This window comes from Haliotis cracherodii, unplaced genomic scaffold, assembly GCF_022045235.1.
Source record: "Haliotis cracherodii isolate W230 unplaced genomic scaffold, xgHalCrac1.p SCAF_25, whole genome shotgun sequence".
NCBI lineage: Eukaryota > Metazoa > Mollusca > Gastropoda > Lepetellida > Haliotidae > Haliotis > Haliotis cracherodii.
Window position 1 is genome coordinate 6,503,582 of NW_027266281.1, and position 72,089 is coordinate 6,575,670.

Consider the following 72,089-nt stretch of genomic DNA (forward strand, 5'->3'; position numbering starts at 1 on the left):
AGAAAGCGATGTCTCCTCTCGGCCACCATACTTTTTGCCATATGGAGCCCTTAGTATTTTCATTTACGTTATTATAACCAAACTATTTAATGCCTCAGTGCCAAGTGTAAGAAGAATGTGATCTTTTATTTGAGTATATGCATCTGCCAATATTGTTGGCAGTTTTAATACTATTTCCACATGTTTACATTTGAGCCAACAAATGCTTCCATTTCCATCGATCTACTTTTTAATAAATACCCAGGTTAGAATAGGTCTTCAGCAACCCATGCTTGCCGTAAGAGGCGATGAACAGGATTGGGTAGTCAGGCTCGCTGATTTGGTTGATGCATGACATCATATTCCAGTTGCGTAGTCCGATGCTCTTGATGTCAATCACTGGATTGTCTGGTCCTGACTCGATTATTTACATCCCACCGTCAAATAACTGGGTTTTTTTTAAATAGACCTACACTATGCAAATGTATCAGCTGTATTGCCAAATACTCAAAATAAATATTTAAAAATTTCCACAACAGCGTTGTGTTATTTGTGGTTAATATAATTATGCTCCTTCATGCCTTTCAGTAACATCATAATTATGCGTTTGTGAGGCTGTGCTGCATCAATGTTTTCTTGTTTTCTTTAGGGACGCTAACCTCATGTTTGCTTACCAAGTTGCCGTGCTTTTATGCTTTCAATGCCAGCCATATGTTCGAGTGAAGTATTATGGTTTAAACAAACTGCTTGAGTATATACAGCGCCATATTGTGTTCGGTGATTCTGTATTTCAGATCGATAACTCACTCAAAACACTGGAGTCAACCATTGCCGCTTCACTCAGTATATTTGCTAACACCAAAGAGTTCGCGTTTTATTTAGTCATGGTAGAATGGAGATAAACGTACTGTGTTTTCAATGGTTCAATTTAGCGTGGTTAGTCTACAGGTAACCTTGGTTTACACTGAAAACACAGTATCTCCTAAATAAGGATAATAGAGGGCCATGTGTTACAACACCAGGTGCAGCAAAAACCCAGATTGGCAGAAAACGGGTCGACTTGACATGTTTGTATTCACAATTGCTCGAGGAATGTATACTCTGCAAAAAAAGAAACGCAAACGTGATTTTTAGATGTATATTTTATATATCATGTAAATATTCAACAGATGGTGTGTTCTACCAGTGTAGGAGACGTCCGCCCACATCATCACACTACCACCACGAAATCTGTCCACTTCCTGTATGCAGTTTCGTGCATATCGTTCCCCACGACGCCTGTTAACACAACGTACCACTATTCGCACCGCGAAGCATAAAAGGTGTCAAATTTGTCGCCATCGCAGTTGCCGCCATACTTTGTTGACGTCGCAGCCGACGATGCAGGTCCGTCAATTTGACACATCGAACTGGTCGTCTTGCGCGAATACCTCTAGCGCGTAAACGGTTCCTCACTGTCTGGGCTGATATCCTACGCAATCCTGATATTGTCGTAGTTGTAGAGGTGGCCGTGGTGGTTCTTTCACGTATGAATCTGTCCTGTGCTCTAGTAGTAATAGACCGCCTCCGTGGTCTAGTGGTAGAGCGTCCGCCCGGAGAGCGGAACGATTCCCGGCCGCGTCATACCAAAAGACGTTAAAAGATAGTACTTGTTGTTACCCTGTCTGGCGTTCGGCCTTAAGGGGCTAAAACAAGGACTGGTCGGCTCGGAGTCACTATACTGTGTCTGAGTGGGGTATCCTTGTTAAACTGCGGCATGGTATCTCAGTGTGCTAGTACTATAAATCGGCATCAGTCCGGACTAGCACAAACAGCCACACACACACACACGTGCATGCACTTCGCTATAAAAGTGCAATAATTTTGGACGCGACGTTAAACCCCATTTCACCTCACCTCTAGTAGTAATACGTGGTTGACCGGATGTGGAGAGGTTCCATGTTGTCCCGTGCGTAGCCTAGTGGTTAAAGCGTTCGCTCGTCACGCCGAAGACCCGGGTTCGATTCCCGAAATGGGTACAATGTGTGAGGCCCATTTCTGGTGTCCCCCGCCGTGATATTGCTGGAATATTGCTAAAAGAGGCGTAAAACCATACTCACTCACTCCTTGCAACAGAACAGGACAGACCATGTTTCAACAAGATGACACAAGGCCCCATACAACATCTTGCCTTGGCCAACACAATCACCAAACTTATCACCTGTAGATGTCTTGTGGGATCACCTTGACCGTCAAATCAGAGCACGACCAGTTCGCCCTTATAACAGGGATCAGTTAGCACAGGCCCTCTGAGAAGAATGGCGTTGAATCCCATTTCTTGTAATCAGACGAATCACATCTTCTTCTCATGGTCGAGTTGGGCCGTGAATTGATTCCCGAGGTGGGCATAAACAACACTAAATGAAAATTGTCACATTCTGAAGGATTAAAGGGAGTTTCATATGATGATTTCAGTCGAATATTGAACAACTGACCCCATTCTTCAAACTGTTGACAAAAAACCTTCATATTTGCTCTAAACACCTACTCATGATATAATCGGACTCCTACAATCGACTCTGCTCTCCGCTCAGGCACGTATACCGTCCCCGCTCAGACACGTATACCGACCCCGCTCAGACACGTATACCGACCCCGCTCAGACACGTATACCGACCCCGCTCAGGCACGTATACCGACCCCGCTCAGACACGTATACCGATCCCACTCAGACACGTCTACCGACCCCACTCAGGCACGTATACCGACCCCGCGAAGACACGATAACCGACCCCGCTCAGACACGATAACCGACCCCACTCAGACACGTATACCGACCCCGCTCAGGCACATATACCGACCCTGCTCAGACACGATAACCGACCCCGCTCAGACATGATAACCGACCCCACTCAGACACGTATACCGACCCCGCTCAGACACGTATACCGACCCCACTCAGACACGTATACCGACCCCACTCAGACACGTATACCGACCCCGCTCTGTCACGTATACCGACCCCACACAGACGCGTATACCGACCCCACTCAGACACGTCTACCGACCCCGCTCAGACACGTATACCGACCCCGCGGTGATTGTTCATCAAAGTCACGTGTGTGTGTTGCATCACTGGTATGTAGGTATGGTCGTTGATAATGGATTATTTAGCCAATAGGTCTGTGAAGATCCGGGGTAGTATAGGTCTTCAACAACCCATGCTTGCCGTAAAAGGCGACTCTGCTTGTCGCAAGAGGCGACTAACGGGATCGGGTGGTCAGGCTCGCTGACTTGGTTGATGCATGTCATTGATCCCAATTGCGTGGATCGATGCTCATGATGTCAATCACTGGATTGTCTGGTCCAGACTCGATTATTTACAGAACTCCGTCATCTAGCTGGAATATTGCTGAGTGTGGCTTTAAACAGCAAACAAACAAAAATCAAACAAAACACTACTGTGATCTCATTGAGTACCCTCTGGACGTAATATGTTCTACTTTGCCCAACCAGAGTTGCGTCCCTTGGGCACGCCAGAAACCTATGATTGTGGGTTCGAATCCCGGTTCGCCCTGATTGTTTCTAGGTTTGTCAGCAACATATCCATGCTCATCGGTTTCACCGAAGTAGTAAATGTCTGAGACCTGTACACTTCGGGTTTTCCTCCCACATTAAGCTGACACGCCGTGATATAACTGGAATACTGTTAAAAGCGGCATTAAACCCAACTCACCCAAGCCATGCTGATGCCACCAATGTTATTGTTAAGTGTTCAAGAGGCCGCTTTCTGCCTCAGCAATTTCGGCTGACCTGCCCCTCTTTTGTGTGAGTAGTGTCTTCATCTGTGTTAAAGTATTGATGACTAACACAGTTATCAAGTAAGTGATCACTGAGGAGATATATAAAACTATCTCTCTCGTCATATTGGATGCTTACCAAAATAAGTTTATTGTTTGACTTTTAAAGAAAGCAAATACGCTAGGGAGAGAATTTTTGGATGTCGACTTCATTTTTATGAGGAACACAGCGTTTCGGAGTATATACTTATACCTTTTGTTGTCCTTACATGTACATATATATATATGCTCTCTGCCTCATAGCATTCATTCACCTGATGAAGGAGTAAGTATATACTCTGAAACGTTGTGTTCCTCATAAAAAGGGGCGGTCGGGTAGCTTAGTGGTTAAAGCGTTCGCTCGTCACGCCGAAGACCCGGGTTCGAGTCCCGAAATGGGTACAATGTGGGAACCCCATTTCTGGTGTCCCCCGCCGTGATATGGCCGGAATATTGCTAAAAGCGAGGTAAAACAAAACTCAATCACTCCTCATAAAAAAGAAGTTGACATCCATAAATTCTCTTCCATATGTGTATCACTTCTAAATGCCTTTCATAGACTTGTAAATATGTTGTTGACAAGGTGTAAATAAATTAAACAGAAAATGAGAAAGCTGAATGGCATTGTAATAATTTCACCACGAACTATTGAGGAGATAAAAGCAAAAATAAAAGCAGAAATATATACATTTTTAGACATGCAAAGATTTACTTTTGTCACGCGCACAAACGTCGAAGGTCCGCATCATTTCCCGGCATGCTCTTCTTTCAGTTAGGACTGTCCCATTCCAGCTGTGGGTGTTTTTTTACATCATACCCCCTATCCACTGTTTAACAACCGGCTGTCTGGCAAAGGGAGATAACCCCTGCAGTCATATTACAATCGACGTGTAATAACAGTTACTGTTCCACTGTTTCGTTTTAGAAATGATACATTAAAAACGTCACCGTGTATTGATATATATATATATATTCAAAGTACGAATGAAGAGTTAAATATTCCTTCAAGCTTTGTCATTTGAAAAACAAAATATTTGAAACAAATCCGGGTCGCATTTCAACCAGAAATAACCGCTCCGTCAATCCAAGTTTAAGATGTAACATCGTTCGTCTATGCAAAATAATGTTATTAAGAACTGTTAGTTTTAATATGTGACCCATCGGGCGAAAAGGAACCTTATTGGTGAAAAGAATATATCATATTTTGACTTCTGTATATATTTTTAAACTATAGTTTCTTACGAACACAAATATACAATTCACAATCTTAAATTCATATTTATTACGGAGATACACAGCATCAATCACTTGAACTCATTGTCCGCAAATCTTTTAACTGTTTATGTAAAAAATAAAGTTTTTCTTAAATAATGTCTGATTAATTTAAGGTAAACAAGAATGTTGAAATGTTTAGAAATAATATGTTTGTATTACATTATGAACTAACGACAGAAAATTATGATTTTCTTTTACAGTCCGTACACTTGGAATCTTCTTACGGAAGTAAGCTGTCGTCAAACGTCCCTCTTTATGACGTCACAGCACAACAATTTCCTTTCACCGACAAGGCACCTTTACTTATGGCTCGCGTTGCAATCACGAATCGCTTACAGTAAGCAAATTAAGGGCTCACCCGGGGATCTTTCGTCACCACTCGCCCCTTTCCGTAACCTGTCCCGGAATAACACGAGTTGTTCACGAATGACCCGGGGGTCTCCAACAACTCGAAGCGCTTGCGCACTCTTCCAAAATGGCGGCGCAACCACCGCTTGGTTGCCTTGCCCCAGTGAAGAACGCAACATAAGAGGCTCGATGACTAGCCGATGCATTTATGACTACTTTGTAGATGTGGCCCAGACTGAGGATGGTGGGATGTTAGCTGCCTTTGCAAATTTCCTAGTTGATCCAGTCAAGAATTTCTTTTTCCGCTGTCTAACTCAGCCGCCATTTTGGTTTGAGAACGAAGCGACCTCAGCCAGCGATTTTTGCACTTAAATAAGCGGCTGAAAGTAACACTGTTGTAAGGCGAATCGCAAATTGTTGTTTAACACCGAAACTCAGCAATAATCCAGCTATATCACAGCGGTCTGTTAATAACCGGGTCTGAATCAGACAATCCAGTGATTGACATCATGAGCATCGAGTCACGCTATTGGGATACGATGACATGCATCATGCATCCAATGGGACACCTCTGGGATGAACTTGATCGACGTGTATGTCAACGTCAGAACACGTCGAAGACACTCCCGTAACTGGCCAACCTGTTACGAGCAGAATGGCGCAGAATTCCGCAGGACAGAATTCGTACACTCATGCCAATCGAGGAGATGCAGAGCCGTGATTTCTGCTCGGGGCGGTCACACGAGATACTGAGTTCAGCGCCATCTTGTGGCCTTATGTTTCATGACAATGAACAGTTTTCATTGCCTTTGTACAACACCATGTGACAATCGAGCTCCAAAATTTCATATTTGTATCTACGATATTAGATTAAATATATCGACATTATTAGGTACAATAAATTTACTAAAAATCTACCTTTGCGTTTCTTTTTTGAAGAGTGTATATGCTGTATATATGCTTATAATGAACTACGGTTATAACGAACTACACTTAGTGGCCCCTTTGAGTTGTGATAACGGTACTTTACTGTAGTGTATACATATGGTTGTCATATTCTACGTGTTGTGTTTTATAATTAAATTCGTGAATGTAGTTGTTTTATGGCGACAATAATTTACTCGACTAAAGCCCCATTCACATGGACACTTTTACTTACGTGAGTATATATACTTACATAAGTAAATTAACTTATGGTGGCATGTGAACGCATTTGCTTACGTGAGTAAATATACTCCTGGACCCACTTGCACAAAGCGATCTTAGCGCTAAGATGATCGTAACTCCCATACTTTAACATAGGCTTACGATAGTCTTAGTGCTAAGATCGCTTTGTGCAAGGGGGACCAGGAGTAAAGAGACATGAGTAAAAGTATATTTGCTACACCTGATGAGGTCTAGTAAAAGTATATTTACTCATAAGTATAAATGTTCCTGGAATATTTCTGGTCATGTGAACAGATTCTCTATTTGCTTACGTAAGCATATTAAATCCAAGATACTGATAATCAGTAAAGAATTCCGAATGTGCAGGAAAATACGGCTGTAGTTTCTTGCAAAGAACATAAAATGTTTCGCGTGTCATGCGAAAGTGATCATCCACAGTTTATCATCAAATGATCGTTTGACGACATTGTTCCACCAGTGTTGAGAACGTTCTCTCTTCCACAGTTCTCTTTTCTGGCATAATCCTAAGACTAATCCTATACTAAGAAAGTATGGAAAGTCTCTCTTTCGCCTCTGGTTGACTATCTTCGACAGCGACATGGCCTCAAATGATAAAAGTCCACAATTTATTTATAAAATGATGTTTACTTCTGCCTTGCATAAAGTTCACGTGAACGCAATGTAAATATACTTTTGCTTACATGAGTAAATATACTCCATGAGTAAATTTGCTTACATGAGTAAATTTTGTCCATGTGAATGGGGCTTTACGCGCGACTTCAATAACAAACCATATTCCGAACAACAGTTTCTAGCTACACAGTATATTTCTTGCTAGACTGGTTCCCGGATCCTCCGCTTGTTGTCGCTGCACTTGTTCCGCTTTCCGTAACGAACGGGAACCAGTCTAATTTCTTACCGCCGTCTCGGAGGTTACTCAGTGCATGTCATTATCACGCAACAGCTGTTGTATATATATATAGATAAACATATTGTCTTGTGTCGCTTGTTTTGAAGAAAAATAATAATATAATGATTCTTAATATGTTGGTGTATACATTGAATGAACAGTTGACCGTCGTTATTTATTTTTCATTAATGTCATTTCCCTGTTCTGTGATCATAACGTATGTTGTTAGGGATGCATGTGAAAAAAGTTCAATCAGGGGACGTAACTCTCGATGCCAGCGATCATATGACAACAACATTTGCACGAGAGTGACGAATCACTTTTATCCTTTTGCGATAAGTCCGACGACAGACGGTCCGATATATCTGACCTGCACGATGTCACGCACTTCGGCAGCCGAAAAGGAACCACTGATTGACGATGACTATGCACTGTCGACATGGGACCGCGACCGTCACAGGCGGAAACTGAGGTAAGCAAGACCAACCTAGTGTAGCATGCAGGTGCTCGCTGTGTGGCCGCTTTGTGGGGTCTCGCGTAACTGTGATGGTGTTTTGAGTTTCGATAGTTTCCGTGTCAGATCGACTGAGACTTGAGATTAAGGCTCAAGTAAATAAACCATATATATTTTTACAAAAATCGTTGTTATCGTTCTTAAAAATAGAGGTGCCGTTTTCGCCCGACACATAGTAGCCGTTTTTGCCAAATGCGGTGCCGTTTTCTCCAGAGAAATTGGTGACGTTTTGCTGAGGTGCCGTTTTAGCCAGCACCCCTAAGAAGATCGATAATCGGAATTATGGAAAGAAATATTAACGATTATCGATATGAAATATTGTCATCGATAATAGGCCTATTAACTTACATAAACTATTGTGATGAAATATAAGTTTAGGCTTACCGATACGGACATGTTATTGTCAGTACTGTCAAGTGTCGAAGAATGAAAGCAACCGTTTTTTTCATATTTCTAATGTCCAAAAAGTAGTCTATTCTTAAGTGTGTCACTGCTCACCATTTGTATGAAATCTGTTGATTTGTTTCCGGACTTTCATGCTTATTTGCTTAAACGTCCTTCTCCGATATTTATTGATAATGCATTGATATTTAGTTACCTGTTATATGTCTATAATCTTAATCAATAGCCAGCCCTACTTAGGCCAAACTTAAAGAACAGGAGTTGTGTTGACCAGAAACAAATGGAAAGTGGAAAAAATGACATCTTCGAAACTATCTTTCATCTTAAAGTTGATAAGACCGCAAAGCAGAACATATCACATATCAAACAGTCGACCGTCGTTATTACTTTTCATTAATGTCATTTCACGGCTCTGCGATCATAATGTATGTTGTTAGGGATGTATGTGAAAATGTTCGTTCAGGGGACGTAACTCTCGATGCCAGCGATCATAACATCTTTGAAACTATCTTTCATCTTAAAGTTAAGACGACTGCAAAGCATAACATATCTCCACATTTGTCAAATTATTCGAAAGATAAAAGTATTTTTTTTCATTTATCTGAAATATGCTTCTATCTGTTTTATTATATTTGTTGTCTAACCCTATCAACAATGAATTTTCAGAAAACCAACCAATTACAGGCTCACAACTTTTGAGAAATACATTTTCAATCCAAATAGTTGGTGAATTTCTAGAAAAAAAATGTTTGATAAATAGAAGGTACTGGCTAGCGAGCAGTTATCTCCGAGGACCAATCATTGCCAACTCCCTTATCTTATTTTGCTTTTCCTCGCTTTCATTAGAAGAGAGAAATGTTTATCGAAAAATGAAGAACAAAAGTGACTCTCATGAAGAAATTTTGAAAAACAGAACACCTTGCTACAATACAACTGAGAAAGAGACACGCAAGATGTGTGACATGACTGATTCACGCCTTAAACATTCAATACCTGTGTAACATCGTTATCGTAACATTTAAATGACAACAACAGAAGTACACACTATTATCAATATCAATTTAATTTTCCACCAACCGTACACCAGCCTCGTGAAGATCCGTGTTAGCATTGTTAGAATTGGTCTTCAGCAACCAATACTGACGGGATCGGGTGGTCAAGCTCGCTGCATAGGTTGATGCATGTCATCGTATGCTCGTGAATTCACTGGATTGTCTGGTTCAGACTTGATTATTTACAGTCCGCAGTCACCCAGCTGTGCGGTGTTAAACAACAAAGAAACAAGTCACCTCGCCGTAATGAAGCCCGGGAGTCAATTATTGTCGTTAACCGCAGTGCATTTTTTAATTCCAATAAATAACGGTAGAAACGATGAAACATACATGTAAACACGCGCGCACAGTGAATATCACTGGCAACATTGTGTGTAGAAGACATATTGTCCACGTGTTTTCAGAATTTGAAAAACCAAGTTAACCAATGGAATTTATGGCCGGGTAAAAATATTTGCATAAAGCTAATTCCGACCTGTCGATAACGGACAAGTACGTAAACCATTTGTCTAGTCATTGAATAAGATCACGTTTTCTTCCCCATTTATATTTATACTTGATGTTATTATTCTTGCAATTGCTATAGTGTAAATTATAGCTTATGCAACATATTGTTGCCATAACAGGCGTAATTGAACTTGCTTCAAACACCCGCCTGAAACACATGGTGCTCTTTGTGATGCTGATGTATCCCATAATTATTATTGTTAGTGCTCACTAATAAATGGAGCTGCTGATGACATCTGAACATGATTTCAGAATGAACATGTATATTTGGTGGGACTAAATATTTCATAAAGCAAAGAAACAAGACAACAGGCGTACGGATTTCTTCGGTTGACTTTTATTTCTAACATCCTCAAATAAACGATCAAAAAGATATGCCTTAACTGTTCCATGGCGTGGATGAAATAACTATTCAGCTGCTACCGTATTTTCTTGAGTATAGTGCGCAATTTTTGTCCAAAAAACACAGCTGTGTAGAAGAGGGTGAGCATTATACACGAAATAATGAGTTTTGATGATTTTTTTCCCCATGGAAAGATATTACCGTGAGCACGTAACACCGGAAATACCATGTCAACAGATCCATACTGAAGTACGCAAATTAATCACTGTCTGGCTATAAAAAGTGTTTGTTTTTCTGAATATCTGGACTTATGTATGTAACTTATTTCATTAATTTTATTCAAAATTCCTTTTAATATTGTTTTAATTATTTTCGGTGAAATCGCGTGTGAAGCGATCGGAAGATCGCGCAACTCACCTTTATTAACAGCAACCACGGTCAGATTACCGCTATTGACGCCTTGAAACAAACATTAATTGACAGAGAATGGATACATATATCATAAATGCCATACTTTGACTCGTTAAAAGTCATATTTGTTATAGTTTGACGATTCTATGTCAACACGTAGTTCTCGCGATCATGTGCGCTAGAGCCCTGACGGTGACTGGTCAGACTGGTTGAATGTGAAAAATTATTAACCGGCAATAGCGATCAGCTGCTTCGCTTAGGGTTATTATCATTTAAATCATTTTTAGTAAAAGCTGCAACTAAATTAACAAGATATTGGGATATATTATTCCTGATAAAAAAATAGTTTCAGATACAATTTTTGCCGATCCTTGCATTAAAATCCTGTAAAGTTATATCATTGGGTGTGTCTTGACCGAATCACCGGTAGATACATTGGTGCGCACTATACTCAAGAAAATATGGTTAATTGATATAGGAAATGCCCACACACATTATGTGAACTCTCAACATCTACTGAATGTCGTATTTAATCGTTTGACCATTCATTGTGTGCTATGTTGAATAGATAAACCACTAAACTCGTAAAATTCACGTAATAATTTTCAAACATTCCTGATTGTTCACCCGCTAACCGCACAGGCCGCGGACAGCTAAACGAGCCTCCTGGTGGTAATGAAGGCCGGGAAACAACCAAGCGCTAACGGTGACGTGACACCAATATACAGGATATTCAAAGTCCTTTTACACGTGCCTCAGTGACTTTGCCCACGCACTCGAAAAAACAGGTCCTTCATTAGGAATTGAAAATCCACATCCCAAAGAGGCCACCCTGACTGTTAAAAACATCCAACAACACAATAATGGTATGTTAATTTTGTTGGCTGCAGACTCCGTATACAGAGCTACAGATAGGCTGTATTTGTGTAAAATACCCCCAAAAACCATTCAAAACCCAACTACTTTCAATTAACTTGCGTACAGAAATGTATGCGTTAAATGAAAACCTCACATTATACAAACAGCACGGGTAAATACCCAATGAAGCTTTTCAACATGCGTACAAAGGAACTAATTACCGAAACACAATTGTGAGCTAATTTCCATTCCAAGTCAAGCCTATATATTCAGAACAGTTATCATGGTTATGTACATCTGAAACATAATTTCATTTTTCTAAATCTTAAAATGTTTACTCTTTTTGGGAAATACCGTATTCGACACAATAAGCGCCCAATTAGAAATAGGGGGCTCTTATAAGAATATTATTTTAGTGGAAAGAGTTAAAAGATAAATTTCGTGGTTTATGCTGACAGCCTGAAATGTTTATATACGACAGATATATTTTTCCATAATTTAATTGCCCATAATTAAGTGTGCATATAACACATGAGTGCGTATTATACGTGAATAAATAAGTCTTGTGTACATCGATCAATCGGAAGGGGTGCTAATTAGGATTGTTCATTGGCCAATATATTAGCAAATATCGCCGTGGCGCTTATTAGAGCGGGGCGCTTATTACGTCAAATACGGTACCCAATAGGGTGATGAATAGATGAGTGAAAAATATTGGTTACCCATTGTAATAACCAAATTAAAATAGAAATCCTGGACTAAAAACTCAATGCCTCAAAATGTTATCTGTGTCTCTGGTGAATATCAATTATGATGTCATCACATTGTGTTACAACTGCTGCATCAGTGCATAGCCTGATGGTGTTATTCCATGGCACCAGCTGGCTCTGTATCATCTACTTTTGGTCTCCATCAGTATGTGGCTTTGTCATCTAATTCCATACCAGCAGCTGTGTTGATGTCTGTGTTAATGGCACCAGCTGTCTCCGTATCACAGGTTTTAGATTATAATGGTTACTTGACACCTGGGCTCACAGGTAGATCTCATACGTATTTTCAAATGCTGGCTTACGGTTTATCACATAACTCACCTGTCTCACCTGCCTCATATTACTTGTGTCTCACCTGCCTCACATTACTCGTGTCTCACCTGCCTCACATTACTCGTGTCTCACGTTACTCACCTTTCTCACCTGCCTCACATTACTCACCTTTCTCACCTGCCTCACATTACTCACCTGCCTCACATTACTCATGTCTCACCTGCCTCACATTACTCATGTCTCACCTGCCTCACATTACTCACCTGTCTCACATTACTCACCTGCCTCACATTACTCGTGTCTCACATCACTCACCTGTCTCACCTGCCTCACATTACTCGTGTCTCACATCACTCACCTGTCTCACCTGCCTCACATTACTCACCTGTCTCACATTACTCACCTGTCTCACCTGCCTCACATTACTCGTTCCTCACATTACTCATGTCTCACCTGCCTCACATTACTCACCTGCCTCACATTACTCACCTGCCTCACATTACTCATGTCTCACCTGTCTCACATCACTCACCTGTCTCACATCACTCACCGGTCTCACCTCACTCACCTATCTTACCTCACTCACATGTCTCACCACGTTCACCTGTCTCACCTCACTCACCTGTCCATCTGTCTCACCTTACTCACCTGTCCATCTGTCTAACCTTACTCACCTGTCCATCTGTCTCACCTTACTCACCTGTCCATCTGTCTCACCTTACTCACCTGTCGATCTGTCTCACCTTACTCACCTGTCCATCTGTCTCACCTTACTCACCTGTCCATCTGTCTCACCTTACTCACCTGTCCATCTGTCTCACCTTACTCACCTGTCCATCTGTCTCACCTTACTCACCTGTCCATCTGTCTCACCTTACTCACCTGTCCATCTGTCTCACCTTACTCACCTGTCCATCTGTCTAACCTTACTCATCTTACTCACCTGTCTCACCTTACTCACCTGTCCATCTGTCTCACCTTACTCACCTGTCCATCTGTCTCACCTTACTCACCTGTCCATCTGTCTCACCTTACTCACCTGTCCATCTGTCTCACCTTACTCACCTGTCCATCTGTCTAACCTTACTCATCTTACTCACCTGTTTCACCTCACTCACCTGTCCATCTGTCTAACCTTACTCACCTGTCCATCTGTCTCACCTTACTCACCTGTCCATCTGTCTCACCTTACTCACCTGTCCATCTGTCTAACCTTACTCATCTTACTCACCTGTCTCACCTCACTCACCTGTCCATCTGTCTCACCTTACTCACCTGTCCATCTGTCTCACCTTACTCACCTGTCCATCTGTCTCACCTTACTCACCTGTCCATCTGTCTCACCTTACTCACCTGTCCATCTGTCTCACCTTACTCACCTGTCCATCTGTCTAACCTTACTCATCTTACTCACCTGTCTCACCTCACTCACCTGTCTCACCTTACTCACCTGTCCATCTGTCTAACCTTACTCATCTTACTCACCTGTCTCACCTCACTCACCTGTCCATCTGTCTCACCTTACTCACCTGTCCATCTGTCTAACCTTACTCATCTTACTCACCTGTCTCACCTCACTCACCTGTCCATCTGTCTAACCTTACTCACCTGTCCATCTGTCTCACCTTACTCACCTGTCCATCTGTCTCACCTTACTCACCTGTCCATCTGTCTCACCTTACTCACCTGTCCATCTGTCTCACCTTACTCACCTGTCCATCTGTCTCACCTTACTCACCTGTCCATCTGTCTAACCTTACTCATCTTACTCACCTGTCTCACCTCACTCACCTGTCTCACCTTACTCACCTGTCCATCTGTCTAACCTTACTCATCTTACTCACCTGTCTCACCTCACTCACCTGTCCATCTGTCTCACCTTACTCACCTGTCCATCTGTCTAACCTTACTCATCTTACTCACCTGTCTCACCTCACTCACCTGTCCATCTGTCTAACCTTACTCACCTGTCCATCTGTCTCACCTTACTCACCTGTCCATCTGTCTCACCTTACTCACCTGTCCATCTGTCTCACCTTACTCACCTGTCCATCTGTCTCACCTTACTCACCTGTCCATCTGTCTCACCTTACTCACCTGTCCATCTGTCTCACCTTACTCACCTGTCCATCTGTCTAACCTTACTCATCTTACTCACCTGTCTCACCTCACTCACCTGTCCATCTGTCTCACCTTACTCACCTGTCCATCTGTCTCACCTTACTCACCTGTCCATCTGTCTCACCTTACTCACCTGTCCATCTGTCTAACCTTACTCATCTTACTCACCTGTCTCACCTCACTCACCTGTCCATCTGTCTCACCTTACTCACCTGTCCATCTGTCTCACCTTACACACCTGTCCATCTGTCTCACCTTACTCACCTGTCCATCTGTCTCACCTTACTCACCTGTCCATCTGTCTCACCTTACTCACCTGTCCATCTGTCTCACCTTACTCACCTGTCCATCTGTCTCACCTTACTCACCTGTCCATCTGTCTCACCTTACTCATCTGTCCATCTGTCTAACCTTACTCATCTTACTCACCTGTCTCACCTCACTCACCTGTCCATCTGTCTCACCTTACTCACCTGTCCATCTGTCTCACCTTACTCACCTGTCCATCTGTCTCACCTTACTCACCTGTCCATCTGTCTTACCTTACACACCTGTCCATCTGTCTAACCTCACTCACCTGTCCATCTGTCTCACCTTACTCACCTGTCCATCTGTCTCACCTTACTCACCTGTCCATCTGTTTCACCTTACTCACCTGTCCATCTGTCTCACCTTACTCACCTGTCCATCTGTCTCACCTTACTCACCTGTCCATCTGTCTCACCTTACTCACCTGTCCATCTGTCTAACCTTACTCATCTTACTCACCTGCCTCACCTCACTCACCTGTCCATCTGTCTCACCTTACTCACCTGTCCATCTGTCTAACCTCACTCACCTGTCCATCTGTCTCACCTTACTCACCTGTCCATCTGTCTCACCTTACTCACCTGTCCATCTGTCTCACCTTACTCACCTGTCCATCTGTCTTACCTTACTCACCTGTCCATCTGTCTAACCTTACTCACCTGTCCATCTGTGTCACCTTAGTCACCTGTCCATCTGTCTCACCTTACTCACCTGTCCATCTGTCTCACCTTACTCACCTGTCCATCTGTCTCACCTTACTCACCTGTCCATCTGTCTAACCTCACTCACCTGTCCATCTGTCTTACCTTACACACCTGTCCATCTGTCTCACCTTACTCACCTGTCCATCTGTCTCACCTTACTCACCTGTCCATCTGTCTAAGCTCACTCACCTGTCCATCTGTCTTACCTTACACACCTGTCCATCTGTCTTACCTTACACACCTGTCCATCTGTCTCACCTTACTCACCTGTCCATCTGTCTAACCTCACTCACCTGTCCATCTGTCTCACCTTACTCACCTGTCCATCTGTCTAACCTTACACACCTGTCCATCTGTCTCACCTTACTCACCTGTCCATCTGTCTAACCTCACTCACCTGTCCATCTGTCTAACCTCACTCACCTGTCCATCTGTCTAACCTCACTCACCTGTCCATCTGTCTAACCTCACTCACCTGTCCATCTGTCTAACCTCACTCACCTGTCCATCTGTCTAACCTTACTCACCTGTCCATCTGTCTCACCTTACTCACCTGTCCATCTGTCTAACCTCACTCACCTGTCCATCTGTCTCACCTTACACACCTGTCCATCTGTCTCACCTTACTCACCTGTCCATCTGTCTAACCTCACTAACCTGTCCATCTGTCTTACCTTACACACCTGTCCATCTGTCTCACCTTACTCACTTGTCCATCTGTCTCACCTTACTCACCTGTCCATCTGTCTCACCTTACTCACCTGTCCATCTGTCTCACCTTACTCACCTGTCCATCTGTCTCACCTTACACACCTGTCCATCTGTCTAACCTTACACACCTGTCCATCTGTCTAACCTTACTCACCACGCTCACCTCACTCACCTTGTCTCTTACGTCAGTTGTCTCACCTGCCTCACCTCACTCTTCTGTCTCAACTCATCTGTCTCACCTCACTCTTCTGTCTCAACTCACTCTACTGTCTCACCTCACTCTTTAGTCTCAACTCATCTGTCTCACCTCACTCTTCTGTCTCAACTCACTCTACTGTCTCACCTCACTCTTTAGTCTCAACTCATCTGTCTCACCTCACTCTTCTGTCTCAACTCACTCTACTGTCTCACCTCACCTATCTCACCTCACTCTTCTGTCTCAACTCATCTGTCTCATCTCACTCTTCTGTCTCAACTCACCTATCTCACCTCACTCTTCTGTCTCAACTCACCTGTCTCACATTACTCACCTGTCTCATATTACCTGCTTAGACAATAGTCAGCCCCGAGTCTGTTGCGAATGAATTCCCAATTTAAATTGAAAATTTCCCAATTCCTCAGAATTTACGAAATTAAGAATGTTAAAATAATCGATGTTTGTATCATGGTTAACATTTATACTAAGTTATCTTATGATAATTAGATCTACATCAAGTGCTTTTATGAGTTATCATGGTGTAATATTTATACACCATTTCATATAATTATAGTTTAGCAAGTAATAATTATCATCAGGTAAAATGCATATATAAAATATCAGTAGTTTCAGTTATAGCTTTTTAGATGGTTGCTAGCCTAAGGTATCAAGATCCCATCTCCCAGACAAAGGATATTTATTTAAGTATATCTGTCATCACCTACCGGGGTATATTAGAATAACATTACTTCAATTAAGACTCATTAAGGATTAGCCCCATACAAGCTCGTCTATAGTGCATTAAGGATTAGCCCCATACAAGCTCGTCTATAGGGCATTAAGGATTAGCCCCACACAAGCTCATCTATAGTGACACCCTAATCTCTTTCAAGCATCCAGTAAATATGTCAACAAGATTAGTGCCAGTCCAACAGGATTAACAGGATTTAGTATTCCCCTCTGTCTAGCCATCCATTTAGCATAGGACACAACCAATCGTGTATCAACCAATCACATTCCTTTCTATTGTTCAAACTTTCATTAAATACATACTGTAGCCAAGTTCTAGCAGAGAAGGGGTTTGACTCTCTTACCAAGCAGACCTCTCTCCCACAGCCCAGAGTGTGTACCGACTCTCTGTGGCACCCTCAGTTATTATCTAAGCATAAATTGTAAATTGTTAATTGTTCTTGTAAATAAAATTGTGATTAGTCTCCTGTGACTCTGGCTCTTTGCTGACTAATTCCCCAAGAAAACCAGCACGTCATTTGGAAGGTATTGTTCACCCAGTACAGTTCCATGATATTTGAACAATATCTCAATTTCATCCCAGTTTGTTTGCCAAGGGCACATAGTTGGGAATCCTAAATCAATCCCTGGTGTGACAGTCGCCATGTGCCACACACAGTGCATGCTACACACAGACAGCATGCTGTCCCACAGAGACCATGCTGCTTCCCCAGTTCACAGGACGCTGGCTACCTCACCTCAGTACTTGACACAGATGGCCATGCTGCTTCCCCAGTTCAATACTTGACACAGATGGCCATGCATGGTAGACTGGCAAACAGGAATCATATAGCTGTGTGATCCAGTCATACATAATGTATTGTAACCTCAAACAGACGGGATAATCGAAGCATATTCATAAAAAGGCAGGCTGTGTGAAACACACGCCACAACCTATCAGTGAACTGTGGAGACTGGGATAGGGACGAACTGAGGACATCTCATATGTGGAGACTGGGATAGAGACGGACTGAGGACGTCTTATCTGTGGAGACTGGGATAGAGACGGACTGAGGACGTCTCATCTGTGGAGACTGGGATAGGGACGAACTGAGGACGTCTCATCTGTTGAGACTGGGATAGGGACGGACTGAGGACATCTCATCTGTGAAGACTGGGATAGAGACGGACTGAGGACATCTCATCTGTGAAGACTGGGATAGGGACGAACTGAGGACATCTCATCTGTGGAGACTGGGATAGAGACTGACTGAGGACGTCTCATCTGTGGAGACTGGGATAGGGACGGACTGAGGACGTCTCATGTGCGGAGACTGGGATAGAGACGGACTGAGGACATCTCATCTGTGGAGACTGGGATGGGGACGGACTGAGGACGTCTCATCTGTGGAGACTGGGATAGGGACGGACTGAGGACGTCTCATCTGTGGAGACTGGGATAGGGACAGACTGAGGACATCTCATCTGTGGAGACTGGGATAGGGACAGACTGAGGACATCTCATCTGTGGAGACTGGGATAGGGACGGACTGAGGACATCTCATCTGCGGAGACTGGGATAGAATTGGACACAAGACATCCATTAGTATAGTTTACGAGAACAGACATGGTTTGGGCAAGGAAACTGAATTCGACAGATCCTCTGATATCTCCAACCCCGTCACCTGTGTCTTGGAGGTATGTCCACCCATTTCCTGAGTCATGGAGGTATGTCCCCCCCCATCTCCTGTGTCTTGGAGGTATGTCCACCCATTTCCTGTGTCTTGGAGGTATGTACCCCCCCATCTCCTGTGTCTTCGAGGTATGTAGTATTGTTGTCGGAACACCCAACGTTACCATTGTAGTTGGTTGTTGTCGGAACACCCAGCGTTACCATTGTAGCTGGTTGTTATCTGAACACCCAACGTTACCATTGTAGCTGGTTGTTGTGAGAACATCCAACGTTACCATTGTAGCTGGTTGTTGTGAGAACATCCAACGTTACCATTGTAGCTGGTTGTTGTCGGAACATCCAACGTTACCATTGTAGTTGGTTGTTGTCGGAACACCCAACGTTACCATTGAAACTTCCTATATAAGATTTGAGATTCTATGTTGCCTTAGTTGAATGGTGAAGTCCATGAAAATGTAACATTATGATGGTTATCTGGAATGTGTAACCATGGAAACTGCCTGTTTCAGAGCAAGGTTTTGCGTTGCCCTGGTCATTGGCATCTTTGTCCTTGCTGTCCTCATCGTGGGTCTGTACTTCATCACGACGCTTCCCTCTCGCGACACTCGGGGTAGCGGCTCCAAGCTCGGCAAGTACCCCCACGCAGCCGTCGCCTCCGATGTGGGAATCTGTTCCGATATAGGCAGGTGTGTAGCCATAGCAACCAGGTGTCTATCCATAGTAACCAAGTGTGTACATGGCTGTGAGTGATGTAGTGTGTACATGGCTATGTGTGATGCGGTGTGAACATTAGGGCTGCAACGATATTCTGGTCACGATACGATACGTATCTCTGATTCGCAATGATTCAAAAACAAGACTTAAAGCATGTCAAGATTGAACCTTACATGATTTTGGAAAAATCAACATTATTTTTTAATAACAAGACAACTGAAGTTGTTAAGCTTCAAAGTGGAACTTTCTCTAACTTTCCTTCAAAACAATTCAAAGGTTCAAACCCCAGAAAATAATTAATGTACTTCACCAGTTATACAACTTCAAAGAATTTGTATGCAATGGTCGAAGAAATTGTATCTGAAATTATTGTTTTATCAGGAATAATATATTCCAATACTGTGTTACTTTAGTTGCAGCTTTTGCTCTATATGTATTTAAAATGATAAAAACCACAAGCGTAGCATTTCGGTACTGGTGATTGCTATTGCAGGATATTTTTACCGTAGGGTCTTCCCCGCGACTGACCATGGTTGCTTTATCTCTTCACACACGATTTCACCTAACTTAATGAAAACAATATCTGGTGTCATGTGCTTGCGGTGATCAGCTGATAATTTTTTTGTTGAGATCTGACATCTGTCAGTGTAAAACCTGACTTATTAAAAATGTAAGTACGTTTTGGGGAGCCATGCGTTACCGCGCGCTATAACCAAGTTAGCGGTTTATTGAAAGGCACATTAGCGAGGAAACGCTGTACTTGAGATTTGCGTTCCGTATCGTGGCATATCGATAAATGGGCCCACGTTTCGGGTCAGTCCCCAAAATGTCAGTCAATACCTGGTGTGACCACCATTAGCATTGATCACTGCCGCACATCTCCTGCACATTGAGTGGATCAGACGATTTGTGAAGGCACTAGGGATCCTCCTGCACACATCCAGAGCAGCTGTGTGTAGTTCATCGGCAGCTGTAGGGACTGGGCGGACATAGTGCAGACGCCTTTGAAACTCATCCTGTCGTGTTCCCCGACCTTGACCAACATTCAGAAAGCACATGGGTCCAAGTCTCGCATTAAGTCCAATCCCTGACCATATCATGACGCTAGGTCCCATGGATCCCTTTCCACAACGTTTCTGTCAGCGAAACGATCACCTTGCCGCCGCCAAATTCTGACTCTTCCGTCTGCATGGGAGACACAAAAGCGACTTTCATCAGAGAAGATGACAAGCCTCCACTCACGATGATGCCAATTGCGATGACCCTGTGCCCACTGAAGTCGTGCTTGTCGATGTCGTGGTTGAAGAACAGGACGACGTGCTGGTCGGCGACATCTGAGGTTGTTGGAACGGAGACATCGGATCACAGTGTCCTGGCTAATGTGTTGATTATGTGTTCCTATGGTCTGTCGAGCACTTTCACTTGCAGTTAGGAACGGATGTCGCTGGTGTTGACGGGTAATCTGTCGATCTTGTTGAGGTGTGGTGACCCTAGGACGACCGCTCTGAGGAAGGTCATCTGTGGTCTGTGTAGCATTGTATCGATGCAGGAGGGGACAGGCAACGGGCGGGCAACATCTTGGACAGACTCTCCAGCTTCCAAACGTCCGATAGCCTGGTTTCTCTGAATTTGAGTTAGGGGTGGCATTGTTGACCAAGGAGTGGTAGGTCCAAGAATTGGCCACAGTTTTATACCCACTACAGTTCGGGACAGTTCGTGCATTTTCGATTTCGCGAGAAATGGGTGCATGATACCCACGGTGTTTTGGGACAGCACAGAGTAGTGATGATGGATTTCTTGCAAAGGGTACCACAATTACAGGAGCTTATTATGCTTCACTGCTGCGGAAATTGCGGGACGCTGTCAACCTTAAGAGGCGTGGCATGCTGACCAAGGGTGTCCGTCTCCTGCAAGACAATGCTCCAGTACACCAATCTAATATTGCCCAGACAGAAGCGCGGTCCTGTGGCTATGAAATCCTTCCACATCCTCCTTACTCTCCTGCCCTCGCAACATCTGACTTCCACCTCTTTCCAACCATGAAGTCATTTTTGAAGGGAAAACGTTTCACAGATGATGAAACACTGATTTCTGAAGTCAAGTCCTGGTTTGAGACGCAAAATGAGGGCTTTTACAAGCGAGGTCTCCATAAAACGATGGGAGAAGTGTGTTACTCTTGGTGGAGAAAGACTAATACCTATGCCAAGTTTCATTCCACTAGGTCCATCGGAAGTGGGTCAGGGGAAATCTTGAATGAACACCCCTCGTACAATTTAATGTAAGAAAATACTAACCTTGGAATTTGATCTAAGGTTCCCCAAAACGATCCTTGTGAAAAACATGTGAATATATATATATATATATATATCCTTCGAGAGGTATATGTGGAGTGACCACAGTCTTTCGGTGTCCAGCATACAGCATTACATCTAAGTTACTCTTTCCATCTTTTCGTGTGATCTTTTAGTATAAGTCGGATGGCATCGCATCATTTTTTGCCTCAATTTTTAGGCTTGGACACGAGGTCGTATTCTAGCACGAAGTTCAATATTCTAAACGAAGGTCATGATTTCCTGCTTAAAACGTTCAAAACAACACAATTTCACCAAAGACTTTTGTCTAAATCTGAAATATATCACACACAAGGATGGTATCCTTTGCTGTATTTTGATTCCCAGTAATTTCTCATGTCACTGAGTGGACATTATAGAGACCCGATTGTGGCAATTGCTGTGTCCACGGCGACGAGGGTCGCCATGTATTGTCATGTATTCGTACACCTCAGGTCAGGTGAGGTGAAATGGGGTTTAACATTGCGTCCAAGATTATTGCACTTATATAGTGATGTGCATGCATGTGTGCGTGCGTGCGTGAGCGCTTGTGCTTGTCCGGACTGATGCCGATTTATAGTGCTAGCCCACTGAGATAACATGCCATAGTTTAACATGAATAACCCACTCAGATACAGTATTCTGACTCCAAGCCGACCAGTCCTTCTTTTAGCCCCTTAATGTCTAGCACCAGACAGGGTAACAACAAGTACCATATTTAAATGTCTTTTGGTATGGCGCGGCCGGGAATTGAATCCGGGCGGACACTCTACCACTGGACCACGGAGGCGGTCTATGAGCGAAAAAAATGCTATTATCGGGAATTATGTGATAATAGATTGTACTTAGATTTCTGTTATTATCATTTTCTGATTACTTTAAATAAAAAAGGAAATGTTGGTATTTAGCTCGATTATGAAATCTTAAAATTGCCAAATATCTCCACAAGAATGTCTCTTTGCTTCAGCTAAAATGTTTGGGCCTACAGTTTTTCCACTGGGCCTACAGTTTTTCCACTGGGCCTACAGTTCTTGAAATGTGCGGGCCCTTCAGGCTCTCAGTCTAAACTGCTGAGTTTCAGACACTGCAGGTATGTCTGTCTTCTGTTGCAGAGACATTATTAAAGACAATGGGAATGCAATAGATGCTGCGATAGCGACGTTGCTGTGCATGTCTGTGGCTGATCCACAGAGCATGGGCATTGGAGGTGGTTTCTTCATGACTGTGTACAACAGGTAATTATCTCCCCTGACTGTATACAACAGGTAATTATCTCCCCTGACTGTATACAACAGGTAATTATCTCCCCTGACTGTACAACAGGTAATTATCTCCCCTGACTGTATACAACAGGTAATTATCTCCCCTGACTGTATAACAGGTAATTATCTCCCCTGACTATACAACAGGTAATTATCTCCCCTGACTGTACAACAGGTAATTATCTCACCTGACTGTGTACAACAGGTAATTATCTCCCCTGACTGTGTACAACAGGTAATTATCTCCACTGACTGTGTACAACAGGTAATTATGACTCCTGACTGTGAAGAACATGTAATTATCTCCCCTGGCTGTGTACAACATGTAATTATCTTCCCTGACTGTGAAGAACATGTAATTATATCCCCTGACTGTGTACAACTTGTAATTATCTCCCCTGACTGTATACAACAGGTAATTATCTCCCCTGACTGTACAACAGGTAATTATGTCTCCTAACTGTGAAGAGCATGTAATTATCTCCCCTGACTGAGTACAACAGGTAATTATCTTCCCTGACTGTGAAGAACATGTAATTATATCCCCTGACTGTGTACAACATGTAATTATCTCCCCTGACTGTATACAACAGGTAATTACCTCCCCTGACTGTGTACAACAAGTAATTGTCTCCCCTGACTGTGTACAACAGGTAATTATCTCCCTTGACTGTGTACAACAGGTAATTATCTCCCTTGACTGTGTACAACAGATAATCATCTACCCTGACTGTATAACAGGTAATATCCCTCCTGACTGTACACATCAGGTTATTATCTCCCCTTACTGTATACAGCAGGTAAGTGTTAGTTATCTCCCCTTACAGCAGTAGTGTTAGTTATTTCCCCTTACAGCAGTAGTGTTAGTTATCTCCCCTTACAGCAGTAGTGTTAGTTATCTCCCCTTACAACCGTAGTTGTGTTGGTTGTCTCGCCTGATGGTTGTGTTATCTCCCCTGACAACAATAGTGGTGTCTTTTTGTAGCCTACAATATAACCATTACGATTGTCGCCATGAATCAAATTCGCACAGACCAATGTGCAGCAGGGTTGGGGATTAGGAGTTATTTGTGGCAAGATGCATGGTTTGACGTTATTAGATTACCGACATGTTTTAGTATGACATGGTAAAAAAATTCAAACAAATTCAAAATTGATAGAAAACAGCTGCTGAGGTTAGCTTGCACGATGTAACGTGACCACAGATGACATCCTTACCCTGTCAGCTTGCTGACGAGGTTAACCTCTTTGGTCAAGTGGACAAGGCAACCGACCTCGGATCAGAAAATCCCTGGTTCGAATCCCATCATGGGACTCGGACATTTTATGGCCCAACGTGGGGCTGAGTACGTTCATATTAGATTTGAGGAAAATAAGCCTCAGTACCCTACTATGCAGCCCAGGACGTGCCTTCTGTTGACGGGGATGACATCCTTACCTTGTCAGCTTGCTGACGGGGTTAACCTCTTTGGTCATGTGGACAAGGTGTCCGACCTCGGATCAGAAGGTCCGTGGACCGAATCCCATCATGGGACTCGGAAATTATATGGCCGCTACATGTGTTTCAGATCCACGCAGACGTCGACCATCATCGATGCCAGGGAGACAGCCCCGGCAGCAGCCACTCAGGACATGTTTGTGAAGAATGCCAGTCTGTCAGAGAAAGGTACCTGTTGCTATTGTTGTCATAAACATATCACACAAGGGATTCATCTGTGACCGTGGTATACATTGTTTACTGTTTTCTGTTGACACCAGGTCTGTGGTGATCCCAGGGGAGATGTACAGGATAAAACAATTCTCTGAGTTTTGAAAATGGAAAACCACGAGGATGTTTACAACTGTTTTCTGTTGACACCAGGTGGTCTGTCTGTGGGGATCCCAGGGTAGAACAGGGAGTACTGTGTGGCCCACATTGTTTACAACTGTTTTCTGTTGCCACCAGGTGGTCTGTCCGTGGGGATCCCAGGGGAAATCAGCCGGTACTGGCTGACACCAGGTGGTCTGTCCGTGGGGATCCCAGGGGAAATCAGGGAGTACTGTGTGACCCACATTGTTTACAACTGTTTTCTGTTGCCACCAGGTGGTCTGTCCGTGGGGATCCCAGGGGAAATCAGTGGGTACTGGCTGACACCAGGTGGTCTGTCGTTGGGGATCCCAGGGTAGAACAGGGAGTACTGTGTGGCCCACATTGTTTACAACTGTTTTCTGTTGCCACCAGGTGGTCTGTCCGTGGGGATCCCAGGGGAAATCAGCCGGTACTGGCTGACACCAGGTGGTCTGTCCGTGGGGATCCCAGGGGAAATCAGGGAGTACTGTGTGACCCACATTGTTTACAACTGTTTTCTGTTGCCACCAGGTGGTCTGTCCGTGGGGATCCCAGGGGAAATCAGTGGGTACTGGCTGACACCAGGTGGTCTGTCGTTGGGGATCCCAGGGTAGAACAGGGAGTACTGTGTGGCCCACATTGTTTACAACTGTTTTCTGTTGCCACCAGGTGGTCTGTCCGTGGGGATCCCAGGGGAGATCAGCGGGTATTGGCTGGCCCACCAGGAGTTTGGTAACCTTCCGTGGGAGACGCTGTTCCAGCCAGTCATAAAGATGACCAGAGATGGGTTCCCCGTCCCAACCTCACTGGCCAAAGCACTGCAAGATGACAAGAATAACATACTGAACAACAGAAATCTCCGGTGAGTGCATGTCGAGGCCTTGTTAAGGACACCAGGTATTGTACATATGTGTTTATTTCCCTCCCCTAAAATTTTCTCAAAAGCTCATATGTTCTTAATTTTATGTTTCATTTTTGCACCAGATGCAAAAACTTCACTCCTGAAGTGCCATTTGTGTTCGGTTAGATTTTTGTGGGCACATCCATGTTGTGTCAGATTGACAGGGCACATCCATGTTGTGTCAGATTGACAGGGCACATCCTTGTTGTGTCAGATTGACAGGGCACATCCATGTTGTGTCAGATTGACAGGGCACATCCATGTTGTGTCAGATTGACAGTGCACATCCTTGTTGTGTCAGATTGACAGGGCACATCCTTGTTGTGTCAGATTGACAGTGCACATCCTTGTTGTGTCAGATTGACAGGGCACATCCATGTTGTGTCAGATTGACAGGGCACATCCATGTTGTGTCAGATTGACAGGGCACATCCTTGTGTCAGATTGACAGGGCACATCCGTGTTGTGTCAGATTGACAGGGCACATCCATGTTGTGTCAGATTGACAGGGCACATCCATGTTGTGTCAGATTGACAGGGCACATCCATGTTGTGTCAGATTGACAGGGCACATCCATGTTGTGTCAGATTGACAGGGCACATCCATGTTGTGTCAGATTGTCCCCACGACCCAGATGATCATCACTGCCGATGGGACTATAAATCTTAACTCTCTCTCAACTCCCCCAGGGGCAGTTGGGTAGCCTAGTGGTTAAAGAGTTCGCTCCCCATGCTAAAGACCCGGGTTCGATTCCCAACATGGGTACAATGTGTGAAGCCCATTTCTGGTGTCCCCTGCCGTGATATTGCTGGAATATTGCTAAAAGCGGCGTAAAACCTTGCTCACTCACCCTCTCGCCTTCCCCAGATAGTGTATACATTGTGACTTGTGTGTGTCAGAGATGTGTATGTCAACCCGGAGACAGGGGAGCTGTACACGGAGGGCGAGATGCTCAAGGACCCGAAGATGTTAAAGACATTCCAGTCCATTGCTGTAGGGAAGGACACGACTTTCTACACTGGCAGTCTAGCTGACGACATCCTCGCAGATCTCAAGGAGGCAGGTACTGTAGGCCATTAGACTTGCCCACACAGCCATGTGTAGTCTACTGTAGGCAGTTAGACTTGCCCACACAGCCATGTGTTGTCTACTGCAGGAAGTTAGATCTGCTCACGCAGCTTTTGTAGTCTACTGCGGGCAGTTAGGTCTGCCAACACAGCCATGTGTTGTCTACTGTAGGCAGTTAGATCAGCCCACGCAGCCATGTTTTGTCTTCTGTAGGCAGTTAGAGTTGCCCTCACAAGCCATGTGTTGTCTAGTGTATTTTACATTTTACTGCAGGCTCCATCATCAGAAAGGCTGACCTGGCAGGGTACACAGCCCTTAAGAAGCTCCCCCTGGTGGCCAAACTGAGTGATGGGAATACGCTGTACTCCCCGCCACCTCCCGCCAGCGGTGCCGTCCTCACCTTCATCATGAACATCCTTGACGGTGAGCATCAATTGGACAGTTTTTGTATCTGTAGAAACACAAGGGGGGTCAATGTAGCAGTTAGTTGTTGTTTAACGCCACACTCAGCAATATTCCAGCTTTATGAGTGAGTGATTGAGTATGGTTTTATGCTGCTTTTAGCAATATTCCAGCAATATCACAGCGGGGGGACACCAGAAATGAGCTTCACACATTGTACCCATGTTAGGAATCGAACCCGGTTCTTCAGTATGACAAGCAAATGCTTTATCCACTAGGCTACCCGACTGCCCCTCCAGCTATATGATGGCGGTCTGTAAATAATCGAGCCTGAGCATTGATCCTCCAATTGGAATACGACCAAGTCTGCGAGTTGATCCTGTTAGCCGCATCTTACGACAAGCAAAGTTGCCTTTCGGACAAACATGTATTGCTAAAGACATATTCCACCGGGTCAGTCGAGGTAGAAGTGTCCACTGTAACATGTTCCTGTGTTGTGTGGGGAGTCCGGGGTAGAAGTGTCCACTGTGACATATTCCTGTGTTGTATAGGGTGTCTGGGGTAGAAGTGTCCACTGTAACATGTTCATGTGTTGTGTGGGGAGTCCGGGGTAGAAGTGTCCACTGTGACATATTCCTGTGTTGTATAGGGTGTCCGGGGTAGAAGTGTCCACTGTAACATGTTCCTGTGTGGTGTAGGGAGTCCGGGGTAGAAGTGAAATGTTTACCTCTGCTACAGGCTACAAATTCAGCCCTAGGAGTATCAGCAAGCTCAGTGACTCGGTGCTGACCCATCACAGGATTGTAGAAGCATTCAAGTTTGCCTATGCAAAACGAACAGATCTTGGGGATGAAGACTTTGTCAACGTCTCTAGCGTAAGTCTGTGTTGAGAGAGAAGGTTTGTTGAGATGCAGCACAAATGTGTGATGGGTGAAATATGTGATAAGTGTGAGAGTTTGTTGATAGAGATCGTAAGTCTGTGATAAGTGTGAACATTTGTTGATAGAGATCGTAAGTCTGTGATAAGTGTGAACATTTGTTGATAGAGATCTTAAGTCTGTGATAAATGTGAGAGTTTGTTCATGAGATCGTAAGTCTGATAAATGTGAGAGTTTGTTAATGAGAGATCATAAGACTGTTATAAATGTGAGAGTTTGTTGATAGAGATCGTAAGTCTGGGATAAATGCAAGTCTTTGTTAATAAGAGATCGTAAGTCTGTGAAAAGTGTGAGCGTTTGTTGATAAGAGATGGTAATTCTGATAAATATAAGAGTTTGTTGATAGAAATCGTAAGAATTTGATAAGTGTGAGAGTTTGTTGATAAGAGATCGTAAGTCTGTGATAAGTGTGAGAGTTTGTTGATAAGAGATCGTAAGTCTGTGATAAGTGTGGGAGTTTGTTGATGAGATCGTAAGTCTGATAAATGTAAGAGTTTGTTCATAGAGATCGTAAGTCTTTGATAAGTGTGAGAGTTTGTTGATAAGAGATCGTAAGTCTGTGATAAGTGTGAGAGTTTGTTGATGAGATCGTAAGTCTGTGATAAGTGTGAGAGTTTGTTGATAAGAGATCGTAAGTCTGTGATAAGTGTGAGAGTTTGTTGATGAGATCGTAAGTCTTTGATAAGTGTGAGAGTTTGTTGATAAGAGATCGTAAGTCTGTGATAAGTGTGAGAGTTTGTTGATGAGATCGTAAGTCTTTGATAAGTGTGAGAGTTTGTTGATAAGAGATCGTAAGTCTGTGATAAGTGTGAGAGTTTGTTGATGAGATCGTAAGTCTTTGATAAGTGTGAGAGTTTGTTGATGAGATCGTAAGTCTGTGATAAGTGTGAGAGTTTGTTGATGAGATCGTAAGTTTGTGATAAGTGTGAGAGTTTGTTGATAAGAGATCGTAAGTCTGTGATAAGTGTGAGAGTTTGTTGATGAGATCGTAAGTCTGTGATAAGTGTGAGAGTTTGTTGATGAGATCGTAAGTCTGTGATAAGTGTGAGAGTTTGTTGATGAGATCGTAAGTCTTTGATAAGTGTGAGAGTTTGTTGATAAGAGATCGTAAGTCTGTGATAAGTGTGAGAGTTTGTTGATGAGATCGTAAGTCTTTGATAAGTGTGGGAGTTTGTTGATAAGAGATCGTAAGTCTGTGATAAGTGTGAGCGTTTGTTGATAAGAGATCGTAAGTCTTTGATAAGTGTGAGAGTTTGTTGATAAGAGATCGTAAGTCTTTGATAAGTGTGAGTGTTTGTTGATAAGAGATCGTAAGTCTGTGATAAGTGAGAGAGTTTGTTGATGCAATTGTAAGTCTGTGATTGATGTAACTCTTGCTGCAGCTGGTCGCTAACCTGACGTCCCGAGACTACGCTGACGGAATCCGATCTCTGATCTGGGACAACCAAACCCATGACTTGATGTACTATGGCCCCACGTTCTACGACCAGCTGAAGACCAGCACGTCCCACCTCTCCATCGTAGACAACGAGGGCAATGCTGTTGCTGTGACAACCACTGTTAACCTCAGGTACACAACCAATGTATACACATAGTATTTAGTTAAGCAAGACCTGTATATTCTCAGATCGGGCAACTTTAATGAACTAGTGCATTAAATGTGTAAAAGATTTCCATACCATATAATTAATTTAGTGAAAAGGAAGGGTTGAGGAGGAACATAGCCAAGATAACCATGAAATAATGTTTTTTTTTTAGATGTTACATAACTTGGAAAATAACTTAATTTCATCTGAAAAATTACGAATGTCACTTTTGTTGCACAGACTAAACCGTCAGTACCATGCACACTTCTGGTTCACAGAATTGAAGAACAATGTCCTGCACAAGTCCAAATATTGACTTTCCATCCGTATCTTGTTTAAACTCCCTGAACCCGATAAGGGTGAAACGATACACCGATATTCTGATGCATTGCGATACTTGACCCACGATACGATATCCGATAAATGTGGGTCCATTTATCAAAACGCCACGATACGGAACGCAAATCTCAAGTACAGCTTTTCCTCGCTAGTGTGCCTTTCAATAAACCGCTAACTTGGTTATAGCGCGCGGTAACGCATGGCTCCCAAAAACGTACTTACATTTTTAATAAGCTCAGGTTTTACACTGACAGATGTTTTTCCCCATCTCAAAAAACATTATCAGCTGATCAATGCAAGCACATAACACTGGAAATACCAGTCAGCAAATCCAGACTGAAGTATGCAATTCAATACCATCATAATACTATCTTGTTATTAAAACGTGTTCATTGTATGTCTGGACATGTGTTTGAAATATATTTTATTGATTTTACTCAAAAATTTCATATAATATTGTTTTCATTAAGTTAGGTGAAATCGTGTGTGAAGAGATACAGCAACAATGTCAGATTACTGCTTCTGACGCATTGAAATTTTAGTTGCTAAAGAATGGATACATATATTAAAAATGCCATACTTGGATTTGTTAAAAGTCATACTTGTGGCAATTTGGCTAATATATGTTAACATAACGTTTTTGCAATTGAAATACATGTAGCGCGGGGAAGTCCCTATGGTGACTGGTCAAATTGTTCCTTACGTAAAAATATCCTGCAACAACAATCACCAGTACCAAAATGCTGCACTTGTGCTTCTTATAATTTTAAATATATATAAAGTAAAAGCTGCAACTAAAGTAACACGATATTGGAATATATTATTCCTGATATAACAATAATTTCAGACACAATTTCTTCAACCATTGCATCAAAATTCTTTGAAGTTGTATCACTGGTGAAGTACATTAATTATTTTCTGGTGTTTAGACTTTGAATTGTTTGAAGAAAAGTTAGAGAAAGTTCCACTTTGAAGCTTAACAACTAGTCCTGTTATTAAAAAATAATGTTGACTGTTCCAAAATCATGAAAGGTTCAATCTTGACATGCTTTAAGTCTTGTTTTTTATCTAGCGAGATACGTATGGTGTCGTGACAGGATATCGAGATGCGTATCATATCGTGACCATCCTGTATCGTTGCAGCCCTAGAACCCGAACAACTGCTTCAAGAAGCCTCCTCATTGTTTAGATCAATCTCTGGATTTTATTCTGAGGAATTCTGTCCCATTCCTCATGTGATGCAGCAGTCAATTCATTCAGTGTATGGACAGGTGGGTCTCTTTGGCGAACACAACGGCCTAAAATGGAACAGAATGGGACAGAACTCCTCAGAATCAAATCCAGAGATCCACGTGTATATATTGTGTCTGTCCAACTGTCCCTCCATTCCTTCCCATACATCCTTGTGCCCGTATTCGCTGTGCAGAGTTGCGCCCCCTGGACATGCCAAAAACCTATGATTGTAGGTTCGAATCCCGGTTCAACCCGATTATGTTTCTAGGTTTGTCAGCGCCATACCCGTGCTCGTGGGTTTCACCGAAGTGGTAAACGTCTAAGACCTGCATCACTTCGGGCTTTCCTCCCACATTAAGCTGAACCGCCGTAATTCTGTTAAAAGCAGCGTTAAACCCAACTCACTCACTGAATCCAGGAATTGTCCGTATTCAGGTTTGGGTCAGGTATCCGTGGAACTCGCACCGGCATCATCTTCAACGATGAGATGGACGACTTCTCCTCCCCCAACATCACCAACGCATTCGGCATCCCCCCATCACCCGCCAACTTCATCAAACCTGGGAAACGCCCACTGTCCTCCATGTGCCCAGCGATATTTGTGGACAAGAATGGTGACGTTAAACTAGTTGTGGGTGCTGCAGGCGGGTCTCACATCACCACAGCAACAGCATATGTGAGTTCAAATTGTTTGAGGGGCGGTCGGATAGCCTAGTGGTTAAAGCGTTCGCTCGTCACGCCGAGACCCGGGTTCGATTCCCCACATGGGTACAATGTGTGAAGCCCATTTCTGGTGTCCACCGCCTTGATATTGCTGGAATATTGCTAAAAGCGGCGTAAAACCAAACTCACTTACTCACTCAAATTGTTTGTGTTGGTGTACAGGGTGTCTTTGGATGCGTGCCTGCTTTACAAATGAACGAGTGTTTGGCAGGACGATGTGAGCTGTGTGGTGAGTGATTCATGTTGTGTGATGCGTTATGAGTGATGTTTTAGTGAGGGATTTTTCACAATTCTTTTGAAGAGGTGAAAAATGTGGTAAAAATCTTAGTTTTATTTGTGTTAATCTGCTAACTAGCTTCAGTCTTACAGAGCAGGATAGCTTCAGTCTTACAGAGCAGGATAGCTTCAGTCTTACAGAGCAGGATAGCTTCAGTCTTACAGAGCAGGATAGCTTCAGTCAAACAGGAGCATTTGCTTCAGTCAAACAGCAGCATTAGCCTCTATCAAACAGCAGCATTAGCTTCAGTCAAACAGGAGCATTAGCCTCGATCAAACAGCAGCATTAGCTTCAGTCAAACAGGAGAATTAGCTTTGGTCAAACAGCAGCATTAGCCTCGATCAAACAGCAGCATTAGCTTCAGTCAAACAGCAGCATTAGCTTTGGTCAAACAGCAGCAATAGCCTCAATCAAACAGCAGCATTAGCTTCAGTCAAACAGGAGAATTTGCTTTGGTCAAACAGCAGCATTAGCTTCAGTCAAACAGCAGCATTAGCTTCAGTCAAACAGCAGCATTAGCATTGGTCAAACAGCAGCATTAGCTTTGGTCAAACAGCAGCATTAGCTTCAGTCAAACAGCAGCATTAGCATTGGTCAAACAGCAGCATTAGCTTCAGTCTAACAGCAGCATTAGCTTCAGTCAAACAGCAGCATTAGCTTCAGTCAAACAGCAGCATTAGCATTGGTCAAACAGCAGCATTAGCTTCAGTCTAACAGCAGCATTAGCTTCAGTCAAACAGCAGCATTAGCTTCAGTCAAACAGCAGCATTAGCTTCAGTCTAACAGCAGCATTAGCTTCAGTCAAACAGCAGCATTAGCTTCAGTCAAACAGCAGCATTAGCTTCAGTCAAACAGCTGCATTAGCTTCAGTCAAACAGCAGCATTAGCTTCAGTCAAACAGCAGCATTAGCTTCAGTCAAACAGCAGCATTAGCTTCAGTCAAACACAACATAGAGGAAATTAAAATACAACAATATGTTGTGCATTTTGTTTTGTGCAGCGTGTGTTGTGTGATGATTGATCTATGACGTGCCACTTGAGATGTGTGACGTGTGACATACGTTGTGTGACGTGTAAAGTGTGATGTGTGATTTGAGGCCTTTAATGTGTGACTTGTGACATGCAACGTGTAATGTGTGATGTGTAACGTGTAATGTGTGATGTGTAACATGTAATGTGTGACGTGTAATGTGTGACGTGTAATGTGTAACATGTAATGTGTGACGTGTAATGTGTGACGTGTAATGTGTGACGTGTGACGTGTAATGTGTGATGTGTAACATGTGATGTGTGACGTGTAATGTGTGACGTGTAATGTGTGACGTGTGACGTGTAATGTGTGACGTGTAATGTGTGATGTGTAACATGTGATGTGTGACGTGTAATGTGTGATGTGTAATGTGTGACGTGTAATGTGTGATGTGTAATGTGTGATGTGTGATATGTAATATGTGATGTGTGACGTGTAATGTGTGACGTGTAATGTGTAATGTGTGACGTGTAATGTGTGACTTGTAATGTGTGATGTGTGACGTGTAATGTGTGATATGTAACATGTAATGTGTGACGTGTAATGTGTGATGTGTAATGTGTGACTTGTAATGTGTAACGTGTAATGTGTAACGTTTAATGTGTGACTTGTGACTTGTGACGTGTAATGTTTGATGTGTAATGTGTGTAGTGTGACGGTAATGTGTGATGTGTGACGTGTGATGTGTTTGTTGCAGGTTGCTGCTCGGGTTCTATGGCTAGGGGACAACATCAAGCAGGCCATCGACGCCCGTCGCCTCCATCACCAGCTGCTGCCACCATTCATCTCTTTTGAACCAGAGTTTGACTCAGTAAGTAGAGGGTGTGGCACATCTTGAACCACAGTTTGACTCAGTAAGTAGAGGGTGTGGCACATCTTGAACCACAATTTGACTCAGTGAGTAGAGGGTGTGGCACATCTTGAACCACAGTTTGACTCAGTGAGTAGAGGGCGTGGTACAACAGAGGGCGTGGTACAACAGAGGGCGTGGCACATCTTGAACCACAGTTTGACTCAGTAAGTAGAGGGCGTGGTACATTTTAAACCAAGCTTGACTCAGTAGAGGGTGTGGTACATCTTGAACCACTCTTTGAATCAGTAAGTAGAGGGCGTGGTACATTTTGAACCAAGCTTGACTCAGTAGAGGGTGTGGTACATCTTGAACCACACTTTGACTCAGTAAGTAGAGGGCGTGGTACATTTTGAACCAAGGTTCACTCAGTAGAGGGTGTGGTACATCTTGAACCACTCTTTGACTCAGTAAGTAGAGGGCGTGGTACATTTTGAACCAAGGTTCACTCAGTAGAGGGTGTGGTACATCTTGAACCACTCTTTGACTCAGTAAGTAGAGGGCGTGGTACATTTTGAACCAAGGTTCACTCAGTAGAGGGTGTGGTACATCTTGAACCACTCTTTGACTCAGTAAGTAGAGGGCGTGGTACATTTTGAACCAAGCTTGACTCAGTAGAGGGTGTGGTACATCTTGAACCACAGTTTGACGCAGTAAGTAGAGGCATGGTACATTTTGAACCAAGCTTGACTCAGTAGAGGGTGTGGTACATCTTGAACCACAGTTTGACGCAGTAAGTAGAGGGCGTGGTACATCTTGAACCAAGCTTGACTCAGTAGAGGGTGTGGTACATCTTGAACCACAGTTTGACGCAGTAAGTAGAGGCATGGTACATTTTGAACCAAGCTTGACTCAGTAGAGGGCGTGGTACATCTTGAACCACTCTTTGACTCAGTAGAGGGTGTGGTACATCTTGAACCACAGTTTGACTCAGTAAGTAGAGGGCGTGGTACATCTTGAACCAAGCTTTGACTCAGTAGAGGGTGTGGTACATCTTGAACCAATCTTTGACTCAGTCAGGAGAGGGTGTGGTACATTTTGAACCACTCTTTGACTCAGTAGAGGGTGTGGTACATCTTGAACCACAGTTTGACTCAGTAAGTAGAGGGCGTGGTACATCTTGAACCAAGCTTTGACTCAGTAGAGGGTGTGGTACATCTTGAACCAATCTTTGACTCAGTAGAGGGTGTGGTACATCTTGAACCACAGTTTGACTCAGTAAGTAGAGGGTGTGGTACATCTTGAACCACAGTTTGATGCAGTAAGTAGAGGGCGTGGCACATCTTGAACCACGCTTTGACTCAGTAGAGGGTGTGGCACATCTTGAACCACAGTTTAACTCAGTGAGTAGAGGGCGTGGTACAACTTGAGCCACAGTTTGACTCAGTAAGTAGAGGGTGTGGTACATCTTGAACCAAGCTTTGACTCAGTAGAGGGCGTGGCACATCTTGAACCACAGTTTGACTCAGTAAGTAGAGGGCGTGGTACATTTTAAACCAAGCTTGACTCAGTAGAGGGTGTGGTACATCTTGAACCACAGTTTGACTCAGTAAGTAGAGGGTGTGGCACATCTTGAACCACGCTTTGACTCAGTAGAGGGTGTGGTACATCTTGAACCACGCTTTGACTCAGTAAGTAGAGGGTGTGGTACATCTTGAACCACGCTTTGACTCAGTAGAGGGTGTGGTACATCTTGAACCACGCTTTGACTCAGTAAGTAGAGGGTGTGGTACATCTTGAACCACAGTTTGACTCAGTAAGTAGAGGGTGTGGCACATCTTGAACCACGCTTTGACTCAGTAGAGGGTGTGGTACATCTTGAACCACGCTTTGACTCAGTAAGTAGAGGGTGTGGTACATTTTGAACCACAGTTTGACTCAGTAGAGGGTGTGGTACATCTCATTCACTCACAGAATCACATATTTGTCTGTTTCAGGGAGTTATTGCTGGACTGAAAGCTCTAGGTCATAATGTCTCATACACCAAGTTGGGAGAATCCATCGTCCAGGGCGTCACCCGATCCAAACACTGGCTGTACGCCAACTGCGACTTCCGCAAGGGAGGCTCCCCTGCAGGCCTGTGATCTGTTCCTATTGCAATCAGGAGAAAGAGATGTTTGAAATCTCAAATTATTTTTTAATTATTTTTATGGAAGAAAGGTTCTCATTTTTATTATTTTTATCAAGTTTGTGCGAATAAAAAATCTTCTTAAGTCCAGTATGCCGGATGAAAGCTGACTAAATGATGTGTGAGCAACACATTCGTGAATACACTGTTTGTTGAGGTGGTCGGCCTGGGTGAATAGATTTTATGATGCTACATTTACATGTTATCAACTGCTACATTGTCAGATACACCTGGATGAAGATATCATTCGTGACCAACTCGTGTTATTCCGGGACAAGCCAAACAGCGACTCATGCCTCTCTCATGGCCATTTTTGCGACCGGGTTCCGTCTGAGCACAAACAGGCATACCTAAAACAATGGTCAACTCTTTGCGTAATGGTTTACATATATTTCCCCATATATTATACATATTTCAGATGCAATTTAAAGCACATCGAGACATGCAGAATTATACAGTATGATTGAACACATTTAACTGTGTCTTGGGTATATTTTAGATGCAAGACATAAGTAAAATCAAAAATTATTTCTGAGGGATTCTTTGACGATTCTCATACGCGCATTCTGATTGGTTTGTCGTACACATAACAGTGAACCATGCTTGGAGTTGAACTCACAACCTACTAACCATTATGTTTACAAACAAGAGATGACTGCAGGGATGCCGAATACTCTTGTTCCAATTATTTACTTTGTCAATTTGAATTTTTGTTTCTTTACAACTATCAGGTAATTGGTGTAGTTAGAATGTAAGGGAGAAGTTGGTGGATTCGTCTGTGATCTTGAACCAATCCGATCAAACAGACAAAAAAGGTAAATTCATCAGGGAAATTTGATCAGTCGTATACCTTTTCAAAATGAACTGTGATGACATTCCCAAAGACATAAAAAAAAGTATAAACATGACTACATTTGGGGTAAGAGGGCAAATTTGAAGATTCTTGTAATGGCCGCGCCCACACAGGTGGCAACGATGTTACCAAGTGTGTAACGGAGGTGTCACTCCCTGGGCGGAGAAAATATGCTTACTCATATAAAGACAACTGCTACAATGGTAGATCCACCTGGTGGCAGACACTTGTGTGGTGAAGGGGAGACAACTGCTACAATGGTAGATCCACCTGGTGGCAGATACTTGTGTGGTGAAGGGGAGACAACTGATACAATGGTAGATCCACCTGGTGGCAGACACTTGTGTTGTGAAGGGGAGACAACTACTCACACCAACATTCCACGACCTGAAACATTGTCCAGCATTTACTGTATACAGAGTATCTATTTATGCACAATACATTGTATATATATATATATGTATAGATATATATTTTTTTTAATTTGGTTATGTGTGTCAGTTTTTGGAGTTAACAGAGCATGAGATCTGATTTATACCAGCCATAGACCCATCTGAGGGCTCCTACTTCTAGTCACCTCTTATGACAAGTATAGCCTCCTTTTATGGCAAGCATGGGTTGCTGGAGACCTAGTCTATCCCGGATCTAATATGTATTTGTAGTTGAGTGATATTTACTCTTGTTTATCCTTTTGTATTTATGTTTCTATTATATATGGTGGACCTTAGTGGGTGAGTGAGGGAGTGAACGAGCGAGTGAGTGTTTGTAACGCTGCTGTGAACAGTGTCCAACCCACAATGAAAGAGGAATCTCTGCTGCCCTGCTTGATAAGGTAACTTACTCTGAGAAGTTAGCGTCTAATACGCACTCCTGTGTTGTATGCACCCTTAATCATGGACAATTAAATTCTGAAAAAATATATCTGTCGTACATAAACATTTCAGGCTGTCGCATAAACCACGAAATTTATCTTTCAACTCTGTTTTTTTCACCAAAATAATATTCTAATAAGAAACCCTATTTCTAATTTTGAGAGCGCCCTAGGAGCTTATTAGGTCGAATACGGCATATGAAACCACGAAAGCCTAATTCCCGAAATAACCTATGTTACAGTTGACCACTTGTGTTATCGTATTTATGTTTCTGTTATATATGGTGGACCTTAGTGGGTGAGTGAGTGAGTGAACGAGTGAGGGTTTGTAATGCTGCTGCCCTGCTTGATAAGGTAACTTACTCTGAGAAGTGTGGGTTTGAATCCAGGATGGGACTCAGACCTAACACTGCTAGAATTTATACGAAAACCACGAAAGCTTAATTCCCCAAATAACCTATGTTACAGTTGACCACTTGTGTTATCGTACTCTTTGTGAGTCTTGTCCAATGAAGTAATAATTACTCTTCTTCCTGAGGCAAAGGAGTTAGCTGAGTATAAAAGTCCAGTTTCCACTCTTGTTGAATTTGGCTGGACTAACGAGTTAATGTATAGTCAAAATCGCGTAAAGAAATCAGCATCTGGTTTGGAAACTGCTGTGCAGATTTCGTCGATTGCAAGATTTTTAAATCTTCTCATATTTTTATCCACGGTGCTCACTTTATTTGATGCAGACCGCCTCCGTGGTCTAGTGGTAGAGCGTCCGCCCGAGCGACGTTCAAAGATGGTACTTGTTGTTACCCTGTCTCGGCATTAAGGGGCTAAAACAAGAACTGGCCGACTCGGAGTGAGTCTACTGTGTCTGAGTGGGGTATTCATGTTAAACTGCGGAATGGTATCTCAGTGAGCAGACACTGTAAATCGGCACTAGTCCGGACTAGTACAAGCATGCACGTCGCTAAACGTTAAACCAAATTTCACCTCACCTTAGTTGATGCATTTTGCGAAGTGAGACCCTTTTATTAGATGTAGATCTTGATTTCCGACCAGATCGTCTTCACTGGGCGACAACATTTTGTTTGAAGCCAATGCAAGTGGTATGAGAGTGAAATCTGATTGGTCAATTGGAGGGACATAACTCATTATATCGACTGGTGGCGTTGAGATCAAACCCAGAAATTGCAGCCTAGATCGGCAATACAGTCAGTTAAGTCCCTTGCCTCGGGGAGATGTAATTACTCGGTGTACACATGCTATTTGTCTGACACCTAACTATTGCTATAAGGGACTTTCCTTCATATTCAATGTTAACCTGAATCACATGCAGATCTGGAAAAGATGATGAAAATAAATGGTTACGATTTGTAGTTGTTGTGTAGTTCATGCAGACAGAGTTTGTTCGTGTTTTGTGTCAAGTCACACTCAGCAATATTCCAGCTATATGACGGGGGTTTGTAAATAATTAAGCCTGGACCAGACAATCCAGCGATTGACATCATGACCATCAATCCACGCAACTGGGATACGATGACATACATCAACCAAGTAAACGAGCATGACCACCCAATCCCGTTAGTCGCCTCTTACGACAAGCATAGTCGCATATTACGACAAACACAGTCGCCTCTTACGACAAGCATAGTCACCACTTACGACAAGCATGGTTGCCTCTTACGACAAGCACAGTCGCCACTTACGACAAGCATGGTTGCCTCTTACGACAAGCGGGGCGGTCGGGTAGCCTTGTGATTAAAGCGTTCGCTCGTCACGCCGAAGACCCGGGTTCGATTCCCGACATGGGTACAATGTGTGAAGCCCATTTCTGGTGTCCCCCGCCGTGATATTGCTGGAATATTGCTAAAAGCGGCGTAAAACCATACTCACTCACTCACTCTTACGACAAGCACAGTCGCCACTTACGACTAGCACAGTCACCTCGTACGACTATGCTTGTCGTAAGAGGCGACTAACGGGATCTGGTGGTCATGAAACATCAAACGTGACTCCTTTAAGTAACTCCTTTACCTAATCCTGCAGCTCCATCCTTTTTATAGGGATTGACTAAGGTCAAAAACAGTACCTGTGTTACCATGATGTCTTTGTCAGTAAATTTCAATCACAACTCACCAATATCTTCTTTATTTGTTGTGAAATGTTTGTTCTATCCGATGCCCTGCTCCTGTGGTCTCTCATCCCATGCCATGATTTTTGCCATTTATCATGGTTCAGAAATAGGGGTGTGCTTAACTTTTTTCTTTGTGTATATTTGGAGCCCAGGTCTTCTACACTCTCACTCAAATGTGGGGGTACGGGTGGCCCAGTCGTCTAAGGCGCCGCGATTCGCTGAGCAGAGTTGCGTCCCTTGGGCACGCCAGAAACCAGTGGTTGTGGGTTCGAATCCCCCCCCCCCCGATTATGTTTCTAGGTTTGTCAGCACCATACCCGTGCTCGTAGGTTTCACCGAAGTGGTAAACGTCTGAGACCTGCATCACTTCGGGCTTTCCTCCCACATTAAGCTGACACGCCGTGATATAACTGGAATACTGTTAAAAGCGGCGTTAACTCACTCACACTGTCAAATATATCAATGTTATATACACATGTATGCCCCACACCGAAACACATATAAAACACTTGGTGTCTCCCTGGGCAAGTGACTTTGTTCGAAATGTGCCTCTGTTCACCCAGCAGTGAGTGGGTACCCGGTAGGATGAGAGGGAAAGTTTACTGACATCTGCTGCAGATTTGGGGCTGGATATCAGCCTCTGAGCAAGTCTAGATTTATCCCTGGTGACATGCCCAACTCCTTGTCCCAGATGCCGAAATAAAATATGTTATGATTCATTTTTAATATAATCGAAATCAATAGCAGTGAGAGGAAGTTCTTTATTGAATGGTGACGTCGCAGGACTGCAGGGTGAAGATATAATTTATAATACTAGTATATAGACTTGATTAGGGACGACCTACCATTTAATATTCAAGGGTGGAGACTACTGGGCGGTGGGGTTGCCTAGTGGTTAAAGCGTTCGCTCGTCATGCCGAAGACACGGATTCGATTCTCGACATGGGTACGATGTGTGAAGCCCATTTCTGGTGTCCCCCGCCGTGATATTGCTGGAATATTGCTAAAAGCGCCGTAAAACCAAAACTCACTCACTCACTGTGGAGATTACATATTTTTTCGGTCACAACCACAAAACCAGAAATGGTGACCATTTGTTGTAGGCATAAGTATGTAGTTAACAGCTCGGTTTTGAACACGCACTAACTGTCATGTTAACTGCATGGGCCCTGGTTTCAAAACATTGGTAAAGGCTAATTCGAATCAAACATAATCACGTGACTAAAGCATATTCCAAAACGTTTCCGGAACATGTCGCGAAATGTTTTTGGGATGTTTTTACAACGTTTTCTTTTGGTATTGTCATGAGATAACATCGTCACAACGTATTTCATCCTTCTAACACAAAGGTATTTCACATCGTCGTCACAACGTATTTCATCCTTCTAACACAAAGGTATTTCACATCGTCGTCACAACGTATTTCATCCTTCTAACACAAAGGTATTTCACATCGTCGTCACAACGTATTTCATCCTTCTAACACAAAGGTATTTCACATCGTCGTCACAACGTATTTCATCCTTCTAACACAAAGGTATTTCACATCGTCGTCACAACGTATTTCATCCTTCTAACACAAAGGTATTTCACATCGTTGTCACAACGTATTTCATCCTAACACAAAGGTATTTCACATCGTCGTCACAACGTCCGTGGAAGTCCACAGAATAACGTTGTCCACGTTGTAGGGACGTAATATTTTAACATTGCCTCAACGTAAAAAACAGCGTTCCCACAACGTTGTGACGTCGTGAATATGACGTATCACACCGTTAGCCAACAACTTTGTGACAACATAAATGGGAGTCCACAGAATAATGTTATATGGACGTAATATTTTAACATTGCCTCAACGTAAAAAACAGCGTTCCCACAACGTTGTGACGTCGTGAATATGACGTATCACACCGTTAGCCAACAACTTTGTGACAACATAAATGGGAGTCCACAGAATAATGTTGTATGGACGTAATATCCCTAAAGTCACAACAACGTAAACGAAACGTTGTCACGCTGTTATCACAACGTTACCACAACGTAAACACAACGTTGTCACGCTGCTATCACAACGTAAACACAACGTTGTCACGATGCTCTCACAAGGTTACAACAACGTAAACACAACGTCGTCACGCTGCTATCACAAGGTTACAACAACGTAAACACAGCGTTATCACGCTGTTATCACAAGGTCACAACAACGTAAACACAGCGTTATCACGCTGCTATCACAAGATTACAACAACGTAAACACAGCGTTATCACAACGTGAAATTGTCAGTTGGGACAGCAGTGAGGGGAAATAATGTACTGCTTTGATTTAATCAACTATTCTTTCATGTTTTGGGCGGTCGGGTAGCCTAGTGGTTAAAGCGTTCGCTCGTCACGCCGAAGACCCGGGTTCGATTCCCGACATGGGTACAATGTGTGAAGCCCATTTTCTGGTGTCCCCCGCCGTGATATTGCTGGAATATTGCTAATAGCGGCGTAAAACCATACTGACTCACTCACTCTTTCATGTTTATTCATTGAAAAGACCCACTTACTCTATGCCTTTCAGGTTATATTTGTTTTACTTAGAGCACCAGATAACAAACGTGGGCAGTGTAACTGTTGACAATCTATTCGTAGATATCCACATGATTTGCAACTTGTGCGTGTTTGTGTTTACGATTTCCAATACTTTTCATACAATTACAATGGAAAGTAAAAACAAAATTTAGTTACCCCGCCCCGATGAATAATATATTATTGACATGCTATATATTGACAATATGATATATTCTGCATGACATGAGCGCTTCGAAGTAGTGCACGCTTCTCACTTTCAGGCATGGTGACTTCCTCATTGACCGATACACCTTACATCGGACATATGACTCATTCTCACTCCCCATATGCAATTTGACAACTAAAATATAACCCCAAACAGATTGTATATAACCCTCCTCTTTAGATATTTTTTGACACAGGACTGTCACCAACATATTCTGAGCCAAATTCATTGCCCGCGCAATCAAGTTTCGCCGGGTGTGACGCCATAGCGAATAGCCAGTGGTTGTCCCCCTTAACGCTACCACGAGGAAGGCAGCTTGTGGGCGGGGCTTATCAATCGGGAATGGATCCGTGTATGCATGCGGGTGTACACACCGTAACATGTCGGAGTGAACACATTTGTGACCAAAGGAGGTCAAGCTCAAGTGGGATGTTGTTCAAGGAGATCATTTTGTTTATTGAACGAAGTGTTTTATAGGATTCGGTGAGTACACAACATAACAAAAAACTCTGGCTTAGATCTATGGCATCTAGCAACATTTTGATGTAGATTCTTACATTGGGTGCCTTTGTACAAATCGATCTTACAGTTTCTATTCAGAATTAAGAATATATCTTGCGAAAAGTGCCTCGTCTATTAACCCTAAGTCCATATCCGATCTTGGGTGCCTTTGTACAAATCGATCTTACAGTTTCTATTCAGAATTAAGAATATATCTTGCGAAAAGTGCCTCGTCTATTAACCCTAAGTCCATATCCGATCTTGGGTGCCTTTGTACAAATCGATCTTACAGTTTCTATTCAGAATTAAGAATATATCTTGCGAAAAGTGCCTCGTCTATTAACCCTAAGTCCATATCCGATCTCCTATGGACCAGGCCAAATTCATTATGCAGTGCGTTTATTGATCAGCGTCTGTTGATGCTCTCGACAACGTGTTCAAGCGTAGGATGAAGAGAAAAGCTGTGTTTACATCGTTCAACATTCATTCTAGGCTGATGGTTGGAATGTTTATTTGCCTCCTCCGGACCTAACCAGCTGCATCACGTTGTGTGAAGGGATGGGAAATTTGATGTCAGTTGACATCACGAGTGAAGACCCGGGGTAGGTTTTCTGCAACCCCCCACATACGTGCATGCACGTCTCTATATAAGTGCAATAATCTTGGACGCGACGTTAAACCCTATTTCACCTCACCTCACCTGAGGTGTACGAATACATGACAATACATGGCGACCCTCGTCGTCATGGACACAGCAATTGCCACAATAGGGTTTCCAAAGTGTGCTGGCGGGGTTCGGCGTGTAGTCACTCAACCTTAACTTACTTTATTATGTCCGTTGTGCACTGGTAGAGATTAGGTTCCTTTTTGTCATGATCTTTATATTTTCTGTAGGCTCTGAATCGATTTCGCGACTTGTGCATAATAAAATATACAGTAAACTACGTTTATAACGAACACGCTTATAACGAAGTGACGCATATAACGGACTGTTGTTTGGTCATTTGCGGTATGCTTTAGTTTAAACTCTTATTACGAACTCCGGTTATAACGAACAAATCATATTGGTCCCTTTCTGTTCGTTATAACTGTTGTATTTGTAAAATTTGTTTGGATCAGTGGAGGTCACTCCTCTCAAAGCAGGATGACACGAGAATCTTTCCACCCGTATCACGTGTTCTTCTCGGAGCTTGTATTGCACATTCGAGGAATATATCGATAAATTCAATATAGCTTCAATACCCGTGGACCTCAGTACCTCATTACTTGTCGGTTGCTCACACAGTGGGACCCGATTGATTACTGCCAGTGTTTCCCAACACAGTGGGAGACCGGTTTGGATGGAGACAATCGATTAGGAAAAGGCGGTCGTGATATAGCTGGAAGAATGCACACTGACTAAAGTTACTCACCCACTCCTACAACGTGACTCACCTTAAGGTGAGGTGAGGTAAGGTGAAACGGGGTTGACAAGATATTCATGAACACAAGATACCCGATTCACAATCTCACAAGGTGATACACAAGATATTCATGAACACTAGATACCCGATTCACAATCATACAAGGTGATACATAAGATATTCATGAACACTAGATACCCGATTCACAATCATACAAGGTGATACACAAGATATTCATGAACACTAGATACCCGATTCACAATCTCACAAGGTGATACACTAGATATTCATGAACACTAGATACTCGATTCACAATCTCACGAGGTGATACACAAGATATTCATGAACACAAGATACTCGATTCACAATCTCACAAGGTGATACACAAGATATTCATGAACACTAGATACCCGATTCACAATCTCACAAGGTGATACACAAGATATTCATGAACACTAGATACTCGATTCACAATCTCACAAGGTGATACACAAGATATTCATGAACACTAGATACTCGATTCACAATCTCACAAGGTGATACACAAGATATTCATGAACACAAGATACTCGATTCACAATCTCACAAGGTGATACACAAGATATTCATGAACACTAGATACCCGATTCACAATCTCACAAGGTGATACACAAGATATTCATGAACACTAGATACCCGATTCACAATCTCACAAGGTGATACACAAGATATTCATGAACACTAGATACTCGATTCACAATCTCACAAGGTGATACACAAGATATTCATGAACACTAGATACCCGATTCACAATCTCACAAGGTGATACACAAGATATTCATGAACACAAGATACTCGATTCACAATCTCACAAGGTGATACACAAGATATTCATGAACACTAGATACCCGATTCACAATCTCACAAGGTGATACACAAGATATTCATGAACACAAGATACTCGATTCACAATTTCACAAGGTGATACACTAGATATTCATGAACACTAGATACCCGATACACAATCTTATAAGGCAATACACAAGATATTCATGAACACTAGATACCCGATTCACAATCTTACAAGGCGATACACAAGCTATTCATAAACACTAGGTACCCCAGTCACAATCTTACAAGGGGCTATCCAAATTTTTATGAACACTAGATACCTGATTCACAATCTTTGAAGGAGTGGCACAAGATATTCATGAATACTAGATACCCGATTCACAATCTCACAAGCTGATACCCAAGATATTCATGAACACTAGATACCCGATTCACAATATTACAAGGTGATACACAAGATATTCATGAACACAGGATACCCGAATCACAATATTACAAGGTGATACACAAGATATTCATGAACACAGGATACCCGATTCACATTCTCACAAGGTGATACACAAGATATTCATGAACACTAGGTACCCAATTCACAATCTTGCAAGTTGATACACAAGATATTCATGAACATTAGATACCCGACAATCTTACAAGGTGATACACAAGATATTCATGAACACTAGATACTCGATATACAATCTCACAAGGTGATACACAAGATATTCATGAACACTAGATACTCGATTTACAATCTCACAAGGTGATACACTAGATATTCATGAACACTAGATACTCGATTTACAATCTCACAAGGTGATACACTAGATATTCATGAACACTAGATACCCGATTCACAATCGTACAAGGTGTACACCAGATTGTCATGAACACCAGATACCCGATTCACAATCTTACAAAGGGCTACACTTGATATTCATGAACACTAAATATGCGATTCACAATCTTACCTGGGCTACACAAGCTCTTCATGAACGCTAAATACCCGATTCACAATCCTCCAAGGTGCTACACTCGATATTCATGAACGCTAAATATGCGATTCACTATCTTACAAGGTGTACACTAGATATTCATGAACACTAGATACCCGATTCACAATCTTACAAGGCAATACACAAGATATTCATGAACACTAGATACTCGAATCACAATCTTACAAGCGGCTACACAAGATATTCATGATCACTAGGTACCCGATTCACAATCTTCCAAGGTGCTACTTCCGATATTCACGAACGCTAAATACGCGATTCACAATCTTAAAAGGTGTACACTAGATATTCATGAACAACAGATACCCTATTCATAATCTTTCAAGGGACGACACAAGATATTCATGAACCCTAGGTACCCGATTTACAATCTTACAAGGTGTACACTAGATATTCATGAACACTAGATACCCGATTCACAAGCTTACAAGGCGATGCACAAGATATTCATGAACACAAGATACCCGATTCACAATCTTTCAAGGGCCGACACAAGATATTCATGAACACCAGATACCCGATTCACAATCTTTCAAGGGACGACACAAGATATTCATGAACACCAGATACCCGATTCACAATCTTTCAAGGGACGACACAAGGCATTCACGAACACTAGGTACCCGATTCACAAGTGTTGATCTATATGATATCAGAAGACAGACGTGTCCCCAGATAGCGTGTTGTATTCTTTGTTTGTTTGTTTGTTGTTTAACGCCGCACATCACGAACATCACGCACATCACGACTGACATCATGAGCATCGATCCACGCAATTTGAATGCAAAGTATTATATCGCTCCATATCTTCTCATGTACCCATGAAGATCCGGGGTAGAGTAGGTCTTCAGCAACCCATGCTTGTCGTAAAAGGCGACTATGCTTGTCGTAAGAGGCGACGGACGGGATCGGGTGGTCAGGCTCGCTGACTTGGTTGATTCATGCCATCGTATCCCAGTTGTGTAGATCGATGCTCATGACGACAATCACTGGATTGTCTGGTACAGACTCGAATATGTACAGACCGCCGTCAAAGAGCTGGAATATTGCTGATTGCAGCGTTAAACAAACAAACACACATCTTGTGTCGTTGCTTAATTATGTCTAGTGTCAGAAATGCGCTATGTGTTAAGATATAATAGGATAGTGAATTTCTAACACTCGTGATATTAATTGATCTAGAAATATTTAAGCAACGCTACAAGGGCCTATGGTCTGAGGGTCACGTTCGACAAAGCTACCGTAACTGTATGTGTTAACGTCTGAGGTAAGCGTGACTGTTGTCTGGCTGCTGACGTCGCCGTCCACAACGGCGTCTTCATCAATCCTACAATTTGATCATTTCAGGAATTCTAAAGAGGTACTCATTTTTGTGTGACGTATCAGAAACATATTCGTTCTCTTTTTTAGGTTCAGACGATGCAACGATTACCGCGCATAGTCGCTGTGAGTGGTATATTGTTGTGTGGAATGGTTGTGCTGTACTGCACTGTGGCAGGGCAGGATCCAGTGTGGCTGATGCCGCTTCAAGCTTCTCCTGTGAACTACACAATCGACAGTCTGTCGGATACAGACCTAGCATCGCTCAGGGCAGACAATGACATCAATGACACAACCGGCCCATACTACAAATTGGTTGTCAATGCTTCTAAGAAATTTCCATATTTCTACAAACCAATTTCATTTCACTCCACCGAAAAGTACAGACAGAAGGTTTCCTTCAATGTGAATTTGGAAAATGCACACCGAACAGCACATGAAAACCAATCAAAGATTATATTGTTTTATAACACGCCAAAATGGTTTAATTTCAGGTATTTTTGTCCACGAGGTTTACAAAAGTGTCCACAGAAAGGCTGCGAATGTTCATACGATCCCGCGCAGATTGCAAAAGCAGATGCTGTGATCATCGATGTCGTTGAACTAGACAACATTCCACCTGCCAAACAAGCTAAGCATGTGTGGATCATGTTTGGCCTAGAGTGTCCAAAATATTTTCAAAGTCAATACTACGAATCCAGTCGATGGCGCCGCATGTTCAATTGGACTATGACTTATCGGCTTGACTCGGATATTGCCTTGCCTTACAGTGTTCTTTTTCGCAAGGCACCAGAAAAATCAGCTAATTTCACTAAAATCGCTTTGAAAAAAACTAAGTCAATTCTTTGGTTTGTAAGTAACTGCAAGACGCAGTCCAGGCGCGAAGACTACGTCACCGAATTACGCAAGCATATACCAGTGGACATATATGGGAAATGTGGTCCCTCGCAGTGTACTCGTGACAGCGATTGCCAGCATTCATCTTTCAATGAATATAGATTCTATTTAGCGTTTGAAAATTCTTTGTGTATCGACTACATCTCTGAAAAGTTGTATAAAACGTATTCTCACAACATTGTTCCTGTGGTTCGTGGAGGCGCTGACTATGATTCCCTGATACCGAAAGGAACGTACATTAACGCAGCAGACTTTTCCAGTCCAAAAGAGCTGGCTAAATATCTTAATTATCTAGAAACAAATGCTACAGCTTATGGTGAGATCCTGGAAGAGAAATCCAGATATAGAAATGACAACCACGAAACAGATGAATCTGCATTCTGTGATATTTGTGTGAAGCTTCATAATCTGGATAAATATTACCAATACTATTATGATAATGTCCGCTGGCTAAACGAAGGCACATGTCACAATCCCAACGACGTTTAATTAGATTTGTTTAGGGTGTATCATATTTGAAAGAGGAGTTGATATTCCTGACAATTGTACGCCTTCTCCAGGCAAGGGACTTCACTGACTAGAAAAAGTCCAGTTTCCAGCCTTGTGGAACTGGGCTGGAATTAAGGAGTTAAATTTTGGCTGGACTAACGAGTTTGATAATAGTCCAATAAAAATTCGTAAACTGCTGTGCAGATTTTGGTCGATTGCAAGATTTGCACGCATGTAAAACGCCAACGAAATGTCAAAAGATATTTTCAAAATCAAGATGCTCACATGATTTGCTGCACTTCGCGAAGAAAGACCCATCTTATTTCTATGTAGATTTTTAATATCAATCATATCGTCTTGACTTGGCACCGCCATTTGATATGAGAGGTGAATCTGATTGGTCAATAGGAGGGACGAAGAAGGGACATAACTCTGATAGTCACTGGTGGCGCTACGATCGAGCCCAGAAATTCCAAGCAAGGGTGGAAACTGGACTTTCACATTCAGTTAACTCCCTTGCCTCGGGAAGATGACAATTGTATTAATTTGGGCATGCACAACTTACGGCTTTCCTCCCACAAAAATCTGACAAGCCGTGATATAACTGAATACATTTACAGCGGCGTTAAACCCAACTACCTCACTCACTGTGACGTTTATGTTTCTGAAACTTTAGTTACTTATCCACACTGACGGGCAAAAGAAGGCAGTTTCAAGTGTACCCTTCCTTTGCCCGGCAGGTAACACATGGACAAATAATACATTTAAATCTGTTCACAATTTGGTATATTTGATGCTTCTTTGAGTGAGGTTGAATCGAGACTGTATGTCATTTAATATTATATTTATCATGTGTGTGTGTTTGTTGTTGAAGTTAGAATATAATAAAATATATTTCTGTCTAACAGAGGTCACTAAACACATTTCTTGGCTTTGCATGTGTTTGTGATGGGTGCCACCGGTGGGGCAGGATACTCTCACCTTTTCGCGAACACCTGGTATCATTACTATTTGATAGTGATTCATAGACACATGCTAATATTATAGTCGGAATTTTACAATCGACTCTGCTTTATGCAGAGATTTGTATTGAATATGGAAAGGGTTTTGTCGCATTATCATTATTATTATTATTATTATTATTATGTAGAGATCAAAATAGAAAAAAAGAGTTTGGATGATCCTGGCACAGTCTGGCTGGTAAGGCACATCATCAGCTCAAGGCCCTTGCCCCCTCTACACGCAGCCCAGACAGCGAATGGGACTTCTCACAGGACGCGCTCCCTAGTCAAACCCACCCAGAACTTTTCGGTGAAATAGAAGACTCCCCAACACTGCAGCCCTCTGCCTTACCCAGATTGTCAGAGGGGCTGTATTCCTTGTAGCAAACCCGGGTACTCTTCAAATGCCTGTCAACTGATTGGGAGGTACCAAACCTTAGGCACCGAGAACAATGGGGAGTCGGAGAACTTGGTACTTGGGATGCAAGCGTGACATTTCGAAAGTGAGGTCCGCATATTTGCCATGTCTTTCCTCAATCTTGTCAATCAACATACAAAAATTCGAAAGCTGCGCCAAATTCTAACGGTGTGAGTCAGCCTACATACGGTCTCATTTACTCGTCGGTCACCGTGGAAATCTTCCCAATCGTGATCTACTAGATCTACGATCTGGTTCAGATGAGCTCTATCCAAAAGAATATTGTTGGTCTGCCTTTCCACGTTGTGCCAACTATCAAGGGTAGAATGGAAACATAAAAACAGAAAGAGTAAGCTGATTTAGGATAGATTTTATTTATATACGTTACAGTGGATGTGTGTACATGTGATCCCTGTGTCACGGAAAAACATACTCTGAACATTCCGCGTTAATCAGCATTGTTGTGAAGGGAGGTTACCGGTAGTGATGTCATATTAGTATAGGTTGACATCAACATCGTTGTGCATATTTGTTATTTTCTTTTATGTGCGGGTGAATTAGTACAAAACACATTTATTTCATGATTAGTTTATTGTTTCCTTCTTGAATTATAACCATACCCGTGCTCGTGGGTTTCACCGAAGTGGTAAACGTCTGAGACCTGCATCACTTCGGGCTTTCCTCCCACATTAAGCTGACACGCCGCGATATAACTTGAATACTGTTAAAAGCGGCGTTAAACCAAACTCACTCACTCACTCACTTGAATTATAATTTGAATCTCTCTTGGATATTTTTTCACATATCTGCAATTCTCTGCTGCAATAAATGTGTACATGCATCCATTAGTGTTTAATATTATCTGATGAAGATCCGGGGTAGAATAAGTCTTCAGCAACCCATGCTTGCCGTAACAGGCGACAATGCTTGTCGTATGAGGCGACTGACGGAATCGGGTGGTCAGGCTCGCTGACTTGGTTGATGCGAGTCTTATGGTATCCTAATTGCGTGGATCGATGTTCATGATGTCAATCACTGGGTCCAGACTCGATTATTTACAGACCGCCGTCATATAGCTGGAATATTGCTGAGTGCGGCGTTAAACAACCAACCAACCAATCCTGTACGATGCTTTGTGAATTTGACATACTGCAGCATATAAATATTGTTATTATATTGTTATCAATGTATACACAAGTGTGGACAAAAGTAGTTGTTGAACATTTGTATTTATCGTTTTATTGGTGGAACATTGACGTCTAAAGGTTGCATCAGGTGAGCTTTTATAGGTGCCGACCATTTGAGATTCATGGGTGGAGGCGGGTAATGCATGGTCTGCTAGGGTGGGGTGTCATGTGTGGAGGCGGGTAATGCATGGTCTGCTTGGGTGGGGTGTCATGTGTGGAGACGGGTAATGCATGGTCTGCTTGGGTGGGGTGTCATGTGTGGAGACGGGTAATGCATGGTCTGCTTGGGTGGGGTGTCATGTGTGGAGACGGGTAATGCATGGTCTGCTTGGGTGGGGTGTCATGTGTGGAGGCGGGTAATGCATGGTCTGCTTGGGTGGGGGTGTCATGTGTGGAGACGGGTAATGCATGGTCTGCTTGGGTGGGGGTGTCATGTGTGGAGGCGGGTAATGCATGGTCTGCTTGGGTGGGGTGTCATGTGTGGAGACGGGTAATGCATGGTCTGCTAGGGTGGGGTGTCATGTGTGGAGACGGGTAATGCATGGTCTGCTTGGGTGGGGTGTCATGTGTGGAGACGGGTAATGCATGGTCTGCTTGGGTGGGGGTGTCATGAGTGGAGGCGGGTAATGCATGGTCTGCTTGGGTGGGGGTGTCATGTGTGGAGACGGGTAATGTATGATCTGCTTGGGTGGAGGTGTGCGGTTGTATTGATAAAGCCTGACAGTCTGTTCTTTAAATCGAAATTTTCTAAGCTACGAACGAATATCAGTAGTAATTCATATAATGTAACATGTTTTTCAACGTTTGTTATTAATCGGGATAAAACCTTAAAAGTGTCTGGTTTCAGCTGACCACATGGGACACTTTGACGGACATGGCGGATACGGAGTTACAAAGGCTTACAGTTAAGCATAGCGGAGTTGTGCCCCTTGTTCTTTGTACATGTAGACGTCGCACTCGTCTTTTGTCGTCATAGCGGGAACTTTCCGCGTACATCAAGTACGTTTTCGTACCGAATGTGTCACGTTACACATAACTGTACTATTCTAAATATCTGCCATAATGTTGTTCGGATATAAGACTTTTTTATTTTTTATTTTTTTCACTCATGTTTACATAAAGCTGTCAAAAAACATTTCATCGCACTGTACTTTATCTATGTACGATACATGTGGCCACAGTTTAGAGGTTGTTTCGTTTGTAAACAGAAACTGACAACATTTAACAGTGCAAATTAACTCCTCACCATGAATTTAGTGAATCAAAAGAGGTATCGGGAGATCCGAGGTGTATGCAACTCACCGCCGTGTGAATGTCGAGTTGTTTACAACTTCAGTTCGTACATTCAACGAGTTGTACCAACTGGCTGTTCCGTGTGTATGTCCATTAACTCACTTGATGAGAAATTGACCTGGATAAGGACAATATATTCAAATACTTCAAAGTGAGGGTTGACGAGGAGGGACATATATGTCCCTCTGGTATCCTGATGGAGTTTTCTGTCTGACGCACATTTCGCCAAAATCTGAAAAAGAACGTTGTGCGAGGAGAACTGGCGATCTTTTTGTTCCAAAGGGCAATAACTCTCCTTTTGAAATGATATAAGCGACGGTCCAACCTGTCGCTTCTGGTCTGGTTTTCGGATCTATGCGCGTTGCGACAGCTAGTAACATGTAGAGACCGAGCCAAGCTAAAGCTTTGCCCTGTTGCACCTTCATTCAAAAACGGTCGTTTACAACTGAATATTTTTAACTGGCACATATTTCGTAGTGATTATTAGTTTAGAATATCATCATTTGTTGAGTCTTCAACTAAAAGACGGATTAGAAGATAGCTGGGGAATCGCCATGAAAAACTGTGCATTGCCACAGTATTATCAACGTCAGAAAACGTTCTGTCAGTCTGGGCCAACATATCCCATTGATGAAATAATGCAAACTCTTTTTATTTATCAGCCTTTGTGTTACAGCCCACAACAAGTACAGGCATTCAAGCATTCAAATCTGAAATAGTTATCATACTACCAAGGGCTTCAATGTAATATGCCTACACTTATTTGAAGCACACAGACATCTTTGACAGGCCTTTACCACTGATCTACCGTTAGTATACATCCGTGCCTTTACAAATAATTGAAGAAGAAATAACATTCAGAATAAAACAACTTATTTTAAATGTTACTTTTATGTCAACATTAAAGTTACATCTGTCATTTATTTTTTTAATTCTGGTATACGTTTTTTAGAAAATAAATATGCCAAATGGAAATCAACCATGCATCTATCAAGCAATCAGTTGCTCAGTTGCAATTAGTATACATATCAGTCAGTATACACTTTGAAATAAGAGATTTACCCATATTATTCTTCCCTCACAAAATGTGTCCCACCATTAAGTGGTCATCACAGGTGAAATTCTGTTACTCATGCTCTTACTATAGCGGTAAATTACATAGATTTGTCCAAACAAACAACCAATCATACTCTGACGTTTACCACTTCGGTGAAACCCACGATCATGGGTATGGTGCTGACAGACCTAGAAACATGATCGGGTTGAACCAGGATTCGAACCCACAATCATAGGTTACTGGTGTACCCAAGAGACGCAACTCGGCACAGTGTATTGCAGTACCTTAGACGACTGGGCCACCCGTGGCCCCCGACTCTAGAGAGTGATGTATTGCAAAACGATCAGCAGGTTTCGTGTCTAAGGCGATGAAGGATTCCCAGATAAATAATGACCCAAAAGAACTAAGTCAGAACTGCTCATAAAGTTGTTTTCAAGAAAAAAATCTTACACTGTATTCCTCTGAGACTTAAGTGCATTTGCATTAGATTTCAGATTTATGATAGAAATGTAAAATTCCCATTGGTGAAGAATTTTCCCATAGCAGACATGCTGTCTCCACATTTCGAGGAATCTTCATCAAACAAAGATGAGCTATTACTTTGATGAAGATATACAATCATATGTACACATGGTGTCAACCTAACTATACCAGTATCTGACAAAAAAGCTAGAGAAAAAAACCTGGTGAAGATAACCAACATGTGACCTTTACAAAGATTTTCCTGAACTGATGGCCTGAGAATTTGCATGATTGTCCATGCTGCAAGGAATTCTGGAATTTCTGAGATGAACTGACTGTTGAAGGCGCAATGATCCGCAAAGGTGACAGAATTAGCATTCCAGTTTCCATGAGAAAGGTGATGTTAGAGAGGGAATCGTGAAGTGCAAGGATAGAGCTCCTGATGTCATATTCTGGCTGCGTATGACAGATGACATCAAACGAACTGTCGAGAATTATGGCAGAACAGGATGAAACAGTACAAGGAGCAGTGATCTTCCTACTCAATGATGGCAGTTTGTGGCAACTGATTTGTTCAGATTGAATGGACTTGATTATCTTGTTGTAGGTGATCATAAAGTTCACAACAGTCCTCACTCAAATAAAGTTGATAATTGACTACACCAGGAGATCTTACTTGGTTGTGGTGTTCACAGGTGTTCACAGGCACTCCCAGAACTGGCCAACGCGTTACAAGCAGAATGGCGCAGAATTCCGCAGGACAGATTTCGTACACTTACCCACTCAGAGCCAAGGAGATGCAGATAAATGATTGCTGCCCGGGGTGGTCACACGAGATACTGAGTTCAGCGGAACCTTGTGGCTTTGTGTGACATGACAATGAACAGTTTTCAATGCCTTTGTACAACGACAGCATGTAACTATCGAGCTCCTAAATTTCAAATTTGTATCTATGATATTACATTACATTTACATTTATTAGGTACAATAAATTTACTAAAAACCTCTCTCTCAACTCTCTCTCTCCCTCTCTCTCACACACACACACACACACACACACACACACACACACACACACACACACACACACACACACCACACACACACACACACACACACACACACACACACACACACACACACACACACACACACACACACACAAACACACACTTACACACGCATGCACACACACACGAGAACGCAAGCACGCACGCATACATAGGCACACACACGGGCCATTTAATAATATATGGAGTTGAACCCTACCATTTGCAAGTTCTGAAACAACATTCTGCTTGCACTTAATCTTTCTTGCCTTGTAATACTTCACACGTCTGGTTGAGATAAAAACAAGAAAATATACATTATGTAAATAAATGATAGATTCTTTTTTATATAGAGGTTTTGATAATTTTCACACTAACATGAATACTTTGAGTAAATAAATCATATTTACAGGAAATCGAGATACATGCTAAACTGCAATGGATTTCTGCCTATTCAATACCAAGACAGTTTGTATGCACAGTTGAATAGGAGGCACGGGTGGCCCAGTCGTCTAAGCCGCCGCGATTCGCTGTGCAGAGTTGCCTCTCTTGGGCACGCCAGAAACCTATGATTGTGGGTTCGAATCCGGGTTCGCCCCGATTATGTTTCTAGGTTTTTCAGCACCATACCCTTACTCGTGGGTTTCACCGAAGTTGTAAACGTCTGACACCTGCATCTTTTCGGGCTTTCCTCCCACATTAAGCTGACACGCCGCGATATGACTGGAATACTGTTTAAAGCGGCGTTAAACCCAACTCACTCACTCACTCACAGTTGACTATGGGAACTTCACATATCTAAGCAAGGTCAAGTCAATCTTATATGGTGCGTAAGTGAAAGTGTGCGCTCAAAAATGTTTGCTGTTTTAAGCCGCAGTCGTCAATAATCAAGCTGTATCCCGATGTCCTGTACATAATCTAGCCTGGGCCAGACAACCAGTGGGGGTCGATGACAAACAGTCAACCAAGTAAGAGAAGCTTACAACCGATCCAATAGAGCTGCCTCTTGCAACGTAAGATAGAGGTACGGGTTCTATTCTACCCCGGGCCCAATGGGTGTGTGGGCTCAAAGAAATGTCACTGACGAGCTTACAAACCATACCACTATATACACTATTTAATAAAAATCATGCTTTCTGGTTATCCATTGATAGCCATTTTCTTGGTACATTTATTGTAGATCCTCTTTTATATTTAATCCAACCGTGGCTATGTCCACGAGCAATTGGTTCCGACAAATTTAACACGTCGGGAACGCTGAAAAAGGGACCAAACTCTTTACACTGTATTCAGGCGCTGCAGACGACGTAGCAGTACAGAAAAGGACTGGTCTGTCACACCCATACACGACTGGTCTGTCACAACGAGACAATGGTCAGAAAAGGGCAGGTCTGATCTGTCACACCCATACACGACTAGTCTGTCACACCTAGACAGTGGTCAGTACAGGGCAGGTCTGATCTGTCACACCTAGACAGTGGTCAGTACAGGTCTGATCTGTCACACCTAGACAGTGGTCAGTACAGGGCAGGACTGATCTGTCACACCTAGACAGTGGTCAGTACAGGGCAAGACTGGTCTGTCAAAACTAGACAGTGGTCAGTACAGGACAGGACTGATCTGTCACACCAAGACAGTGGTCAGTACAGGACAGGACTGGTCTGTCACACCTAGACTGTGGTCAGTACAGGACAGGTCTGGTCTGTCACACCTAGACTGTGGTCAGTACAGGACAGGTCTGATCTGTCACACCTAGACAGTGGTCAGTACAGGACAGGACTAGTATGTCATACCTAGACAGTGGTCAGTACAGGACAGGACTGTCACACCTAGACTGTGGTCAGTACAGGACAGGTCTGGTCTGTCACACCTAGACAGTGGTCAGTACAGGACAGGACTGATCTGTCACACCTAGACAGTGGTCAGTACAGGACAGGACTGATCTGTCACACCTAGACAGTGGTCAGTACAGGACAGGACTGATCTGTTACACCTAGACAGTGGTCAGTACAGGGCAGGACTGATCTGTCACACCTAGACAGTGGTCAGTACAGTACAGGTATGATCTGTCACACCTAGACAGTGGTCAGTACAGGACAGGACTGGTATGTCAAACCTAGACAGTGGTCAGTACAGGACAGGACTGATCTGTCACACCTAGACAGTGGTCAGTACAGGACAGGTATGATCTGTCACACCTAGACAGTGGTCAGTACAGGACAGGTATGATCTGTCACACCTAGACAGTGGTCAGTACAGGACAGGTCTGATCTGTCACAACTAGACAGTGGTCAGTACAGGACAGGACTGGTCTGTCACAACTAGACAGTGGTCAGTACAGGACAGGACTGGTCTGTCACACCTAGACAGTGGTCAGTACAGTACAGGTATGATCTGTCACACCTAGACAGTGGTCAGTACAGGACAGGACTGGTATGTCAAACCTAGACAGTGGTCAGTACAGGACAGGACTGATCTGTCACACCTAGACAGTGGTCAGTACAGGACAGGTATGATCTGTCACAACTAGACAATGGTCAGTACAGGAGAGGTCTGATCTGTCACACCTAGACAGTGGTCAGTACAGGACAGGTCTGATCTGTCACACCTAGACAGTTATCAGTACAGGACAGGACTGGTCTGTCACAACTAGACAGTGGTCAGTACAGGACAGGTCTGATCTGTCAAACCTAGACAGTGGTCAGTACAGGACAGGACTGGTCTGTCACACCTACACAGTGGTCAGTACTGTACAGGACAAGTTTGTCACACCTACACAGTGGTCAGTACAGGACAGGTATGATCTGTCACACTTAGACAGTGGTCAGTACAGGACAGGACTGGTCTGTCACACCTAGACAGTGGTCAGTACAGAACAGGACTGGTCTGTCACAACTAGACAGTGGTCAGTACAGGACAGGACTGATCTGTCACACCTAGACTGTGGTCAGTACAGGACAGGACTGATCTGTCACACCTAGACAGTGGTCAGTACAGGACAGGTCTGATCTGTCACACCTAGACAGTGGTCAGTACAGAACAGGTCTGATCTGTCAAACCTAGACAGTGGTCAGTACAGGACAGGTCTGATCTGTCACAACTAGACAGTGGTCAGTACAGGACAGGACTGGTCTGTCACACCTAGACAGTGGTCAGTACAGGACAGGACTGGTCTGTCACAACTAGACAGTGGTCAGTACAGGACAGGTCTGGTCTGTCACACCTAGACAGTGGTCAGTACAGGACAGGTCTGGTCTGTCACACCTAGACAGTGGTCAGTACAGGACAGGTCTGATCTGTCACACCTAGACAGTGGTCAGTACAGAACAGGACTGGTCTGTCACACCTAGACAGTGGTCAGTACAGGACAGGTCTGATCTGTCCCAACTAGACAGTGGTCAGTACAGGACAGGTCTGGTCTGTCACACCTAGACAGTGGTCAGTACAGGACAGGTCTGGTCTGTCACAACTAGACAGTGGTCAGTACAGGACAGGACTGATCTGTCACACCTAGACAGTGGTCAGTAAAGGACAGGTATGATTTGTCACACCTAGACAGTGGTCAGTACAGGACAGGTCTCATCTGTCACAACTAGACAGTGGTCAGTACATTACAGGTCTGGTCTGTCACAACTAGACAGTGGTCAGTACAGGACAGGACTGATCTGTCACACCTAGACAGTGGTCAGTACAGGACAGGACTGGTCTGTCACACCTAGACAGTGGTCAGTACAGGACAGGACTGGTCTGTCACACCTACTCAGTGGTCAGTACAGTACAGGTCTGTCACACCTAGACAGTGGTCAGTACAGGACGGGTCTGTCACACCTAGACAGTGGTCAGTATAGGACAGGACTGGTCTGTCACACCTAGACAGTGGTCAGCACAGGACAGGTCTGACCTGTCACACCTAGACAGTGGTCAGTACAGGACAGGTCTGACCTGTCACACCTAGACAGTGGTCAGTACCAGACAGGACTGGTCTGTCACACCTAGACAGTGGTCAGTACAGGACAGGACTGGTCTGTCACACCTAGACAGGGGTCAGTACAGGACAGGTCTGATCTGTCACACCTAAACAGTGGTCAGTACAGGACAGAAGCCAATTATTGTAACACAAATATCGACCCCAAAACCGTATACGGTTAGTCATTATCACGTAAAGTAAAGTCACGTGACATTACGAAATCATACTACATACCAAGGAAGTATCAGTGAAATGGATGGCCCTATTCAACATGCAAAGTAGTCGTTCCCGGATTTACCCGATAGTGTAAGTGTAGTTTGACTACTGTAGAACTATTATAACGAGCCTTATCAACAAATGTAATGAATTATTGAAATAATTTACGTCTTTTTGTTAACCGTGAAAGCGTGTTTTTTGTCTTTGATGGCGTAGGTGAAAGATAACAGTGTTGTTTTACTGGCATATATCTCACCTGAATTCCGTTTAAAATCGCACAGAAGTTCATGTTTTTTAAACACAGCAGGAGTAGTATAGGTAATGGGGGTTCTGGACCACTTCCACTGGAGCAGGATTCATATACCTATACCACCACTACAGACGGAATTTTTTATGTGTAAAGGACTATGCGATTCAACGATGGTCATGAGATTAAGTTAAATTGACCACCACCTGGAGTCTATGATATAAATTTTTATAGGTAATGGGGGTTCTGGACCACTTCCACTGGAGCCGGATTCATATACCTATACTGCTACTACAGGTAGCATTTTTTTATGTGTAAATGACTATGCAATTCAACGATAGTCATGGCTCCAGCTCACCAATACCTGGGTCCAATCATTGCTTTAGATGAGTCTAAATGGTAATAAAAATATTCTTCATTATTTTTATCTATAAAGTGATATTCAACATTTTTATTAAGTTCTTCGTTCATTTTACTAGGAGACCAGACTATATAACTACACTCTTTTTGTAAATTGATAAGAAACAATTGATTACCGTATTTGGTTGGTTTGACATCACTGATATAATAAAACCCTTGTGGTAATTCTCTCCATTTAATAGTTTTTTCCATTATTATATATTTATGTAAGCATTTGTCTAAATGTAATCACACGATAGTAAGCAATTTATTTTTAATCTCCAACCAGTTCTTTGGTTTTGGCACGGAATAATTGACGCGCTTGTTGCCTCCCTTGTTCTATGAACTTTTTTTCTCGTCTTCGCTAATACCATTGGTCTTACGAGAATTTGATCGAATCTCCTGCTTCATTTCATTGTATTTGGTGAGTTCCGACAGCACTAAACGAAACTCATCCTCGGATATCTTACAATCGGCCATTGCTGTCGAAATATGATCCTCGATGCTGTTCAACTTTGCATCGGCGAGTATCCGAATACTATCGTGTTTTAATGCTTTCTTTTGCAACCTACAAGAAATTAATTTTATGGCTATTCCTGCCAGTCCCGAGACTCCGGCGGTTACTTCCATGCCGAGCACGATAGGCGCGGCGATTATAGTTGATAGTAAACCGACACCGGCTACACCGAGTCCCATGCCAGCTACTACAAGAGCGGTGTCAACTCCGTCCAGAGCATTCACGACTCTGCGATACTTTTTATACAATCCAAGTCTCAACTCCCTATCCTTTTCTATTCGATGTTTTATGTCGCTTATTTGATGTAATCGAAATCCATCAACAGTTTCCTTCATTTCATCGAGCGCTGGATATAAACTCATAGTGTATATTACGAATATATAATAGTCTTTAATTGGTCTTGCTTAAATGTTTTGAGAGTATACATCAACCTTATCAAATGTATATTATACGGCAAGAATATCTTAGAAAGAGAAATACTACCACTTTTAATAATTTGAACCCCCTCGAGGGATGTAACGGGTGATGCACCGACATGAATAATACTGCAACGTTGACGCTCGTGTTTCTTGAGCCATTTAATCGATAGACCTGGTAATATTTCGAAGGCATCTACCGGTGCATCTCCGAACAAGACTTCAATAATAAGCGTAGAAATATTAGGTATTGCACTCAAGTTCTGTTTAATATCATCGAATTCGGTAACCAAATTTAAACTAACATTTTGGATTGCCGGACGACTATATAACATATGACCTGGTTTTTCTGGCAGGGGAGTGACTAACACACTTTTTCGTTTTGACGGGATATAGGCCGCGAGTACGATGCCACTATTTATTATCTTAGTTAAATTATGTCCCTTACCCATCATCGCATAAGGTGGGGTAATGACGATATTCAGTAGCCACTTGATGTTTGCCTCGACCATAGTCCATTTATTCTCACTGTTGTAAATGATATTGTACGGAGTGGTTTTAAGGAGTCTACTAACGTCGACATCGCTTAAATCTTCCAGATTACCCGCGAATGTAACTTCTTTCCGCTTGTACACATTATCGTGTAAGTGTAAAGCGTATAACTTACCATTGGTACCGGGTTTATCGAATCCTTCTGTGTCTCCGAGATCGGAAAGCGCAATTGTATTACATTGTCTTATCGTTCCAGGGCCTGATGCATCAACCATTATTTATAATATGGAGTGTTACACTTAAGTATCCTATATGTACAGGTCGGTGTTTTACATCTAATACAGAAATTTGAAGGTCTGAAATAATTCCCCGCTTTAATTTTTTATATTGTAATGATGAGAAAGATTCCGTTCTACCGCTATTGTATTTTTCATTTTTCACTGGAACACTTCTGAGCAAAGTTGAAGGACTTTCTTGTTGAATATTATCCGTTGTACTGATTTGATCAAGATGGATGCACAAATCTTTATAGGGAACTAAATCGGGTAATGTATTTCCCTCATTTGATGAATCGACTATTATAGTATAATTGGTTGCAAATCCAATTGTAATTCTTAAGTTCCTGTAAGGAATTACACCCATTCCTCCAGGGGATAATTTCAGTCTCCCAGTCGCCTCATTTTGTGTTAGACTAGCTCCATAAGGCTTAAAAAATTCATCATTGAGTGAGCATACGCTGTAATACCCATCAGGTATAGTAATAATTCTATCTCTTTCATGTGTTAATATTATCTCATTATTTCCTCTCGCAGCACTTATATTGGTCCACCGTGGGTAATACGTTACATCGCATAGAGCTACTTCGAGTTGTCCATCCTAGTTATCGATAGTACGAAGCAGTTGAATAGACTGACCATTTGTTATTCCAAGGAGTGTAACATACATATCAAATATACAATGATACTATATCATAACTTAAATATGGAATCAACCATTATTTATAATATGGAGTGTTACACTTAAGTATCCTACATGCACAGGTTGGTGTTTTACATCTAATACAGAAATTTTGAGGTCTGAAATAATACCCCGCTTCAATTTTTTATATTGTAATAATGAGAAAGATTCCGTTCTACCGCTATTGTATTTTTCATCTTTCACTGGAACACTTCTGAGCAGAGTTGAAGGACTTTCTAGTTGAATATTATCCGTCGTGCTTATTTGATCAAGATGAATGAACAACTCTTTATAGGGAACTAAATCATGTACGATATTCCTTTCAATCGCTTTTGAGCCGTGTGGTAATGTTATTTCTCCTCTAAATCCAAGTGTAATTGCTAAGTTCTCACTAATAAGTATTTTTGATCCTTCATTGTAAATTTTCACTGTCCTATTTGACTCATTTTGTGTGAGACTAATTCCATAAGGCTTTAAAAATTCATCATTAGAATTAAAATATTCATCATTGAGTGAGCTTATGCTGTAATACCCATCAGGTATAGTAGTAATTCTATTAAATCTATTTTGTTCATCAAATATAAATATCTTATTATTACCTCTCGCAGCACTTATATTGGTCCACCGTTGGTAATACGTTACATCGCATAGAGCTACTTCGAGTTGTCCGTCCGAGTTATCGATAGTTTGAAGCAGTTCAATAGACTGGCCATTTGTTATTCCTGGGAGTGTAACATACATATTAAATATACAATGATACTATATCATAACTTAAATATGAAATCAACTTACATTACTAATCAATCGATTATAGTAACTGCCTCTGGTGCTGAATTTTTAGTTAAATTCCCCGATATCTTTGAAAAATACAGGGTCACGGCAACTAGCGATAAAATGGTGCACGATTGGTTTCACAATCCGATGCAATTTTGGCAGAATCAGTTAGACTTTGCCATATGGTGTGCCACAACGGGATGTGGCGTATCTCTTTACGCTCCAGGATTTGAACTGAATAAGTCTGTTATGTCATTTCACGTGTACTATCAGATTAGACGTATACTTAAAGAAATTAGTGCTCCATTACCGCAGGATCGAGCGTGGAATTCCACAAATAATAATTATGATAGGTCCGCATTTGAGCGTATTTGTCAGGAATTTAATGTTTCTACGAGTAAAGATTGGCGTATTAAAGGAGCAAACCATGGTCTAGGTGTTCCTTACACAGAGGAAAATAAATCTGTCAAAGAAGAAAGCGATTATGTATATAGAGAACTTAATAAACCTCCAGTTAATTTTGGTAAGTTGTATAGTACCAGCAAACTTTACACAAGAATATATGATCATTGGCATAAAACCGGTGATTGGTATAAAGACTGGGAACTTTATAGTAATGATTGGAGAGGGGATATTATGAGTTTTAAGAGTGGGTTAATTTATATTGTTAAACAATTTATACAAATGAACGATACCGCAGACGCTTGGAATGAATTTCTTAATGATAAAACGGAAAACAATTTTACTAATCCAGGATTTGTAAGAGTTAATGAATCGATAAGAACTTATGTATGGGCAATTCTCGGTGCGCAATCTCAAACACGAACGTCCATTATCGGTTCTGGGACAGCGCTCGATGCGCAAAAACAGTTTGTCTCAAACGTGGAGGACGCCATTCATTCACCAGTTGACATACCATCGTCTATAAAGCGTTTTCAAGATACATTACAGTACGCTCAATCCAAAGTGGACTTTGTTTATGCACCGGGACTATACATGTCTCCGAGTAATATGGAACTTAAGATCGGTCAAGTGATAGGCTATAATAATAAAATTGTTATCGCTACCGATCAACAAAAACCAGGTATAAATTCAGATATGAACGTCGAATTAATAACGCAAACGATCATGGGTGAAAAGGGAATAGTCAAGCCGCAAACATCTTTTAATGCACAACCATCTACTGACGCACAAGTGTCACCGCATATTGCGGCTAAAAATCAACAACATATCGATGAAAAAACAGCGCTTGTAGTGGGTGGAGTCTCGGTTGGCTTACTCATGATTTGGTTAGCGAACTGATTTGGTGGTTAAATAGTTCTTAGCGAATACGTACAACAGCCCTGCAATTGCTACGATCAACCCCCACAAGTTTTGACTAAGCCAAGTGGTGGTCTTAGCTAATAAATTCAATAGCCAGGAAACAACACTCCCTATTATACCGGGAAGTGCAGCCGCGGCTTTCTCAATTAGCTTTCCCAGTGCTGAACCTAATGCTTTTAAATGCTTTTTTATCCACTCTCTTATACCGTTTTTATCGTTAGGCGGTGTACTACCACCTACACTACCACCTGTTAACGAGAGAGTCAAAGTCGATATAATAAATCCCAACGCGGTTAAAATACTAGCAATTGTTATTCCCTGTTCTCTGAACAATGTTTTAATTTTATCGGCCAGTGTAGTGTCATCGTTGAGGACTTGATCGATAGTTTCTCGAATACGACTGATTTGCGAACGAAGTGCCTTTCTATTACTGGAAGCCGCTTCGAGGCGGGCCAATCTTTCCTCTTCTAGGTTACGCAATCTTTCAGCAACGCGACGTCTACTGAATTCATCGCCCGCCTGTTCGAGTTTTGTTTTCTCTTGAGCTATATGTTTGTCGATTTCGGATAGCTTGGCTATATTATTGATGAGTTCTCCCCGCATAGTTTGCATTGCCTTGTCAAGACCTCGTAATTCCCTAATACTGAACTCCGAATGTGGTACCTGAAACGTTGAATTATCGTAATAGGTATCCAAGATTTCTCCGAGTCCGTCCGAGGCCACCATCGAGGCTGCTTCCAAATCATCTGTATTAACGAGTTCTTTCCTCATAGTCTGAAGAGCCTTAGTAGTCTTCGCGGGAAGTCGTCGGTAGTCTACAAAACCTAATTCATCACGAACAAAGCCGATGCCTTTTTTAGCGGCTATCGTAGACAAGGCTAGGGGCTTACGAGTACGAGAATGCATAAGATCAATATCCGGAGCACCACGCAGTCGCAATATTCCTTTACTATCTATCTCAAACTTTGAATATTCACGACCTATTGGAGTAACATAATTTTTATCATCTTTTAATGCATCGTAATAATCATCAACGGCTGGTTTTAAAAGTTCATCATTTACGGTTGGGATCATAAAGCTGGTTTCATCAGTACCCTCTTCGATTGTACTAGTATCAGTTATGTTATCTAGATCAAAGTCATTATGTTCAAAATCAGTCATTTTTATATTAAACATAGGGTACATGTTTTCAATATAACAATGTCTTCGCAATACGGACGCAAGTTAAACCCACAACGCAGACTTCGAGATCCATTAGGGGTCAAAGCAATTCGTCAGTCTGTAACTATAACTAATAATCCTAGTACCATCGATCAGAATCAAACGCTTCTGGTTTCGCTTTCCTAATCTCTGCGCACACGATGTGTTAGTTCCGGGAACTGTCCGACTAGCATTTACGATTATTTTGACTTCTGCCGACGTTAACAGGGAGCCCGTTCAGAACTTAGGTCGTGCTATCGTTAAGAAAATCGCTATTAAAATTAGCGGTAATGAGGTTTTGAGTATCGACGATAGCGATGTATACTATTGTTACATGGATCTCTGGAGAACGGATAAAGAGCGGGAAAACTTACAGTACCAAGGTATTTGTAATAAGAACACTTTGAGACTGCGCGTAGATGCTTCTAGTGGTGTTGGTACCAACGAAAAAGATCAGGCCGTTGCCGACGCATTAGGTAACAGATTCTATATTCCCCTAGACTTTGAATTACTAGATTCCCACATGCCCTTTTATCAAGCATCCCTAGGCGATAGGTTAGAATACGAACTCACTTTCAACGACTACGGTAGAGTAATCAGAGCTGCTGAAGATGCTAGCTATTCCATTGACAATATCTCGCTGGAGTACGATATGATAACGGATCCCGAATTAGCCAGACAAATTCGCAACCAGTATTCGGGAAGTTTAGCCATTTTGTACGATCGCGTGCTGCGACATCGAAAGATCACGAGAGACAAAAAAGATACGATGTGGAATATCAATCTAAACGTCCCCACGAGGTCGTTGAAGGGTATTTTAATGTTGTTCGAGGACCCCTCCGATGCGTTTAAAAGAAATACCGAGAAGTTCTACAATCCCAAGATTACGAAAGTAGAATTGACTATCGAGGGCGTTCCTAATCAACTATATAGCCAAGGAATGCTAGCGTATCACCAGTGGGATGAGATTAAAAAACTTCCTTCTATAAAACGCTCTCCGGAAGTTAACGCGGTCGTGAAAGATTTGTCTCTCGGGAGTGTATCGATGGGTGAATACCTCACCTCGAAGTACGCGCTATGGCTCGACATGCGAACAACGGACGATGACCAACTACACGGCAGTGGGAGGAGAATAGAAAATGCTAGCGAGGGTGTCACCATACAGATAACGAAGCTCCAGGAATCAGCTGGTAAATTAAACATATATTTGTACGTGATTATGGATGCGCAACTTAATATACAAAATGGGAGATTCGTGCAAGCAATCTATTGATAATCTTTTTCCTAAAGATCTGCACTGCGCTATTATATGCGGGCAAACGGGCTGCGGAAAAACAGCCTTTATTCTAGATATTTTAGAAAGTCATTATCGGGACGTTTTCGATCATATTATTATTCTATGCCCGACTATAAGCGTTAATAAAACATACTTATCGAGAGATTGGGTAATGAATGACGACGGAATACACAGAGTCGATCCGGGCGATCGTTTACAAGACTGTCTCCGAGTATGTCACGAAAAATACAAAGGAGAATCAACCCTTTTCGTAATAGACGACTGCAGCGCGAGTAAAGAACTCACAAAAAAGAAGGATATGCTTTCATATTTAGCATTCTCCGGTCGGCATACTCAACATAGCGTTTGGGTACTTACTCAAAAATACAACTCTGTCCTGAAAGATCTCAGAGAGCAGACCAAATGGGTAGCGCTGTTTCATTGCAAAGACCGAGATTCATTCGAGGAATGTTTACGCGAAAATGATGTCATTTATACCAAGAATGAACGTGACAAAGTCAGAAAACTGTTAGCAGCAACGAAGCACTGCAAACTCGTATTAAAAACCGATCAACCAGCTGCTTATGCAATTGCTTAGCAAAATGTAACAAAATGTAGCAAAAATTTAGCAAAATATTAGCAAAAATGTAGCAAATTATAGCAAAATGTAGCAAATTGAACATTAGCGGTTAATATTACATAAAATGTGGTTCGAAATCATCATTCTTTCGCAACAGTTCATTATTACGGGATGTATTGGATATGTCATATTATATTATGTTAGACTTAAATATCTCCTTAGGTATTACATTATGGAATGCGACGAACTCATCGAACAAATGCTCAAAGAATCTGATCAAAATGTAGATACACATCAACATGCAGATAAACATAGAGAAAGACTCGCGGCTTTGGTAGCCGGTGGAAAATGTTCCCAATATTTGGGAGAAAATTATACCATCGAAAAAATTGATAACATGACCGACGAAGAGATTAAAAAACTGTACGCGCGTTACGAGTCTAGACTGGGAGCTACCATGACTAAAACTATAGGGTCGTCTATATTACAACTATACACAGTCGTAGCTAGTACGTTTCTCCCCATCCCGGCAGAACATCGCATGTATTTATGCGAATCTCTAGAGAAAGACCCATTCATCGAACACGCTATAAGCTCAGTGAGCTGTGAGTTTTATCATAGATTCGGAATGTTCTTAGCTCCACTCACCACAGCTTTGATAACGGCTAGGTATTGTCAATTTAAACATACGTGCCCACTTAATAATAATGGAGAAACAACAGGTGACACCACAACAGATTGCGCAACCACAACAGATTGCGGAAACGCAACAACAGATTGCGGAAACAGAACCACATGTGAATGAGGAACCACCAGTGAATGAGAAAATACTAAAACCCAGAGTTACTAAGAACCCCCAAAAAATAGCCGCAGGAAGAAAGGGAGGGCTGGCGCGCAAAGCAAAATTAATAAATAATTCAAATCCGATTAAAACATGGGCACTAGTAGGAGTTGCTGGTATAGCCGCTGTATGGTTCTTTTATAAGACCGGAGAAGAGAAAACGTCACCCCCGCCGCAACAACAAGTTCAATTAGAGGTTAGTCCTCATATAATGCTATAAGAAGCATGACTACTCCAGTTACAGACGGTAAAATGTTGGTAAACGCGACGTATCATTCAGCGGTGGTCACCGGCTTGGCCATTGGCTATGCCCGTATGGCTAAAATGCTTACTAAAGCCACACCTCCCAAGCTAGATTTTAATGGATTTGATATAGGTATGATGGTTCTGGATATTGGATTAGCAATGGCAACGAAGGATATGCTCATCAAACAAGGACTTATCCCGGAAGACATAATGAAGTAATTAAACATTTGAATATTTATATGAATATAAACATTTGAATATTATTAAACATGGCATCAATTGCGATGATGGTCGGTGGAGCTGTTGTTAATGCTCTAGCTTTTTCGGGGAGTAATTATTTATTTTCCAGTATGAGGGAATCAAACGCTAAAGAAGTTGAAGAGGAGCGTAAACGAAGTAACGAAGCTTTAGAACAATACCAAGCAGCCCAGTTACAATATACGCAGCAGAGAATGAAGAGATTAGACTTTATTCATGAACAACTGATTAAGGAAGGACATTCAATTCAAACGTTTAAGGATGTCGAATCCGCCATGCACGAATACTACCTCGTTTATGGGAAAAAACTCGACCCAATACCTAGACCAACAATGAGTCAGTTTTATACACCGTCAGAGGCTCAGAAAGACCGAGAGGTCGCATTTGTTATTATTGGGTTATCCGCAGTATTGATTTTCAGCTATACAATAGCTTAGATGTGATTTGCATTTAGACAAATGATATGATAGATGTATATACCATGAATAACTGCAAGTTTACACTCATGGGGAAGACGACTCTATGTAACCGCCGCTGTGTTGATGTTTACTGCGGTATACACAATTATTACATCAAACGTGGACACATAAACTATACGTGTTCTGAATGCGGGATAGGGGTCAAAGGTCGTTATTGTTTATGTAAGAAACACGGTGCTGATAGGGTCAGGAACCAGATTATTTATGCTAGGAAGAGAGATTACATCAATGAGAGGAATAGGTTGGGGAGGATACGTATTTAGATATATGAAAACAACCAATTAGACAAATGAATCATTTTGCATATACCATTCAACCACAATGGTTTTTGTCAGAGAGTTGAAGGCTATGGCAAAGCAACGTGGTCTACGTGGATATTCTCGAATGAGAAAAGCTGAATTGATTACCTTACTCGGTTTGGAACCACCACAGACTGTTAGAGAACTCAGAGTTCGAGCGAGAAACAGTGGGCTTAGAGGTTATTCTCGAATGAGAAGAGCTGAATTGATCGCTTTACTAGATAATAATCAACAATACGAGGATGATGATAATCAACATAATAATGATGATAATCAACAGCAAGAATTAATATTTGTACCCACATCCGCCGGCGTTGGTAAATATCTAAGAGGTTGGAAGATGGATATTAATTCCAACATGGATGTTAACGATATTAAGCCCATCATATCGAGTAAAATTAACGAGGAATTAGATGATTTACAAAGTATAAAATACCAGCTGACGATTAAAATGACATTGAGTAAAAGTAACGCAGACGATAGCATCGAATATACCGAACCATATTTCCGTAGCAATCAAGAAGTTATAACCGAATCCGATACTATAGACGCATCATTAGATACATCAATTCAGAGGATACAGGAAACTTTAGAACGCTGGACTAATAGAGGTTCGGGTTGGGGTGTGGATAGAATCGATAGTTTATATTTATATATAGCGAATTATATGCCTTTCAAAGGTGGATCTTATATAGATTTACCCCCGTATTATAAGAAGAAAAAAGCCATAATTAACGTAAAAAATAAATCCGATGACTGTTTAAGAATGATGATAAGATCTGCATTGTTCCCCGTAGACAAGCATCCGGATAGACCTTCTAGCTATCCCCAAAACGATGGACTCAACTTCGATGGTATAGATGAACCTACACCAATATCACAAATTGATAAGGTGGAAAAGCAAAATAATTTAGCTATAAATGTTTTCGGACATTCTAAAGGAATTGTTGTACACAGGATAAGCTCCGCTCCGGAACATATTCCCAGAATCAATTCATTTCTGATCGAAAAAGATGGTAAATATCATTATACGTGGATAAAGAGTTTAAACAGGGTGCTATACGATCAAACAAAACATAAGGAAAAGAAATATTTCTGCGAAAGATGCCTGCATGGGTACAGCAGACAAGATCTATTAGAAGCGCATAAAGAAGACTGTAGAGGTGTTGGACAGAATGCTATCAGGATCGATATGCCTAAAGAGGGAAAAAATATATTAAAATTTGAACATTATTGTAATCAAATGCCAGTACCGTACATAATTTATGCCGACTTCGAAGCGCTTATCAAACCCATAGAAAATACCAACCATAATAATCAAGAGAGTAGTTTTACCTACAAAACTCAAGAACA

At 42.3% G+C, this 72,089-nt stretch overlaps 2 protein-coding genes across 2 annotated transcripts; both read left to right on the forward strand.

Moving 5' to 3' along the window:
• The first annotated feature begins 7,788 nt into the window (after positions 1-7,788).
• Positions 7,789-38,116, forward strand: LOC139472770 (scoloptoxin SSD14-like). The gene is made up of 12 exons (XM_071255237.1): positions 7,789-7,969; positions 19,600-19,776; positions 23,247-23,369; positions 24,965-25,062; positions 25,894-26,086; positions 27,026-27,189; positions 27,468-27,617; positions 28,335-28,471; positions 29,917-30,104; positions 32,128-32,368; positions 34,420-34,533; positions 36,510-38,116. Exons 1-12 carry the CDS (start codon positions 7,875-7,877, stop codon positions 36,654-36,656), a joined length of 1,827 nt encoding a protein of 608 aa, XP_071111338.1. The 5' UTR covers positions 7,789-7,874; the 3' UTR covers positions 36,657-38,116.
• A 10,379-nt stretch (positions 38,117-48,495) lies between these two features.
• LOC139472853 (alpha-(1,3)-fucosyltransferase fut-1-like) lies at positions 48,496-50,623 on the forward strand. Its single transcript, XM_071255323.1, has one exon. It carries the CDS (start codon positions 48,496-48,498, stop codon positions 49,780-49,782), a length of 1,287 nt encoding a protein of 428 aa, XP_071111424.1. The 3' UTR covers positions 49,783-50,623.
• Positions 50,624-72,089: the final 21,466 nt, after the last annotated feature.

What these genes read in the sequence shown, in the direction of transcription:
- LOC139472770 (XM_071255237.1), top strand. Translation starts at nt 7,875, where the DNA reads ATGTCACGCACTTCGGCAGCCGAAAAGGAACCACTGATTGACGATGAC. An exon ending in CGTCACAGGCGGAAACTGAG is followed by an intron (nt 7,970 to 19,599) that starts GTAAGCAAGACC and finishes TGCCTGTTTCAG; the next exon opens with AGCAAGGTTTTGCGTTGCCC. An exon ending in CGCAGATCTCAAGGAGGCAG is followed by an intron (nt 27,190 to 27,467) that starts GTACTGTAGGCC and finishes ATTTTACTGCAG; the next exon opens with GCTCCATCATCAGAAAGGCT.
- LOC139472853 (XM_071255323.1), top strand. Translation starts at nt 48,496, where the DNA reads ATGCAACGATTACCGCGCATAGTCGCTGTGAGTGGTATATTGTTGTGT.